Genomic DNA, 72,089 nt, shown 5'->3' on the forward strand with positions numbered 1-72,089 from the left:
TTATATATGATACACCTATATATGCACTGTCAAAGATACTTGTCTTTGAGTGAATATTTAAGGTGATAAGACATATAAATAACTGTAACTTGAATCTGTACTGAGGCTTAGTATTTGGCACAGAGTTCATGTTCACTGTTGTAATAGCTAATAATGATTAATATAATAACTATAATATTGGCCATATTATATTTACATTACCAAAGTGATATGACTTTAGTCTCATGAACAACATTAGCTAATTGTTATTTACTAACTAATCTTAAATGACTGTTCAGTACAGAAATGAAGCCCAAAAATCATGTTTTACTATCCTGTGGTCTCAGCCTCAGATACTTATCAAATCACACAAAGCTCTTGTAGAAACAAACAAACAAATGAACAAAATATTTTCTCCTTCATTTCTGTCAAATCAAGTTGTATGACACGTTTCCAGCGGTTAGTATCATGGTTGCTAGGCAACCTGGGAAGCGCGACGGAGACTAGACCGTCCCATACAGACAAACTTGCCGTTTATTTCGCAAATCGAGCTCAACACTGCCCCTAGCATCCTGGAGCACTTACGTTGTGTTTTGGGGTTTGCATGTGTTTTGGATTTTGCAAGTGTTTTGGAGTTTGCAAGTGTTTTGGAGTTTGCGAGTGTTTTGGAGTTTGTACGTGCTTTGTCTCTAGGGGCCACCGTAGGTGAGACTGTAAACAAACACAAATATCCCGTGTGAGCTGACATAAGCAAACATTCTTAGAATTAGAAAATGCTATGACCTGTTACTATGCAAAGCAAAGCAGAACGAAACAAGCTAACAAGCTAACATTAGCGGTTAGCTAGCGCTAATTAGCATCTAGGCTAATGACTAATAAAGCACATCATTGAGTGAATTTACTTTCTTAAATATCGCAAACAACACACGGCAGTTAGTGCTAAACATTCACTGGTAAAACACAATATTACTGCCAACTTACAGACTGTGCTGGCTTAAGAGGCAGCATAGGCAGGCACAGGAGTAGCAAACTGTCCTTCTCCCGTTAGACAGGAAGTAATGAGAAGTAGCACTTCCGGTAGAATGTCAAAATAAAAATGAACAGTGTGCCAGAAACGAATAAAGATTGCATGAACTTATATAACACTACATAACGTGAGGGGTGACTCTTAAGGAGCCAGAACAGTGTTGGTGTCAGTGACATCATCGATGCACTTGGTGATGTAGCTGATCACAATGATGTGTACTCCTCCAAGTTGGTGTGGTCGCCATTACAGTCTCCGCGAACATGTCCCAGTCAGTGTGCTCAAAACAGTCCTGAAGAGCAGACAGAGCTCCTGCAGGCCAAGTTCTCACCTGTCTCAGAACCGGTTTGCAGCGTCTGACGACCGGTCTGTATGCCGGAATTAGCATAACAGACAAGTGGTCTGAGTGTCCGAGTTGGGGGCAGGGCTTCGCTCTGTAAGCGCTGGGAATGTTTGTGTAAACAAGATCCAGTGCGATTCTCTGTGTTGATGGAATTTCAGAAGCACTGGCTTGAGATTTGCGTGGCTGAAATCTCCGGTGATAATAAACAGTCCGTCGAGGTGTGAGTTCTCGAGCTCGCTGATCTCCCCGTACAGCTCGCAGAGCGCCTCCTTAGTATTAGCGCTGGGTGGGATGTACACTGCTGTAATGAGCACAGCGGTGAATTCCCGAGGTACATAAAAAAGTCTGCATCTAACATTCATAAACTCTACAAGCGATGAGCAGTAATTAGAAACTAGCACTGAGTTCTTGCACCATTCCAAGCTGATGTAGACACACAAGGCCAAGCCACCACCTCAAGTCTTACCGCACAGAGCTGCATTTCTGTCGGCACAAAATGCGCTGAGCCCATGTAACTGAATGGCAGTGTCGTGGACTCTGTCGCTGAGCTATGTTTCTGTGAAAGCAAAGACGTGACAAATTATATACCAGTTTTTAAACTGTATTGATAGGCAACGTAAAACCAGAGTTATGATGAAAAATACACATGATGTTATTCTCTGAATAAAACAGTGGTGTTTATAGCGGGAAGAAACAGTAAAAACGGCGTTTTCTACTGACAGCAAAGAAAAGAAAAAACACCCCTTCCGTATTAGTGGAAAAATGTACTGTAACCCAGTTCCTAAAATCATCTCAAACAAAAAAAGAGAAGAAAAATTTAAACATTTAATGTTCATTGTCCTGTTCTTACTGTCCCTGTTAATGAAAGTGAAATGAGATCAAAATATTTATTTAAACATAGAAGGGACGCAGATTATATATGATATGCTCTGGTCAAACAAGGGTTAAGTTTTCTCAGAGGGTTGATGAGCTCTGATGAAAGCCTATTGTTTTACTCCACTCCTCGCATGTCAGCCAATCGGTGAAGCTCTAGGCAGCTCTTGTCCCTCCTTAGTACCAGCTCCCAAGTTTTCAGTCTCTTGCTTCTACAGCCGAACAGAGCAGACGGACTAAAACTTTTGTTATCGGTAAGCTGGAGAAATTAACCTCTAACGAGTTAAAAAAAATACCATCTAAACTGATATTTTTCACAAATTATGTATTTGCACTTGTTGTTGTCAAGGGCAGAGCGAAACCGGAAGGTTTACTGAGCTGTGGCTCCACATAAATGCTGAGCATCCACTCGACGGCGGTAAGCTAAATGTGGCTAATCAGACACGTGATGTGCGGAGTGTGGGTACAGTTGTTCGATGTCTCTGAAACGCACTGTTGTTATGCTAGTTAGATCATTAACTAAGTCATTAACATGTGAAAAGCTGTAAATGGTTAAAGCAGCTAAAAATAACTTTATGAGAGATAATTGTAAGCAGACTTTATCCTGCTTCCTGTTTAAATTTTGATGTCAATCAGTTGTCTTACAATACTCAGTATTGAACACTTGGAGTTAATGTTTAGTGTATTTCCACTTGTACTAGTAGGCCTATGGTACAAGCGGGATTAAGCACGTCTATTTTAATACTCCTATTTGTGGACTCAGTCCTTGTGTTTACGTGTTATTGAAATTGATTATTTGCACTTTGTTCAATTTCTGATAAGCATTTGCATATTATTCCATTTCTTAAAAGGGGTAATATACTTATTTATTTGTGATAAGATATATATGTACAGTGAGTTTATTTTGATGGATGTAATTAATGTTTACAATGAAAGTGAATTATATGGTGGCTATAATTCCTGAATGTTTGCAACCTTGTAGATAATCTTTAATGTTACTGCAGGTTACAAATAAGTATTGAACCTTGATACTGTGAAATTTTGGATATTGATACTTTGACCTTTGAAACTTGATATTTTAATGTTGTACAACGTGACTGAACTGATGATGATTGAATTGATGATAGCTGATCTGAATAGTAGTTACTGCACTGTGACACTACTTTAGTTTAATTTGTGAGAGTTATCCTTAAAGGGCAGGTGACATATATTTGGCCATTGTTTATAGGTCAGGTTTTTATATGGGACGAATCCAAAGACCAGGTCAGCGATTCCAGAACCCAGAGTGTTCCAGTGTTCACTGGATGGCGAGCCAACCCAAGATCCTAGGAGACGATATACATATACACGCACACTCATTTGCACATTGATGGACTACAATCCTCTACTGTACAAGTAGTACGGTAGGACAGACAATCACACACACACTCCTTGTCGGACGAATTCTATTGGAATACACCTGTTTGTCATGGGCCCCACCGGTACCATTTGGACTTAAAAAAGAGACTAATTCTTTTACTTGTGCACAATTTTTATTTAATTCTATTTTTTTGCTACTTTGGGGGAAATTTTTATACTTGACATTCTGTTAAAACCTGTTGTAATACTGTGTTGTTTACAAATTTCTTTTACAAGGCTTAACATCACTAAAGTACTTTTAAAGCCACATAACTGTGTTTGTCTGGTTTCTCTGCCATTCGTGTACCAGAGCTCTAAGAGTCGTTCTCAGTCTTCTGATACTAGCCCAAATTACTTATTACTTTGGTAATTATCCATTGGTACTTTATGAAACTCCACGTAAGTGCTACAGTACCATGTCGACCAATCAAAAAAATGATATGGCAACATTTGACATTTGGTTGTTTAGGAAGAGGGGGAAGTTTTAGGAGTGACACCGCTGAGAGAGAGAGCGATAGAAAGAAAGAGAGAGTGAGTCAAAGGAGCTTGCAAAGAAAAGCGTCTGGACTTCTTTAAGTTACTTGAAGACGTTTCACCTCTCATCCGAGAAGCTTCTTCAGTTCTAAGGTCAAATGGTGGAGAGTCCCAGATATAAACCTAGTGGGAGTAACCCCCCACAGAGGGACAAAAGGACCCCCTGATGATCCTCTAATCCCCTGAGCCAAGGTGTGAAACTGGGTGTGGGTCCCAATCAGCCAGAGTTTCGGGTGAGTTCATTGTGAAACCTGGCCCCACCTTATCATGCAAATTCCTGAGATCAGATGGCCCAGGCTGTGAGTGGGCATTAAGGCGTCTGGGAAGGGATCTCAAAACTGGATTACAGATGGCAGACAGTTGGTGTCGTAAACCACCGCCTCTGTTCAAAGATGGTCGCTCACAGTGGACATAGATGGCTTCTTTCACTCCTCTTTCAAGGGGAGATGCACCGTGGATAAGGGAAGGTGCACCGTGGTCCTAAACACTACAGATTACCACACAAAGATCACTACTCTCCTCAGTGACAACAATACCTACGAAGCCCTAAAGCGAGACCCCACAAGCAGCTACAAAAAGAAAGTTATAGCTTGCCTTCAAGACTTTGAAAAGGACAAAATTATTGACCGCCTTACATATCACCGCCTTTACCCAGGGGATGCCATACCCTGCATTTACGGACTTCCTAAAATCCACAAGGAAGCGGTCCAACGCAGACCTATAGTCAGTAGCATAAACTCAGCCACTTATAACATTGCTAAACACCTTGCTACCATCCTTGCTCCTCTCGTGGGGAACACCCCACACCACATCAAGAACTTCACCGACAAGGTCCAGAAACTTACCCTGGATCCAGATGAAACCATGGTGTCCTTTGATGTAGTCTCTCTCTTCACTTGCATACCCACCACGGAGGCCGTGGAGACTGTCAGAAAACGACTACAAGAAGACAGCTCCTTGGAGGACAGGACCAACTTCACACCCGATCGGATTTGCACACTGTTAGACCTCTGCCTCACCACTACATATTTCAAGTACAACGAAGGCTTTTACAGACAAAAACATGGCTGTGCCATGGGCTCCCCCGTGTCACTTATTGTAGCCAACCTTTACATGGAGGAAGTGGAAAGGAAGGCTCTTGGCTCTTTCAAAGGAAGAGTACCCAGCCACTGGTACAGATATGTAGACGACACCTGGGTCAAAATCAAGACAAAAGAAGTGGAATCCTTCACTGCGCACATTAACTCTGTGGATAAAAACATCAAGTTCACCAGGGAAGACACAAAGGACAACTGTTTGCCTTTCCTGGACTGCGCTGTGCACATTGAAGAGAATGGCAACCTCAACATCGAAGTTTACCGGAAGCCCACACACACGGACCAGTACCTCCTGTTCGACTCCCATCACCCTCTGGAACACAAACTTGGAGTAATTAGGACCCTACGCCACCGGGCAGAACATGTTCCCTCTAAGCCTGAAGGAAAAAAGAAGGAACACACACATGTAAAGGAAGCACTCAAAACGTGCGGCTATCCTAAATGGGCGTTCTTAAAGTCAGCAAAGAGGCACAGAAAAGAAGACCAGACACCAGTGAGGGAGGATAAGAAAGACAGACGCAACAACATTGTCATCCCCTATGTAGCCGGTGTATCAGAAAAACTCAGGAGAGTTGTCTCCAAGCACGACATCCCGGTGCATTTCAGACCCAGCAACACGCTCAGACAAAAACTGGTTCACCCGAAAGACAAAACGCCAAAACACAGACTTAACAATGTGGTGTATGCTGTACAGTGCAGCGAGGAATGCCCAGACCTCTACATTGGAGAGACCAAACAGCCACTTCACAAGCGCATGGCACAACACAGAAGAGCCACCTCCACAGGACAAGACTCAGCAGTCCATCTGCATCTTAAGGATAAAGGACACTCTTTCGAGGATGCCAATGTTCACATTTTGGACAGAGAGGACAGATGGTTTGAAAGAGGAGTGAAAGAAGCCATCTATGTCCACTGTGAGCGACCATCTTTGAACAGAGGCGGGGGTTTACGACACCAACTCTCTGCCATCTATAATCCAGTTTTGAGATCCCTTCCCAGACGCCTTAACGCCCACTCACAGCCTGGGCCATCTGATCTCAGGAATTCGAATGATAAGGTGGGGCCAGGTTTCACAATGAACTCACCCGAAACTCTGGCTGATTGGGACCCACACCCAGTTTCACACCTTGGCTCAGGGGATTAGAGGATCATCAGGGGGTCCTTTTGTCCCTCTGTGGGGGGTTACTCCCACTAGGTTTATATCTGGGACTCTCCACCATTTGACCTTAGAACTGAAGAAGCTTCTCGGATGAGAGGTGAAACGTCTTCAAGTAACTTAAAGAAGTCCAGACGCTTTTCTTTGCAAGCTCCTTTGACTACGATGACCTGAATGACTGAGAACCTTCACAGACAAAGAGAGAGTGAGTTTTGATACATGAGAGATTTGTGACGTTTGGCGTGTTTGGAGGCTATAGTTAGTCTGTAGTGTAGTCGTTTTGTTTTGTGTGTCAGTTCTACTAATGAATGTCACAGTTGCTCCAAAAAAATTCCACCAAAAACAGATTGCAGTGTAAATGCTGTCTCCACGTGGAAAACTGGACTGATACACCTCCTGCTGTCAGACCTGCAGGGTTTGGGCCTGTGGTGTTCTCCTCTGTCTTTTAGTAGACACAAACTATTTTTTGGAGTGGCACAAATAATTTGTGTGCCTTCTTTTTTGATACAGAACACCTGATTGTTCTCTAAATAGTTTTAAATGGTTATATAAAAAACGCCTGAGGCCTTGGCTGCATTTTTAGGTAAATAGTAACGTATAACTTTGTTGTTTGCAAAACTTGCGCATAACTTTTAGAAATGTACAATTTCTATTTGCATTTCAAGTACTGAAAATGTTTTGTTAAACATGTTTGTGGGTTTTACAGTAAAAAATATAACTTTTTTTTCCACTCAAGTTTTTTGTCTGAATTTAGATCAATTGTGCTAATACAGTATGTCAAAATGAAAAAATAACTCAAATTTCAGATATTTGAGGTTGTGCTGAAAAGAATTATACCAAACAAGGCAAGATAAACAGTTTTTAAAGGTGAAATATAGAGGTCAAATCAAAAGTAGTCAAAAACAGCCAATTATACTCTGGAAGCATTATTTCAGCTCAGAGAAAACATATTAAAGAAATATGTAAGACTGCTTTCTTCCATTTGCGTAGTATCTCTAAAATTAGAAATATTCTGTCTCAGAGTGACGCTGAAAAACTAGTTCATGCATTTATTCTTTCTAGGCTGGACTACTGTAATTCATTATCATTAGGATGTCCTAAAACTCCCTGAAAAGCCTTCAGTTAATCCAAAATGCTGCAGCAAGAGTCCTGACAGGGACTAGACGTCTTCCATCAGCTTCTTGGCCAAAGTGAGGCGGGGTGACTGTTTATTGAAGGCGCATCTTCCTCTATGAGCTGTGAGTAAAATAAGCTGCAGTGCTCTTAATGTTATGAACAGACATGACAGTGGAAGTATTGCACCTGTTGACTCGCTGTCAGTAAACTTTGTAATTAAGCTGATGTATTTGCTGTGACAGACAAATTAGTGTGTTGTGTGAGCTGACAGACTCGTGTTTTGTTTGTGTTGACAGAGTACTGTCTGCGCAGCGCTGTGGCTCCCAGCATGCTCTCTGCTTCACACCGAAGCTGATTGTGGGCTGTCAGCTCGGCTCGCGTCTCTTTCCCTCCGTCTCTTTCTGCACATCTTCCTCTCTCGCTGAGCTGTCAGAGTCACTAATGTCTCTTTCTCTGACAGCACCGCCCCTCCTCCTCGGCTTCACTCTCTCGCTACTTGTCCCCGAATCACATTCACATTCAATAAAGCTCCTCTTCATCAGCCCAACGATCAATAACATCACTCGGTCCTGACAAATTCATTTGTGGGTAAATGGTGTGCATTCTCGGGCCTCCAGCTCTCCGGTGGACAGATGATCGCCGAGCTTTTCCGCAGAGCGGAAGGCGTCAGCGTGGACTCCTTGGTGACCAGGTCTCTCTGGAGTTTTTGACATTCAAACTTCAGCAGTGCAAATAAATCAGATAAATATTCAATGCTCTAAGAGCTGCTCATTATGAAACGCTGCTTCTGTGTCAGGGCAGCATATGATGATGGAACAGCCTCTCACTGATATGACGTGGTGATCAATCACCAAACAGGAAGCATGTAGAAAATAAGCATTAATGACATGTTGCTCATAAAGAATGAGGTCTGACAGTCCTTACTGTGTCCTCCAAACTACCCGGGGCATTTGGCACTCGTCCGGTGGTTTCAGGCTGCTGGTCATTTTGTGCATGTTGGACTGCATCTACATAATAATGTTAGAAGGAAGCACAGATGGCAGAATTAGGGCCTCCACATGCAAAGGGGCCCTTATGATGGTTTGAATTATTAGCTTCACAGGTGTCCCCTGGCCTGGTGGTCTTCAGCAGGGAGAATGACTGGGATAAAAATTAGCACATCCTAATCTGAGGCTCAGTGGAAGAGGGTGGACTGTCCACTCTGGGTCAGGGAGACTTCAGGTTCCTGAAAGGGAGCTGAGCATAAGGGTGACACTGTCAGGTTACTCATGGATCTACATTCCTGCCCTCACCTTTGGCTGAGATGTAGAGAATGACTGAAATATTATAATCACTGACACACGCAGCAGTAATGAATGGCCTCTGAAGGGTGTCTGGACTCATGCTGAGAGCTCAGGTATTTAATAGGAGGTCTGCAGAGGAGGGTTGGCAGTAAAATCTCTAGGTGCAACAGATTGCTCATTAGTTTGTCATTTGAATGTCTTCCATTCTTCCATGTTGTGTTTGGTTTTGGTGAACATCACGGACAGGTTGTGGAGAAGTTTAAAAAATACTGACATGTCATGAGGGGCACAGATATAGATCCACTACAGCTATAAGGGATTTAAACCATCAGCTGATGGATCCTGTTCCCTTTTTCAGTCCGGACACTCGGTACCTTTGAAGTCGGGATTTCTTTGTTATCACACAGCCTGAGCCACAACAAGCAAGGATCATAATTCCAAAAGTGGCCCAGGTCTGAATGATAAACACAACCTGGCAAAACAAGAACGTCACGTTCTCCAGCAACACTCAAAGAAGACTCAACACCCAGCAACACAGAGAATAAAACACAAGTAATATTAGTAAATGAGTCGTTTACTGACATACTCAGACAGCATGACTCATCACTAATATGTTTTCATCTCTTCTGTGAGCAGAACACGTCCACAACAACCCTGCAGTCAAATGTGTCACCACATCTGTGACTTCAGCTGTTGGAATATGTTGCTCAGAAAGCAGACGTTAGCCATGAAGCATGTAGTGTGTGTCTGATGGTCGCGATGGTCAGCAGACCGCAGCAGCGTGCAGATTAAACGATGATGGAGGCTTGATGTCGAGTTAGTAGAAGAAACTGCCTGCCGTGGATGGAGCACCTCCATCACATGCATCATATTCAGACCACTGTGTGTGAAAACGCTGCAGCTAGCTGAGCAGTTCCTCTCAGAAGCATCTGCCATCAGAAAAACAGACTTACATGCACAACCAAGCATTATCAGTCATCTCCTGCTACGTGACGTCAGATTTCAGCAGGTCCTCTAACAGCATTTCAAACACATCTGCAGTTCAAACCATCCCAGTGTCTCAGGTTTCTGACAGCACATGTTATATTCATTTTAATTTTGTCATCGTTTATCACATCATGCATGACGGCCAACATGCAATCTTTCACAATCTGTGAACGGCCTTTTCTTTATTACGATCCAGGAGCCATGAGGTCCTACAGATCCGGCTATGAGATGGAATTAAACTGCCGGTCTCTCCCAAGCTCCATCGGGAAAGTTTGTGTAGAAAATCTGATGTTTCTGAGTTTGGTGCCTCTACAAGTTTAAATCTTTAATCATCACAACACACTCACTGCTAATTAAACACAGGTTTGGACTTTAACATAAAGAACGACTTGTCTGTATTTTAAACATTTTTTATTGCTAATTTTACACTTTTGTGTTGAGAAAGATACGATATTGTTGTTGTCATATCAGTGAGTACTGCCCCCACTTGTGGAGACACTTTCACAACAGTGGACAGCATTGTTGGTAGAATATTGCTAGACTACAAGTAGTGCTATATTCACCGTCCACAGTAATGTGAAGCGAGATCATTACAACAAACTAAACATAATTTGCTGACGTACAGAATTCAATTTGAGGTATTTGGCCCGATAGCCCATCACAGGAGAACGAAATCCCAGCGGTGATGGGGATTAGGGCAGGATCCCCCGGAGTCTAGACGCTGGTGGTGGAGATGAAGGTGGAGGCTTGGATGGAGCCTGAGTGATGAGAGGCGGTGATGGGGAAGAGGTGGGTTGCACGAAGGCAACTGTAAGGGAGAAAGACAGCTGCAAAATGAGATTTAAAGTACGATTTAAAGTTAAGGCTGATTGATCTGAAGAAGGCTGGCAGAAAGCTGATTGGACTAGACTCATGATGTTACAATCAGCTTGACAGCGTGGGAAAGAGGAAGTTTAGATTAGCCACTAACACTATGTGAGTGAAGTTGGCCCCCCCACCTTCTTCAAATCCAACAAAAGTGGTATCAAACGTTTGTGCTACGTTTGTGCTGGTTTGTGCTGCAAAAAGTTTCGTTTGTGCTGCTATCATTTTAAAGATATTAATAAAAATTTCTAGAGATCATCAGAGGTCAACCAGCCCCCCCACATTAATTAAATCAAACTAAATGGGTGTCAATCAACTGTGCTACGTTTGTGCTGGTTTGTGCTGCTAAAATTTTCGTTTGTGCTGCTTCTGTTTTAAAGATATTAATGAAAATGTAAAGGTCAAAAGGTCAACCAGCCCCCCCACATTACCCAAATCAAACAAAAGTGGTATCAAACGTTTGTGCTACGTTTGTGCTGGTTTGTGCTGCAAAAATTTTCGTTTGTGCCGCTATTATTTTAAAGATATTAATAAAAATTTCTAGAGGTCATCAGAGGTCAACCAGCCCCCCCACATTAATTAAATCAAACAAAATGGGTGTCAATCAACTGTGCTACGTTTGTGCTGGTTTGTGCTGCAAAAATTTTCGTTTGTGCTGCTATCATTTTAAAGATATTAATAGAAATTTCTAGAGGTCATCAGAGGTCAACCAGCCCCCCCACATTACCCAAATCAAACAAAATGGGTGTCAATCAACTGTGCTACGTTTGTGCTGGTTTGTGCTGCTAAAATTTTCGTTTGTGCTGCTATCATTTTAAAGATATTAATAGAAATTTCTAGAGGTCATCAGAGGTCAACCAGCCCCCCCACATTACCCAAATCAAACAAAATGGGTGTCAATCAACTGTGCTACGTTTGTGCTGGTTTGTGCTGCTAAAATTTTCGTTTGTGCTGCCTCTGTTTTAAAGATATGAATGAAAAGGTAAAGGTCAAAAGGTCAACCAGCCCCCCCACATTACCAAAATCCAACAAAACTGATGTTAAACGTTTGTGCTACGTTTGTGCTGGTTTGTGCTGCAGAAATTTTTGTTTGTGCCGCTATTATTTTAAAGATATTAGCAAAAATTTCTAGAGGTCAACCAGCCCCCCCATATTAATGGAATCAAACAAAATTGATGTCAAACGTTTGTTCTGGTTTGTGCTGGTTTGTGCTGCAAAAATGTTTGTTTGTGCTGCTAACATTTTAAATTTTTTAATAAAATAACGTCTTGATGCGTGCTTAATCATCCAGGTAAGTAAATCCCAAAAGGTTGATTCTGTTCATCTGGACATTTTCAGTTGGAGAAACGTTTCGTCACTCATCCAAGTGACTTCTTCAGTCTCAGCTGACTGCAGGTTTCCCCAACCTTATAAACAGTACATTTGCATAGTGAAGGAAACTAGCGCCACTGAATGAACAATGTGCTGGGGGGTTAGTTCCATGATTGTTATTATGCAAATTCTTATGACCATTGATCAATGACAACTAATCAAAGCCTACCGATCAATGGCCATGAGTACCATTCACAGAAAGTGGGGAATGGCTACAATCACAGCATTGTAAGATGGCAAAAGATGTACTCTTGGGCCCCCCTTCTCGATTCAGAGATGGTCAGCATCCTGACAGCCCAATGGACGAAGCTGTCTCTCAGTCTGCTGGTTCTGGCCCGGAGGCTCTTCAGCAAACTGAAGACGCTGTTGAAGGGATGAGTGGAGTCACCTGTAATGGAGAGGACCTTCCAGATGAGGCAGGTGCAGTAGATCTCCTGGGGAGGGAGGCAAGAGAGGTCCCCACAATGCTCTTGGCTGCTTTCACTACCCGTTAGGGCTGGGCGATATGACCCAAAATTCATATCTCGATATTTTTTAGCTGGATGGCGATATAAGATATATATCTCGATATGTTTTTTTAAAGCCAGAAGGTAAGAACAAAAAGAGAGTTCTTAGTCAAAGCTGTGTCCCAGATGTCACACGGGCACTTTTATTAACATACAGCATAGATGTACATGAAAAAAACTACTCAAAAATAAATTATGAGCATTTATTAAATAATAATGTTCCATAAATAAAAGAAAACAATGTTGTTTTTGTGCATAACAAAGAGCTCACAATTGTGCAGCCAAAATGTAAACTAAAAGACGCTGAGCATAATAACAAGGGCAGATTTCACAGCTGCTCTGTTCCCAAGTTCGTGACTGACAGCCTGGAGTTTGAAATCCGCTTCGTAACCATGTCTCTTAACAGGTGCCATTTATGGTCCTTATACACACACAATACGGTAATATTACGTTGAAGCACAGTACGTATCACTCCGCGAGGCTCCTCGGTAGCCGTAATGCTCCGACAATCCATCAAGCGCTGCAGCTCCGTAGCTTAGCAAAGTACTAAAATATTTTTTGACAGATTGCTGAGCGCCGTGTAGCACATAAAATCGGTTTGCGGTCATCAAGCACAACCAGATTCATACATAATGCGCGCTGTCGATTTTTGAGAAAATGAAAGGATTTCAGGCCGTGCATGGCGTTAGCGTGGTTAGCTCGTTAGCGTGGTTAGCTCATTAACACGTTGACGCCGTCCAGCCCCACGCACGGGGCGATGCGCAGTAACTCGTTAACGGAGATTTGCCGTGTCCATCTTGTCGCTGCCTGCAGGTGAAGCAATGGGGGAGGAGGGGGAGCTGTGTTCAGTGAAGGAGAGGCGAGGCCGAGTAATGTTGCGTAAAGACAAAAGCGGATGAAAGAGAGGCAAACTTGTGGCTCCACAACTATAATTATAATGTAACATAGACTATATCGATATAAAAGATATTGTCACATCTTATATCTCGTATAAAAATATATCGATATTTTTAAAAAACTCGATATATCGCCCAGCCCTACTACCCATTTTCATTTTTTCCTGCAGAACCCAATGCAGGAGTCATACCACACAGTGATGCAGCTGGTGAGGATACTCTCAACTGTGCCTCTTTAAAAGGTGCTCATAATGGGAGTTGAATCTCTTGTGCTTCTCAGTTTGCAGAGGAAGTAGAGTCGCTGTTGGTCTTCTCCACATTCAGGGACAGGTTGTTGTTGCTGTACCACTCTGGCAGATGGTTAACTTCACCCCTGTAGTAGATCTCGTCGTGGGTCAGCAGAGTGAAGAGAAGGGAGCTCAACACACATCCTTGGGGAGCCCCCGTATTCCGTGTTCTTGGGCTGGAGGTGTTGCTGTCGACCCGTACTGTCTGCTGTCTTCCTGTCAAGAAATCTAGCAGCCCGTTATACAGCAAGGTGCTGATCCCCAGCAGATCCAGTTTGTGAATGAGTTGCTGGGGAATGATGGTGTTGAATGCTGAACTGAAGTCTATGAACAGCACTCTGACATATGAGTCTCTAGTGTTCAGATGTGTGAGGGCTGAGTGAGGGGCAGTTGAAATTCCATCATCGGTTGAGCGTTTTGACCGGTATGCGAACTGAAATGGATCCAGGTTGGGGGAAAGCGATAATTTGATTTGATGCATGACTAACCGTTCAAAGCACTTAACTTAATAATGATGGAGGTGAGTTTGACAGTGCTTGTCCAAGGATGTTATCAGGACCTGGAGCTTTGCGTGTACTGATTTTGGAAAGGGATCTCCACACACTGTCTGGGGATTGTGTCACCACGGTCTGCAGAGTGGGCTTGTAGTCTGTGATGGTTTGTATTCCTTGCCACTGCCTCAAGTACTGTATCTCTGCTGTCGCTGAAGCTTTGCTATAGCTGATGCCACGTGACAGGTTTGCCCTTGCTGTTCTTAGACTCACCCAATTCCCGGCTCTGAAGGCTTGCATTTTTCAACCTTAGGAGCATTTAAACCTGACCTGTGAGCCATGGTTTCTAATTGGCCCGGACAGTGATAGTCCTGGTCTCTGGGGGCTGGTTGACCTCTAGAAATTTTTGTCAATATCTTTAAAATAATAGCGGCACAAACAAAAATTTCTGCAGCACAAACCAGCACAAACGTAGCACAAACGTTTGACATCAATTTTGTTTGATTTGGGTAATGTGGGGGGGCTGGTTGACCTTTTGACCTTTACCTTTTCATTAATATCTTTAAAACAGAAGCAGCACAAACGAAAATTTTTGCAGCACAAACCAGCACAAACGTAGCACAAACGTTTGATACCACTTTTGTTGGATTTGGGTAATGTGGGGGGGCTGGTTGACCTCTGATGACCTCTAGAAATTTTTATTAATATCTTTAAAATGATAGCAGCACAAACGAAAATTTTTGCAGCACAAACGTTTGACATCAATTTTGTTTGATATGGGTAATGTGGGGGGGCTGGTTGACCTTTTGACCTTTACATTTTCATTAATATCTTTAAAACAGAAGCAGCACAAACGACAATTTTTGCAGCACAAACCAGCACAAACGTAGCACAGTTGATTGACACCCATTTTTCTTGATTTAATTAATGTGGGGGGGCTGGTTGACCTCTGATGACCTCTAGAAATTTTTATTAATATCTTTAAAATGATAGTAGCACAAACGAAACTTTTTGCAGCACAAACCAGCACAAACGTAGCACAAACGTTTGATACCACTTTTGTTGGATTTGAAGAAGGTGGGGGGGCCAACTTCACTCACATACTAACACTTGGTAAGCAGGCATGTGAGTGACCTCACATGAGCTTCATTTTTTCAGTTTTGTGGAAGTACTGATCACACAGTGATGTCACTCCTGCTTGTTGGTTGGTCGTGCCCTTGAGCCTTGAGCCCGAAGATTTTCAACATAGATCTCTCTGATGTGTGGACAGACGACAGGATGGAAAGACTCTTACCTGATGATGACCTGATGGTGCCCCAATGTGTTCACAGCTACAGTTTGAACAATAAAAGGGGACACTGACTGCTCTGCAGAGCAGCAGGATCCATAGCTCACTGCTGGATTGTTCTGGGAGGTGGTTCAGGAGATCCTGGTTCCTTCCTGTGTTTATGGGACTGAAGGGGCTGCTCCTCAAACCATTTCACCACAGATGTCCTGCAGAAACAGGACAAAGCCACAGTTTCTCGGCTGAAGTCGTGGTCACTGGTTTTTATCTTTATTCTGTTTCATTCACCTATAGTGTAATCTCTCCCCTGTCTTCCAAGACATGTTGAAGATGAACAACAGAAATAACTAATGTACAATCCCAAATGAGAGAAAGTTAAGATCTCAGGAAAATATCATAAATAAATACATTTAATTTGAGTTTTGTATGAAGCCCATACCTATGATCACTTTTAATTTAGTTATTACAACATTTCCGGCCTGCAGTACTCTCAAAAAAACAAACAAACAGATTTTCAGATGTGATCAGAGTAAGCAGCATGGTTTCTGCATAACAAGCATGACTCTGTCACATATTAAGGAGCCCGAGCGACACAATGACTTTAGAAATACCACGGTGCTGTCAGGTCTTATCTATACAGCACCTTGTACAGAGGTTTTTTAGATAAAAAGAATACATGATAAAGCAAAAACTAAGAAATACAAGATTAAATCAGAATTTAAAGAACTGGAAAATGTCAATAAGAGCTGATTAAAAGCAACTAAAAAGCAAACAGAATACATGAACTAAGCTGTCTGCAGACAACTTTCACCATAAAGGTGCACAGAAGTGACCCTCAGACATGTGTGAGGATAACATTAACTGACGCGTTCACCAAACTTTATGGCTAAACATGTTGCTTTATACCTGGACTCTCTGAGCTGCCACATGTCTCGGGATTAGCTTCTAAATCCCACAGAGATTAGATTGGATTAGATGAGAGCCGGGCGAAATAATGAATGCAATCAGGAGGAGCTCAAACTGTCGACCATGTTCATCTGATTCACACTGAGTGTATGCAAACCAGAGATCAGAGTTAATCCCATCAGCCCCCGTGTTATAGCGAGGGCTCATTAAAAGGGAACACTGGGAACCTTTTTAGATACAGACAGCACAGGAGGATGAAACAAGATTCTCCCACAAGTTCTTCAAACCCACAGACATTACTTTTCCATTTTAATCCCAGCTACAAAGACAGATATTCACAGAGGACCGTTTGTTCCACCAGCAGAAGCTGTAAGACATACACAGCTACGGCGTGCACATGCTCTATGTCATGCACGACCTATGCATGCATGGGCGATATTACATCGATTAATGTTTATGAACAGACCATAAAGTCCGTGTCTGAGTGTCTTCATTAAGCCTGGTCCCATTAAAAAGTCACAAATTCAATCATTCTTTTGCTTTCATGAATTTCTCAGCGATGCATTTCAAAAGGCAGCATGAACCGAGAAAACACAGCTTTGAAAGACGTGACAGCAGGTATATTTGAACGCACATGTGACAATTTTCTGTCACAGATCTAAACCTGCGGTTTTTAATGCACAACCTTAACCAAGACATGTTTCTAAACGCTAGTAATGTATTACATGAAAACAAATCACGTCCACGAACATGAAACAGGAATGAGCTGATAATATCTCCCCCTCTCTCTCCAAGTCAGCCAACAGTCATAACAGTAACTGTCACAGCGAATAAGGCATGCTCGTTATTCATGCTACACTGTGCCTTTTAAACCCTGTTTCCATGATTAATTTAAAAGGATGAGATACTTCTCTGAATATAAACACGTAATGTGGTCAGTAGCAGAAATGGCCATCTACACGCCCTGATGCCCTCCCGTTAACAAGAAGCATCATATGCTCATTCTGGAAAACCAGAAGCACCGAACCACCTGACACCCAAAGCCATTCAGACGGCCTGTCAGCATTTATGAAGAAGTTAGCTGATGTAAAATAATCAGCATCAATGTTAGCTGCCGTCACATCTTTCATGTGGCTGTCAGAGCTAGTGAGTCAGCGGCAGGATTAATGTCAGCACTCTGCATTAAATTAAATCTTCCTCCAGATGTTCCCTAAAGAAACACTTCTGTGTTAAAGCTGTGAACATTTAGCGTCTTCTCTGAAGACGAAGAGGTTCCTGTGTTTGCCTGTCCGTCCCATTAAACGGCATTCAGCTGACTCCTGTCATCGCTGGTGTTACTAAAACAAAGTCAAAATAATCTGAAGGTCACAATAAAAAGTCACTCAGTGTGTCAAGTATGCTAATGACAGATGGACTGCAGATAAACACTGAGGTGGACAGTGTTGGGAAGGTTACTTTTAAAATGTATTCCATTACAGATTACAGAATACATGCCACAAAACAAATTTTGTAACGTATTCCGTTACGTTACTCAATGAGAGTAACGTATTCTGAATACTTTGGATTACTTAATATATTATCATGCTGTTTACAACTACATGAATGTGATTTATTACTATTACTGAAGGTCCGCTGCTCCGAACCGTAGTAAAGGGACCTCTGGCTAATACGTCGGGTTCCGTGTCGGGCTCGTAGCCGAAAAATAGCTTTACTTTGTTGTCTGGGTCAACTTTGCTAGTGAGAGACAGAGAGAGGCGTTGAAAGGCTGCTCCAACGGAACTATTGTTTCGGAGGAAAACACGAACACGGTGTACAGTCGAGTCTTAATTAGTGATGGGATTTCCGGCTCTTTTTAGAGAACCGGCTCTTTCAGGTCGGCTCACTAAAAAGAACCGGCTCTTTCAGCTCCGAACCGGCTCTTCAGGTTGTTTTGTTGCTTTAATTAATTAATTATCAACAACAATATAAAATCATGCACAAAAGGAATTAATAATGTAAAAAAAACGTGGTTTTCTTTATGTGTGTTTACATAAATAAATATTTATGGGGACCCCTAGAGACAAAACACTTAGAAACTCCAAAGCACAATTCTAGCATGAACTGAACTTCCAAAACAGAGCTACCTAGATCACTTAAATTACACAATCGAATTCATATTTCTATTGTTTTTGTATTAATACACAAACACTCATATATATATATATTCAAATAATAATTTAAAAAAAACTTCATTTACCTGTTACTACCACACACCCAATCCGATTGTTGGTACATCCTGGCTTGTGTAGCCACTAGGTAACAAAAGCTCAACACGGCCCCTAGCATCGTGGAGCACTTCTGTTGTGTTTTGGAGCTTGCTCGTGCTCCGGAGTTTGTACGTGTTTTGGAGTGTGTACGTGCTTTGTCTCTAGGGGCCACTGTAAATATACTTTTATTTATTCACTCCACATAAAAAAAAAAAAAAAATTATAAAGTACAAAAACCAACTATTTACATTTCATATATTTCAGCTTTTAACTACTTAAATTTTCAGCTTTTTCCTTTTAAACAAATTTAAAGTGAAACAACACAATAAAATATAACTTAAAATATGGGGGAAAAAAGAACGCCCAGATCTTTAATTAAGGGAAAGTTTGGAAATACCTTTCTCTTAATTAAATTTTTTTTTAGAAATATTAATATCACACTCAACTGACTGCGTTTTATCTTCCCATTGCACTGATGGGTGGACAGTTCTTAGGTGCCTGTGCATGTTGTTTGTGGAGCCGGCTCTATATGATATCCTTTTCTTGTAGACTCTACACTCTGCCTTTGTTTTGTCAATAACATTGAAATGGTTACAGACTTTGCTACTTTTCTTGGTGTCACTCATTTTCTTTACTGTACCTTTCCAATGTGACGATGTTGTCTCTTGTTGTTGCTCCTGGCTCTCTTTCTTTCTAGTGATGGGTCGGTCGCGAACGAAATGGCTCTTAGAGCCGGGTCTTTGACGTGAACGACGGGAGCCGGCTCCTTATCGCGAGCCGTGGGTTTTGTTTTTGTTTTTGTTTCTCTCACCCTCTCTCTTTCACTTTTTTTCGCTTCACTCAGCATGCGAGCCTTGTGCTTTACGCTGGGAAGAGGGGGGAGGGGCGGTAGTTACACTCAGTAGCACAGGAACAGAGCGGGCAGTGTTGCCAACTTAACGACTTTGTCGCTATATTTAGCGAGTTTTCAGACCCCTTAGCGACTTTTTTTCTAAAAAAAAGTCGCTAAAAAAAGACGTGAAAGTGCGTATGGCTTTTACTCTCAACAAGCAGCGGGTGCTGTACCGCAGTCAGTTCTTCTTTTACTCTTTTTATGCTGTTTTGTGGATCACAAGGTTTAAAACTACTTATAAACACACACACACAAAGTAACTCCACCAGAGTGCCTATTTCGGGTCACTTTTGCCGGAGGGTTGGAGCAGGGTTGGAATTGTGACATTAAAAAAAAAGATAATTGCTAAAAGAAATTTAATTTGTAGTTCTAAATAAACTCTAAATGCATTTAGGACGTTTTTTACTCACTTTATGTCTCTTCCACGATGTTATTTCTCTCTCCAACAACATAGGTTACAATTAGATAAGTATGACCAATTATGCAAATTAGGCGATGACATCATTTAGCGACTTCTAGCGACTTTTAGGACAACCAATAGCGATTTTCCTTACTGAGGAGTTGGCAACACTGAGAGCGGGAGGAAGAGAGAGAGAAAGAGAGCCAGGGACAACAACGTCACATTAGAAAGGTATAGTAATTATCCACAACTATATTCGGTTGCAGATGATAAAGGATTCAGAAATTTTATTCATGCAGGTCCATATGACAGAGAATATGCATGTTCTTTTTGTTTTCATATTATAATTTATATTTGATTGTGTTGTGGTTTGCATTGTTTTGTGTTGTTTCACTTTAAATTTGTAAAAGGAAAAAGCTGAAAATTTAAATAGTTAAAAGTTGAAATGTGAATAGTTGATTTGTGTATTATATGACTTATTTATTACATTTTATGTGGAGTGAATAAATAAAAGTATATTTACGGTGGCCCCTACAGACACATACAAACTTCAAATCACCTACGAACCCTGAAGCACGTACAAACCCTGAAGCACGTACAAACTCCAAAACACCTAAAAACACGTACAAACTCCAACACACGTAAAAAACACGTACAAACTCCGAAGCACGTACAAACTCCAAAACATGTACAAAAGACAACAGAAGTGCTCCAGGATGCTAGGGTGCAGTGTTGAACTTTTGTTACCTAGTGGCTACACAAGTCAGCAAGTACCAACGACCGGATTTGGTGTGTGGTAATAACAGGTAAATGAACATTTATTTATTTTTTTATTATTTGACTATATATGAATGCTTGTGTATAAATGCACAAACAATACACATATGCTTTCATGCTTTCAATTGTGTCATTTAAGTGATCTAGGTAGCTCTGTTTTGGAAGTTCAGTTCATGCTAGAAATGTGTTTTGGAGTTTGTACATACTTTTTGGAGTTTGTACGTGTTTTGTCTCTAGGGGCCACCGCATATATTTATATATTGTGGCGGACCACTAGAGGGCTCCACTCACACCCAGTGTATAGGAAGTGTGTTCCTGTGTTTTGTGGCGCGATATGCGCAGTTGATGTTGGAGACGAATAAAGAAGGAGTGAGAACTGAGAGCTCTGTGTCGTTGATGCTTACCTCCACATTGGTGACCCCTGACTCGAGCATGCAACGGGCCGCAGATAACACAGACTCCGCTATGGATACATCAGCGGCCGCCGGACCTCCGCCTCCTGTTACAGGTACGTTTGCTGTGGCGCTGAAACTGCCGGACTTTTGGCTCCATGACCCCCCGTCATGGTTTGTACACGTGGAGGCTCAGTTCGCCCTTCGCGGCATCTCTGCTGACGACACGAAGTATCACCATGTGGTGGCCTCGCTTGACCCGCTGGCCACCCGTCGCGCGATGGCGCTCCTCCGGGACCCACCCGCCCAAGGGAAATACGCCGCCCTCAAAGAGCTGCTTCTTCGGCGCTATGCCCTCTCCGACGCTGAACGAGCCGAAAAGCTCCTCAACCTGTCAGGCTTGGGTGGGGGTACTGCGCTCGAGCTCATGGAGAACATGCTATCGTTGCTCGGGCCAGATGACGGTGGTTTCCTCTTCGCCCACCTCTTCCTCCGCCAACTACCGGCCGCCGTGAGAGCTGTCCTCGCGAACTCTCCGCTTTTGCCTGCGAAGGATTATCGCTCCCTGGCTGAAGAAGCGGATCGCATTCTCCTGGCTAGCCACACTTTCGACGTTCACGCCCTGGCTACGGACATGCCGGCGGCACCTTCCACGCCTCCACCTGCCTCCCCCGGAGCATCCGCCCCCTTGCTGACGGCAGGGATTGCTACACGCCGGCACCGCGGAAAGGGCATCTGTTTCTACCATCAGCGTTTTGGCGACAGAGCGCGTCGCTGCCTGCCGCCTTGCGCTTTCACGGCCCAGGGAAACGGACCCGCCAGCGCGCCGTAGCAGCCGCGACCGCTGGCAATACAGAAAGGCTGCTCTTCATAGAGGACTCGCGCTCCGGGAGACGTTTTCTCGTGGACTCCGGCTCCCAGAAGAGCCTCCTTCCCCCTACCGCTGCCGACGGACTAGCAGCGAACTGTGGGCCGCAGCTCATTGCAGCTAATGGCTCTCCCATCAAAACGTTTGGGGAAAGGTTGGTGACTGTTTGTTTTCATGGCCGGGATTTCCAGTGGAACTTTGTTGTTGCCGCTAGCTCTGTACCTATTTTGGGTGCTGATTTCCTGTGTGCTCATGGACTGCTTGTCGATGTTGCTAACAGACGTTTAATCGATGCTGTTTCGTTTTCTTCGCTACCCTGTTTTACTCGGGCCGCCGAGCCCCTGATTCGGGCTAATGTAGTGACCTCCGGGGATGCTTTTCAGCGTTTGCTTTTACAGTTTCCATCGCTGTCTGTCCCTAATTTCTCTAGCACGGTAACGAAGCATGGGGTTGAGCATTATATTCCCACGGTCGGGCCCCCGGTGTTCGCGTGCGCGCCGCCTCGACCCCGTGAAACTGTCCGTCGCTCGGGAAGAGTTTGCAGCCATGGAGCGCCTTGGCATTGTACAGCGTTCGAACAGTGCATGGGCCTCTCCGCTTCACATGGTGCCCAAATCGGACGGTCGGTGGCGGCCATGCGGAGATTTCCGCCGTTTAAATAATGCCACGGAGAATGACCGTTACCCCATCCCCCACATTCAGGATTTTTCTGCCAATCTCGCCGGAACATCGATTTTTTCTAAAATTGACTTGGTGCGGGGGTATCACCAGGTTCCCGTGCGCGCCGAAGACGTTCCTAAAACCGCTGTCATTACCCCCTTCGGCTTGTTCGAGTTTTTGCGCATGCCGTTTGGCCTGAAAGGTGCCGCCCAGACCTTTCAGCGGCTGATGGACTCCGTTTTGCGTGGGCTGCCGTTCGTTTTTGTTTATCTGGACGATATATTGGTGGCCAGCTGCTCAGCGAACCAGCACGAGTCCCATCTGCGCCAGGTTTTCCAGCGTTTGGCTGCGCACGGCCTGATCATCAACCCTTCCAAGTGCCAGTTTGGGTTGCCTGTTCTGGATTTCCTCGGGCACCGCATTTCCGCTGAAGGTGTGGTTCCGTTGCCTGACAGAGTCCAGGCCGTTTCGGTTTTTCCGCGTCCCACGTCGGTTAAAGCGTTGCAGGAGTTCTTGGGGATGATAAATTTTTACAACCGCTTTCTCCCCAGAGCTGCCCACCTGCTACAGCCACTCTATGCTGCCTTAAAGGGTAAAACAGCCAAAGATCCGGTTGACTGGCTGCCAGAACGCGTCCGTGCATTTTCCGCAGCCAAGTCTGCGCTGGCTGACGCCGCCCTGCTGGCCCACCCGCTTCCGTCGGCGGAGATCGCGTTGACCACCGACGCCTCTGACGTGGCAGTGGGTGGGGTGTTGGAACAGCGGGTTTCAGGTCTCTGGCAACCGCTCGCCTTTTTCAGTCGTACGCTCCGGGATGCCGAACGCAAGTACAGTGTTTTTGACAGGGAGTTGCTGGCCCTGCACCTCGCGACACGACATTTTCGTTTTTTCCTCGAGGGTCGCAACTTTACTGCGTACGTTGACCACAAACCTTTGACGTTTGCGATGTCCAAGGTCTCTGACCCATGGAGCGCACGCCAGCAGCGCCAGTTGGCGGCCATTTCAGAGTTTACCACAGACATTCAGCATGTGGCTGGTAAGTCCAATCACGTCGCTGACTGTCTCTCACGTGTGTTGGTTTCTCCGGTGTATGTTGGCATCGACTACGCTGACATGGCCGCCGAGCAACGTGCTGACCCGGACGTCCTTGCCCTTCAGTCAACAAAAACGGGCCTCGTGCTTGAGGACACCCCGGTGTGGGACGGCGGTCCACACCTTCTTTGCGACATTTCCACCGGCCGCCCTCGCCCGGTGGTTCCCCGTTCGTGGCGTCGTCGTGTTTTTGACTCGGTGCATGCCCTCTCTCATCCCGGTGTCCGGGCCTCGGTCAAGCTGGTCAGCGCCAGGTTTGTTTGGCCGGGCCTTCGCAAGACGGTGAAAGAATGGGCGGCGGTTTGTATCCCATGCCAACGCTCGAAAATCCACCGGCACACACAGGCACCCCTCGAACCTTTCCGTGTCCCGGGTAGGTGTTTCGATCACGTTCATGTGGATTTGGGTGGTCCCTTGCCGCAGTCCCAGGGTTTCACGCACCTTTTGACTGTGGTGGACCGCACAACCAGGTGGCCGGAGGCGGTACCCCTGGCGTCCACGACAGCGGCGACGGTGGCCAGGGCATTTTTGTCAACGTGGGTTTCATGTTTCGGCCCCCCTGCCGACATTACCTCGGACAGGGGCCCCCAGTTTGTTTCCGAGCTTTGGTCTGCTATGGCTGACGGCCTGGGAGTCAAGGTCCACCGCACCACAGCATACCACCCGCAAGCTAATGGGATGTGCGAACGGTTTCACCGGTCACTTAAGGCCACGCTCCGGGCTTCCTTAACAAGTGGCGACTGGGTCGACCGTCTTCCGTGGGTTTTGCTGGGATTGCGTAGCGCGGTTAAAGAAGACCTCGGGGTTTCCCCGGCTGAACTGGTCCTCGGCCAGCCTCTCCGGGTCCCTGGGGAATTCTTACCTGAGAGCCCTCCCCCATGTTTCGATACCTCTTTGTTGCCTTTTCGCCCCCCAAGAGACTCATTTCCTGTTCCTGGTCCTGTGCACCACTGCCTGCCTGACACTTTTGTTCCGAGTTCGTTGGACTCTGCTCGTTTCGTTTTCGTCAGGCACGATACCCATAGGACTCCGCTGCATCCACCATATGACGGGCCATACAGGGTTCTTAAACCAGGCAACAACCATTTGATTTTGGACTTTGGCGGTCGGCAGGAAGTTGTCTCTGTTGACAGACTTAAGCCTGCACATGTTATGAAAGAGGATCAGGTGGTCCCGGCCCAGGCCCCTCGCCGCAGCCGCCCACCTGCCGCCGGGCTGATGGATTCTGTTTTTTCCCCAGGAGCGACCCAAAATCAACGGAGTCAGAGTCGTCTGCAGCTTTTTCTGGCCGCCAGTGCCAGCCTCGCTCCCGGGCTGGGTTGCCCTCTGTCGTTTCCCCACCCCCCCAGTTCAGCCGTTCCGGCCGTTTGCTTAAGCCCTGGGTCCTGGACTAGTTCTGCTGGGTGTTCGGGGGGGGCATGTGTGGCGGACCACTAGAGGGCTCCACTCACACCCAGTGTATAGGAAGTGTGTTCCTGTGTTTTGTGGCGCGATATGCGCAGTTGATGTTGGAGACGAATAAAGTGAGAACTGAGAGCTCTGTGTCGTTGATGCTTACCTCCACAATATAAACATATATAAATAAAACCACTTTTTACGTTAGTAATTCCTTTTGTGCATAATTTTTTATTATTGTTAATAATAAATTAATTAAAGCAACAAAACAACCTGAAGAGCTGGTTCGGAGCCGAAAGAGCCGGCTCTTTTTAGTGAGCCGAAACGAAAGAGCCGGTTCTCTAAAAAGAGCCGGAAATCCCATCACTATTTCTTTCCCTTTCCCTCCTGCTAGAAAAAAGGTTAATGAGAGGGCAAGAAAAAGAAAAAAAAAAACCCACGGCTCCCAAGGAGCCGGCTCGCATCATTCACTTCAAAGACCCGGCTCTAAGAGCCATTTCGTTCGCGACCAACCCATCACTAGTCTTAATAGCTTACTTACAACTGGGCTTGTCAGGCACTCTTCTTGGCTGCAGTGGTTATTATTATATTTACATGCTTCCAGCCAGGGCTGTTTAGAGAGGTTTAAAGGGGAGGGTGCTCAAAGTTAAAAAGGGGCACATTGAACCAGGCTGAATAACAATAACACGCATTCATCAAGAATCTAATATGGGCAACAAGGCAAAGCAAACGTAGCCGATGTTTCACCTGATGGGTACAATGTTGCTCTTGAGGGGTTGCTGTGGATAGTGCTGGAGGGCAGGGCTGTGTTGATCTGAGACTGTAAACATTAAAAAGTCCATAGGAGAGATGGTAGCTGATTAAACAAGTGTCATGAGATAATAACAAAATGCAAAGATTGGTGACAGCGCTTGGAACCATAAGGCAGCAAAAAACTGTGAGAAATAATTTAGGCTCTGCCTGTGATTCACTCTTTGCTTCTCTTCTTCCTTCCATCCCATCATTTCATATATCACTCTCCACTTGCTGTCTATCTGAGAACAAGGCACAACTTGCTATTGCAATAAACTATAATCTAATTATCCACACCTAACAACTCTTACACTTAATCTATAATAAAATGATGACAGAAAAATGTTATAGCACTGCCTGTAGTAGCCTCACACAGCTCCTGCTGTTTCCTCCTCATGTCCTTACCAGCCATGTCTGGACAATGTTATATCATGAGTAATATTTTTTTTTTAAATTCATCTAAATAAAACACACACATGCACGCACACACAGGGACATTTTAGACCTTCTTCAGAATACTGTATATACTATGGGCATCATGGTGCTGATCCAGAATCTTTTTTTATTATTATTTATTACTAGAGCTACAATAATAAAGCAATGAGGAGAGGGAAGTAATAAATATGAAATAATGTCATTATGATGATTCCATTTGTTTCACTATCCACTGTGTGCAGGGGCAAAGCTTATTACATTTTTAAACTGTAGATATACAATAATTTTACTGCTGTAAAATCCACATTTTGTCTTATTTAAAATATAAATCTAATATAATCTGCTTCTTAATGTATGTTCTTTAAAATACAGCGTGTTTTTAATATATTATAATTATAATAATGCATAATTATGTGGACATGCATATTAGATCGTTTTTTAGTGAAATATAATCCCTCCAGAAAGGCAGGAAAAGCCCTGTAACTTGCTTTAAAACTAAATATGTTTCTAAATACTTTAAAACTAAATATGTTCCCTAAAACGGTGACAGAGCTACAGACCCATGACAGCCTTACACAGGTAGCCAGCAGCTATGACCAGCACTACCTGTGCAGTTAATAAAAGGACAGGTAATGTTTGTCACGCTGTTGCACACACAGCACGCTCATTTGTTTCAGTTTGTCAGTTGCAACAAGACAGCTTACCAACGTGTACGTAATAAGCTAATACTCCTGGGTGCTATACACTACAGTTTACGCTGTACACCTACTTACTGGTTTTGTCGCATCAGTCTGTGTCTCTGAGTTAACTTGTGTTTCTCCTACAGCTCCGGACCGGAAAAAATGCGCGTGCTCTTTGTGAGCTCGTTCCCGGCTCGTAACCAGCGCGTTCTGCCGTCAAGGGCGATCATTGGTTAAATGTGATCATGTGACTGATGCAAGCCAGATCCTTTTATTTAGCAAAACTGTGATTAATAGTTAAATATTATTGTTGAGGGGCACAGACAGGACTCCGCACGCACACACACATTAAAAAAATAATAATAATTTTTTTTTTAAAAAAGTTGCCTCAACAAAAGGGCACCTTGGGCACCCATCAGGAAAGGGGCGGGTGCTCAAGCCCCTCTAGCCCCCCCCCTCTGCACGTGCCTGCTTCCAGCTCCCATTTCTGCTCGATGACAACTCATACTTTTCCACTCTCCTTTTTCTCCCTCCTCGCGCTCACAGACACATAACGGCAGACCATTCTCCCTGCAGCACAGACTACACTGCCCATGAGGCTACATTCTTTAGGGCTATGTCTGTAACATTCTGCCTATAAGCTTAGCACAACAACAACAAAAAGGCGCTCTCTCACCCAGGAAACACAGTCACAAAGAGAGCCGTGTCACCCTTTAACCATGGCAACCGTAACACTGCCGCCTGGAACAACAGAACATAGCTGTCAAACAAAACCCAAACAATCCTGACCAGCGACAATATGAAACAGGAAAATACTGCAGTTTAATCCATTTATTTCAACAAAGTAACTGTATTCTAAATACCACCTTTTTAAACGGTAACTGTAACGGAATACAGTTACTCATATTTTGTATTTTAAATACGTAACGGCGGTACATGTATTCCGTTACTCCCCAACACTGGAGGTGGACTTACTGACAATCAGCCTGTTTTACATGAGGTCACGGTGTACTAATAAAAGAATGAGTAAACCATCAGGAGGGCCTATGAGAATATGGCTTTTGATCCTTTGTACACCATCATAACATATGTGCATAAAATTTAAATAAGTCAGTCAGGAGTTCACAAAGGAATTGAACTGTAATGTGGTCAGTTACCTGAAGCTAACTGAGAGTGTCACTAAGCTAATATGCTCTCTCACAGAGCACTGAAAACACTATTTTAATTCAACATCCACCAAACTCATGTGACTTTGTCCTCGTTATGATAATCAAAGTTTCAGTCACAGGTTTGAAATTTTGACACAGTGGAGTAAGAGGTAAGAATGGACGGCAAGTGTTGGCAAGACAGTCAATGGAGTCATATTTAAATCTAGCTAAGCTCCTCACAGGTCATCCGTACAGGAGGAAACCAGCTGGGATGTACTGACAGAGATCCTGGAATGTCAACAAAGTTTAACAACCTATACTGTTAGCGACACAAACTGCGCTGGTCCTGGATTAAACTTTCCTCAACCCGAGGCAATCAATCGAAGTGACAGCCAATCAGAGTGAAGGACTTTTGTGGTCCTGCTGCCTTTAGCTTTACATTTCGCTACTTCTTATAGTATAAATAAAAAATCCATGACAAAGCACTGGTATCAGCCTGGAATACTGATGATAAACAGCTTTAACCCACTAACCATATATACTATAAAAATGATGATGTCACTCTTTCAGTACTAATCTCATTGGATGAAATAATGCAGGTCTTTTTGCTCTGAATGCAAACTTGAGGTCAAAATCTGTTTGTTCCAATCTGTATTTATTTGGAACGCTGGGAATTTATCCGTATGGATGGTGGTGGCAATGTTGCTGTTCCGACGCTGTGATGTGGTGCGGCGTTCTGTGTTCGGCTGCCGCAACAGTTGACATCAGCAGCTGGGCTCTAATCCAGCACCACACACACTTTTACTGCAGACACACAAAGACACACACTAACACCAACATACAGACTCACAAACTAACACACAGTGAGTGATGCAGTGTCAGTGTGGGGCTCACGCTGACTTGTGTATCCACAGATACAAACGTCACATCTCTCCTCGTTTCACCTTCCACGTCTGGAGCCGAGGATTCGTAAAGTAAAGAAGAAGAGACGGTGAGGCAGAGTGTACAGTTCTAACCTTCCACGCGCTGTGATGTTCACCAGCACAGCAAACACTGCACAGTACCAACGTAAGCTAGAAACGACTGCTGCCACTCAGCTCTATGAGCATGACAGCCTCAACAGTCCGGTGCACATTAAAGGTCCTCTGTATTTGCCTTTCTGTCCGCATTTGCGTACTGTGTACTCCATGTACAGTCTTCACATGTACACGGATATTTCAGTAAATGTTGTTTTTTATAAGCTTTGGCTTTTCATCCACACAGAACATGTGATTTAGATCAGTGACACCGAGTGTTTGAAAAACTCTGTCCAGGTTGATCAAAAACTCTGTCTCTGCCTTTACATAACAACAAGAAAACAGACATTTTTCCAAAAGTTTAAAGTCTAAAACCTTTATCTCCTTTTTTGACACCAGACTGTGTGCTGTTATTGTTTGCAAGCTTCTGATTGGACAACAGTTCTATATGGTTAAGGTTATACCTGTTGCTGTCAGTGGCGTGTCTAGAAAATTTTTGTTGGGGGGGGCAGGTAGGGGCACAGATTTGGAGAAGGGTGGCAGATGTAATTGGCAGATAATGTTTAAAAAAAATTCTACCAACCGTTAACCATAATTCAATAACCCTATAAACCTAATAACCGAATGCGCTTTTAACTCTTATTAGAATGAGATTTTAACCACTACGGTGCAAAGTTTTTAGATACTGCGTTGATAAAGTACAAGAGATACAATCAGTCAGTGTTTACTCAGCATTCAAGGACAGCAATATTTGCATGGTATTTTTACTGACATATAGTGCACATATGTTTTGGGAAAAAACATTTTTGAATATTAAAATATGAAGATTTGTAACAAACAATTGATAAATTAGCCAGTTCCAATGTAAAAACTTTATCTGCCTATTAAAAAAAGAAGATAATCTTCTCACAAACTGGTGTTTGATTTTGAAACAGGAAAAAAGTGGGGAAACAACTGAAAAGACTAACATTTGAATGAAACCTGAAAGCAAGTAAATACTTTCTATGCTGCCTTATGGTAAACTTTGGTAATATTGATAAAGAACAACACTGGCTGATGATGAAATACAGTCAGCTGGCATAGTGACACTGCCAGTATTAACCTGCAGGGCTGGACTGGGACGGAAAATCGGGCATTTTGACTACAGACCGGCCCACCAGGTATTAAAACCATAAAGACTTTGAATGAAAACAAATGCTGTTGTGACAGTCCCATATGGAAAAGAAATAGTAAAAACTGACTTAACTCATGAAAGTGGCCACTTTCTCATCACTTTCATATATTGTTTTAGTAAGTATCTGTTAAGATTCAGTATTGAGGAAGGGTACAAGAGGTGATCGAAGAATAACCACACCGATCCGGCCGGGTGAAGTCAAACGATGATTTTAATGAACACACGTGTGGGAAGACAACTCTGTACGCAGACAGGAAGTAGTCTTCGACTTAATCAAAGCATGAACAGATATTTTATAGCATCAGGGTTTGTTTACTGACGCCCCTTCATGCGTCACAGATACATTTTATACATAGATCAGATCAGCATCATCATGACTTTTCACCTAGAAAATCATCTTCTATTTTCATGGCTTGGTACTTTCCGTTCTTATCTTAAAATGAATTGTTCCTCTTTCTTGCCGAGACAACAAGAAACGGTTCCTCTTTTACCAAGACAATTTTGCAGTTACAGCCAAACATAACTAACCTCTTCCTCTAAATAAATCTAATTTAAAGTGTGTGTGTGTGTGTGTGTTGACCTCACATGCTCTTTGTGTCACCTCTTCACCTACTGTCTGTGTCTCGTCCTCAAATGCTCTTTCTCAATTCACCTGTTGCACTTCTGACCTTTTACCAGACCAGAAGCTCACTGAGACTATGTGTATGTCTTCTACTAAATAAATGTTTTAACCAAGAACCTCTACTAAAACCTTAATATAAAATGATCTGATATATAAGTGTTTTGTAAGCATGTATTGCGATTCCTTCTATGGCTCCAAGTCACTTGCACAATAGATTGTCCGAACATCGCGCCGAACAAAGCTTCCGACCCCCAATTAATTGACCGAACTCCAACTCTTTAATAAGCACAGATATGCATTGTGTATAAAATAGTCATAGCTGCTTAAGGCCTTCTTAAAGCTATCTGTTACATTGTTAAAGCCTCGTCTTAGCCTGCGGCTCAAAATAACTTCCTGCTTTCACTTCTGCATACAACTTCCTGTCAGCCTGCAACTCAGTCTTTCTGAAAGAGACACTGTTTAAACCTTGGAATGCAATATCCATGCTGCAGATTATATTATTAATGCAATGACAATTATTTAACAATAGCAGTAAAATAATTTCCCTCCTCGACACTCCCCCTTTTGACCTCTGGAACACCAGAGGTCACAATACATTGTGTCCTCACGCAGACCCTTCTCTGGTGGTCTCGAACCTCGAGATCTCCAGGATCCTCGCCCCTCCTGTGGTCGCCGAGATCTTCTGCAAAGGAAACAAAACACCTTTTCTTGCATCTCCCTAACTTATCCTATCTGGGACTCTTTAATCAAAAGCATGATCCTAATTATGCTCTTAACTTATTGACTTGTATTTATGTATGTTCCTCATCACTTTAAACTCTTTAAGCCCTGCTTTCACGTCCAGTTGCTCGCTCTATTTTCCCTTATCTGATCATCAACATCCTGTGCACAAGTTGTCGCTGCTGCAAGTTAATCTACTCCAAAAGAAAACAACCACTTTAATCAATTAAGTTTAAGCATATAAGCAATTACTCCTGTATACATTTCATCATAGCTAAATGCTGCCTTGAAACAACTCCTATGTGTTAACACTAACTTCATTTTAAAACCTCACATTTCCTATGTTATCACCTGTTTTGGTATAGCCTTTTTATTTCATTTTGCTCCTTTTAATGTAACCATACCTCCTAATTCTAGTTTATCAGACCTAACCAAAATATATGCTTTCCTTCCTCTTTGGTCCTTCTTTAAGTTCAGTTAAAAGCTAAATGAATTTAAGGCCTTTTGCCTGGAATCAATACTGTCATGTGTGTTTCTTAACTCTGTGTCTGTAAGCGTGTGCAATCCTTCATGAACTCATATTATCCTCACAGTAGATTGGCTAATCATAGCGCTAGCCAAAGGCTCGTGACCCTCCAGAGACAAATTTGAGCCACAACTCCTTTAAAAGCACAAAATGCAATATGTATAAAAATCATTTCTATTTATAAGCTCCCCCTTTATCCTAAAAATACCTCCTATGTAATATCTGTATGTGTAAGCCTACATTATAACCACTTCTTCTAAAGATCAAAAATCAAAGCTGTTCTACCCCTTCAACCCTCACTAATTTTCCCTCTAAGATTTATTCACAGCTTTGAAAAACCGGCATTGTATCTTCTAAACAGGATTCATGGTCCTGGGCCATGTTGGCCCAGCATTCTTGGTTCCTTGTATTTTCGCTCCTTATTTAGGCCAGGTTTTCTGAGGTGTCCTGTTGTGGTGTTCCCTAAGTGTTTTTTCCCTTTGTGACTCTTACCCCCTTGTGCCCCTCTGTGTATTTATGAGCTCTCGTCTCTCTTTGTGTTTATTCCATGTTTCCCCTCGGTCTCCCTGCGTCTCGTTTCTGGTTTGTGTTATTAGCTTACCCAGTTTAGGTTGTTTTTTCCACCAGTGCTGTTTTGTGCCCACCGTTGTAAATAAATATTCACCTGCGCCAGAGCTGCCGCCTTTTGGGTCCTTTTCTACAACTCCACACGGCTTGCCTCGCAAACCGTGACAAGTTCACTTTTAATCTTTTAACCTTAACTTAAAAATAACAGTTTCAGTTTTACCATATCCAAATGATCAAAAACCCAAAAGGTCCTAAAATGATCCTAAATTATTAAACAATTAAATTATTAAACCCTAAACCCCCCTTTATCTTGATACATTTCATGTGTCAAGATACTATACCAAACCTAAAAATGCTCAGTTTTCCCCACTCATGATCCAATCTATGTCATAAAAATAAACTTAAAACAGAACAGTTATCAGTCATGTGTTTCTTCAAACAATGATAACTGAGTTACATCAAAAAATATTTCCCCTTTAGCATTTGGCATTCTCCCAACAATATACTATAATCCCATAATCTAACCCCACCTAATAAAACAAAACAGAAATTTTCTCTGGTAAAAACAAATTGTTTGTCCACATTAATTCATCCTCACTCACATGCAGTCACACCATGTATTTGCTAATGGTGGAGCTTCCCGCGTCAGATTCTCCACCCTCAGCAAAATGAGCTCCGTCATTTTTATTTTCCATAGGAAAATATTTCTTCATGCTTTTGGACTGGATTGACTCGCATAAAATCCTTTTTACAGGGACTTACGACCTTGATCAGTCCCCACAGGTAGCTCTCCTCAGCCAATTATAATCTGGGAAGCCCACCTTATATTTGCTCTTCCCGAGAATTTTCAGCGCCGTTATTCACTGTTGCAGGCCTGCTTAAAACAGAAATGAAAAATAGAGCTGATTGTTAGCTCATAAAAACAAAACAAAATCACCTGACAGGTTTTCTTTAAGTGCACTGTTACAAAATAATGGGCCCAATTTTTTAGACATGTCCATGTTTCCTAAAACTCCCCCTATTAAAAACAAAAACAACAACAACAACCTACCTGACAGAATCAACCCATCACCACAACAACCTTAAACACACAAATCTTGCCACCACATAATTTCACCTCCTCAATACACCAAAAGTCTCATTAAAACCACACAATTTGCAAACAAAAATCACCCCCTTATACTCTTAAATTCAACATAAGACCCCTTACGACATCATATAATCACTAAACTATAAATTCCCTACCCCAATCTGCACTTCTCGTCTCTGCTATGCTTCCTCTTCCTGAAAGTCACAGTCACACACACACTCCAGCTAATTTGCATACTGAATCATCTCTCAAGAAGCTGTAACAACAGAAACATATGTTTAAACATTCCCAACTCATTAAATCATTTTATTTCTTCCAACAGTGATCACTAGTGTTGATCACTCAGTACGAGAGCACTCCTAAGTCACTCTTTTTTAAAACTACTTTAATCCCTTTTTCGTTTTCATAACTCCCTTTGTCATATGGCTTATTCTATTCCTCAATTACAAACTCAAATGTATTTTATTAAACATTCACACCATTGTATCATTCATACAAAATAGCAAGCTGTTCTTCATTGCCTATGTTTGTGTTCTTAGCCAGGTTTAATCAGTGTCTATGCATTAAACTCCATGAGCTTGTCTTGTCTTTATAAGTTTAATGCATTTCCTGTTTGTGTGTGTGAATTTGCATATGGTGCTTTTACAGTGTGTCAGACTCCTTCATAATTTTGCCTTTAAACAGTCAATTTTCTCCTCCCCAAATTTACTAACCCAAATTCTGATATCCTACCTTAAATAGCAGCATTCCTTGTCCTCAGCCAGAAGGTAGGGCTCCACTTGCCACTTTCCACCTCCACCCTAGCCCAGCGGTCTTACCCGTCAGGTCCGAGAGTAATCGTGACTGTGCCTGCCTTAGGTTGTCCCAGGGTTTCGAGGTGGGATCTTACCCGTCATGGGCTATCCAGCCTTCCATACTCGCCTGATACGGGGCCCAAGTGGGCAGGGGAGGGAACACACTGGCTCTGGGAATTAAAGGAATGTAAGCTGCTTCCTTCATTGCATCTTATGTTAAACTATCTCTATAATAAGCTATCTCAATTCTGACTCCTTCCTAGAATAATTTCACATATGGCACTTTGTGTATGTGTGTTTTCTATTCATTAATGTAATTGTCAGTTATTTTCTCTCCCGGTCAGGGAACCACATTATTTTCTCTCTTCATTTTACCTTCTTTTGTTTGTTTGTGACGTTCTACTTTAGCTCTACTAAACCTTGATGTAAAAACAATACTCCCTTATTTCACGCACACACTCTGCCTTTTGCCTACACACACACTTCTCTCTCAGACTTCCTCTGTTCACACATCACCTTATATGGGCATGCAAACTTCCTGTCACCCACACCATTTCCTGTTACACACACACCGCACGCAGCTGCTCAGAGCAGCTCAAACTGCTTTGCTGTTTCTCCAGGCTAATCAAACTTATTTTGTATTTACAATCTACAAACCCTCTGTAATTCTACTAACTTTTGACCTAAAATGTAGCATCATTCACACAATGATTTCATAATCCTCTCACACACACCTTTTAAATAAACTAAACTCTTATAACATCACTCATGCCTCTCTCAAATTAAAAACACTTTCAAAGTTTAAAACGTCCTACTTTACATCACCCAAGAAATACCTCTCACACCTTTATTCATCATGTCAAAGCTTCTAGTCACCACATTCACACTTAAACTGTGACTAGAGTTAAGGAATATAACTCAACACACTTTCCTAAGAGTATTTTAGACATGCTTGTCATAATCAAAAAAGCAAGTAAAAAACAAACAAACAAAAATTGAAACCTCTATTAATTCTCACCGCACACACAAGAGATTGAAAAAATAAAACACACCAGCAACTAATGCTGGAGAAAAGTTACTACTGAAAGTGATGTGTTAGTCTTAAGTATATACAGTGCACTCAATATATTTATATATCTACATCCAAACTCAGTCAATTACTATACATCCACTACGGCAACTCAAAACTTTATTTATAGTCCTCTAATAAACATAAATGGCATTTGAAACACACACTCAACAATGTTTGCAGCAGTATTTGTAAAACCAACTGTGGCTTAAACAGTTCACTGCTTACTCATTTGCATTTTCACTCACACACACCGTCTAAAAATAGCAGCAGCATTGCCTCAGACTCCTTTCACACAGAGATCTCTTATTTTACAAAGACGTCTTATATTTACAACTACTGTCAGATCTGTCAGCTTTAGCGCCTACACAATTTAGACAAATTTAACATAACCACCCAGCGGATAAATTCCCTGAGTTTTTTGCGACCAATTAACCAGTATCAAGACTTTAACTGTTTCTGGCCTCATTTCTAAAATCCCTAACTCAATTTAAAAGCGTCAACCAACCCAAACTTTGAAGTGTTAAGTTAAAGTTACACGCCCGAAGACCAACTTCTCCTGTCCAAAAAAGCGCAGATACCGTTGCAAACGGTAAGGAGACTCTAACTCCTAGCTTAATTCCGGGATGCCCTGTACCCCACAGCTAAACCACACTGAACTAACCCTCTTCGCCGAGAGGTCAATGTCGCGCGTCCACGACAAGGAGGGAGCGTAACCTCCGGGCTCTGCGCTTCCTAGCAGACTCGAACTGCCGTTCTAGAATAATTTATAATACTTTGAAACAACAATCAACACCCGAAACAAGTGTATAACTGAGGCAGATCGACCCTGATGGACAATGGGGACTCTAACCCACAAATTGACCCACAGAGGTCTGACCTAATGACCAACCGGGACTTTAACCCACAAAATGACCAAATACCCTACCAAACTACTTGAGACTCTAACTCAATTTCTTTGGGACTTCAACCCATTATTTAAACTTTTCCTGGCAGACTCTAACTGCTTTAGCAGACTTTACTGCTTTCATTTCTTCATTCTTCTTAGCAGAACTCTAACTGCTTCAACTCATGAGATTTTTCATCAAAATCAAAACAGACATGCACCAGTAACTTCAGTGAGTAGACTTAAATTTTATCATGTCCAATTTGGCACACTTTGGAAATAATTCAACAGGTAGTGCCTTACCTTTTGGATAAGCCGGCTTATGCCCACTCACTTAGACCACTGGAATTCATGTCTGCCCGTCAGACCACCTAAGACCCCGGATTTCTCCGTCTAAACCTCCAACTCACCCTCCTCAATAACCGGACGAAGCCCCCAAATGTTAAGATTCAGTATTGAGGAAGGGTACAAGAGGTGATCGAAGAATAACCACACCGATCCGGCCGGGTGAAGTCAAACGATGATTTTAATGAACACACGTGTGGGAAGACAACTCTGTACGCAGACAGGAAGTAGTCTTCGACTTAATCAAAGCATGAACAGATATTTTATAGCATCAGGGTTTGTTTACTGACGCCCCTTCATGCGTCACAGATACATTTTATACATAGATCAGATCAGCATCATCATGACTTTTCACCTAGAAAATCATCTTCTATTTTCATGGCTTGGTACTTTCCGTTCTTATCTTAAAATGAATTGTTCCTCTTTCTTGCCGAGACAACAAGAAACGGTTCCTCTTTTACCAAGACAATTTTGCAGTTACAGCCAAACATAACTAACCTCTTCCTCTAAATAAATCTAATTTAAAGTGTGTGTGTGTGTGTGTGTTGACCTCACATGCTCTTTGTGTCACCTCTTCACCTACTGTCTGTGTCTCGTCCTCAAATGCTCTTTCTCAATTCACCTGTTGCACTTCTGACCTTTTACCAGACCAGAAGCTCACTGAGACTATGTGTATGTCTTCTACTAAATAAATGTTTTAACCAAGAACCTCTACTAAAACCTTAATATAAAATGATCTGATATATAAGTGTTTTGTAAGCATGTATTGCGATTCCTTCTATGGCTCCAAGTCACTTGCACAATAGATTGTCCGAACATCGCGCCGAACAAAGCTTCCGACCCCCAATTAATTGACCGAACTCCAACTCTTTAATAAGCACAGATATGCATTGTGTATAAAATAGTCATAGCTGCTTAAGGCCTTCTTAAAGCTATCTGTTACATTGTTAAAGCCTCGTCTTAGCCTGCGGCTCAAAATAACTTCCTGCTTTCACTTCTGCATACAACTTCCTGTCAGCCTGCAACTCAGTCTTTCTGAAAGAGACACTGTTTAAACCTTGGAATGCAATATCCATGCTGCAGATTATATTATTAATGCAATGACAATTATTTAACAATAGCAGTAAAATAATTTCCCTCCTCGACATATCCAAAACATACAAGTTTCATTATATAATTTTTCAAGGGATCTTATATCTGTTTTTACTCTTGTATGCTTTTCATACAAGTTTCACACAAGACAGGTACAAACTTTATAAGATTTATATATATCTTTTCCATATGTACACTGTCTTGTTGGTATATGTATGATTTCTATACATTTTACGTCAGATAAACACTTTGGTTGTAAGATTTAGATAATTATTTAATAAAAGCGAGATATTTTAAATGAGAATAAGAAAGAAAAGTATTTCTTTGTGCCCACCTTTCCCTGTTAATATCCTACCTGGCCCCCTGGCATAACTTTGCTAGACCCGCCCCTGCACAGTTACCAGCTGTCAGCTACATAAAAAAGGATCCTGGTGTTATTTGTCTCTCAGAAACAGTTCATAACTTCCCTTCAACTCATTCATGTCACCTAAAAGGTAAACCTGTTTCTCCATCACCTGTTCAGCTCTGATGATTCAGTAAGGACATCTCCGGGTTTCATCTTCATGTGTCCCTCTCACCACATATCCAAACCGACATCATGACCAGCAGCTTTACAGCTGTGGCTCCAGCAAACATCAGCTGATACTAGAAATTAATATTAAATAAATTCTAACAACAGCTGATCAAGCTTAAACGTGCTGCTGTTGTTTACCGCGACATCCGCTGGTTTCCTCTTTCTGGCGCAAAGTGGGCGATAAATAAACAAGAGAGAAAAGCCGATGATTGAAGTAGCAAAAGGAGAGGCAGGGGTAGAGAATGAGAGAAGAGGCAGCAGTGCAGCGTAACGACAGAATAACTCCAGCTTTGTGTCTTTTTCCATTCTAACTAAAGTCCGGGACAAACTGCGTCTCTTCTCAGCTCAATACGAAACGTGTAATATTTTCTCTGAATGAGGGACCATTCCATTTTTTAAGGAGCCGTTGGCAACAGGGGCGGAGCGTGGGGGTGGCTTACTGGGCTTAAGCCCGGGTTGTTTTGTCAGAAGCCCGGGGTATTTTGGAGTGCAATTTTTTCATAGTTAGATGCCTGGCTGACAACTGTATAAAACAAAAAGTACACACAATATTCGAAGCACATAGTGCACACTGTGGGAATTTACGACTGTGCGTGAATCCCCCCCTGATATTGGTATGATCCAAGCTCAGGCACTAAGCGACTGAGCGAGGGGGCGGGGCAGCTGCTGCCCGTCAGTGCGCTGTTGGAGAGACGGAGCCAGCCATACTAAGGAGAGCTTAAGTTTGACCAGGTACCAAAGCAAATCATTCGTACCGTACAAATAATGTAAATATGACGGTGCATCACGAAAGATTGATATCAAACTGATCACTTGACCAATATTACGTTACTTGCTCTTCAAGTGAATCAACAAATGGCGAAATGAAAAGCCGAACAAATGCTATTTTTTTTTTAGAGATTCTTAGCTTACGTGTGTTTATTTCATATTTTCAGTTCTTACCCTCCCCGACTAAATCGGTTTCAGTTATGTACTGAAATATAAGAATGGACATTAGAGGGTTCTTTCAAAGAAAAACTCAGGTAAATGTTATTTTATATATTATGCTTTGTATGTTGTTCAGTATATTTGTATGCAAAACAAGAGGGATTTCAGGACACAGCAGGATATTTACATTTGTAACCAGATATTTACACTTTAGGGAGAAAACATAAAACATTTTTACTGCACAACATCAATTTAGAGTAAACTTTTGTTTTAGATAAATATTGAAATATCTTTTGAATTAGTTAAATGTCACAATAAAGAGAGACAGAGCTTTCTGTTTTTTATCACTTTCATCAAATTTAGGAGTACATGTACACTAAGTTTATTGTTAATTAATAAGAAAACTCCAGACGATTCCATTCTGAGCTGAAGAAGCTTCTGATAGGTTAGTAGAGTCCATGTGAGTAAACAGGTGGCACAGCTGTGGATGCATATAAGGCAAAACACAGAGCCTGTTTCTGTGACATGGGAAAATCAAGAGATGTCAACCAAAACACCAGGAAAAGAACTGTGGAGCTCCATAAGTGTGGCTCAATTTTGAATACAATTTGGTGCCATTTGCAATTAAGAAATACAGACGATTTCTCTCTTTACTCTTAAAGTTAACAAATATGTTTTTTATATTTATCAATCTAAAAAAATAAACATTTAGTCTGATTTGATGTTACAATTAAAAAAGTGTTTGTGTTTTTATCTGAAGAGTTTGTAAATATCTGTATATTTGATGATTGTCAGCACAAAGAGGGAGAGAGGAACAGAGAGGGAGATGGAGAATGAGGACAGAACAGAGATGAACAAGAGCAGGTGAGACACACATGTTAGTCAAATGGTTGTTTACCAAAAGTATCACCGTATCATAGGTACTCATGTATCTCATACCTAGTGTTTCTTTTTAGGTTTGTTATTTTTCAAATTCTATATTTATTAAGTTATGAAGGCTTGTTTGCACAACAAGGCTAAATAATTATATAAACCTTTCTCAATCTAAATATTGTACTTTGGTAAAATTAAAAAATAAATGTAGTGCAGGTCTATGATGATTTTTAGTGCTACTATCATCTAGTTCTGATTCTGGTTCTGTCTTGGTTAAGTCCCAAGTAGTGCTGATTTTGAACTGTTGTAGTCCTGTTTTAATTCTGGATCAGTTCTTGGTCTGGTTGAATTGGGGTTTAGTCCTCGTGTCTTGATACAGCCCTGATTTTGTTCTGCCTTGCTGCTTAATTAAAAAACTAGTTTAAGGTGTTCTGCACATGTGATATATATTTTTCCCTATATGAAGTCATTCTTTTTTGAACAAAACTCAAAACAGAGCCAATTAATCTTTCAGTCATTTCTACCCCCCCCCCCCCCCCCCCCCCCCCCAAGGGAAAAAAAATCCCACATGCATACTATCCTTTTGGGCTAAGCCCCGGGTGTTTCAAATGTCTGGCTCCGCCTCTGGTTGGCAACTCTACTAACTAACCTTATGAATAAAATAAAGTTCACTATCAGTAACTTCATAGCACCCACCTGTATAAAAACTCCGTCAAGCTGGCTAGAACGCAGTATGAGTTATTGCAACTGAGGGTAAAAAGTCAGCACAACGAAAATAAACTACACCTAAACTTGGTTTATATCTGACCCAGATGGACTGCAGGTCATAACTTCTTACCTGAAGTTCAGTTCACCTGACACTCGGACTGGTGGCTGCCTCGGGTCTCTCCTCCTGCCTCCCCTTCCCTCATCCACCTGCTGGCCTCTGTGGACAGCAGTCTAAGAAGACCTTCATGGAACAGGTTTTCATGGCGAGCGGCCACATCCAAGCCTTACATCGCCAAAGCATCCGATGGAGTATAGCACACCACCACAGGACTCTCTGATGTGACAAATCACGTCTCCATCCGGCACTCTGATAGATAAGTCTGGGTTTGGCGGTTGCCAGGACAACTATACTTGTCTGACTGCACTGAGCCAAGTGTAAAGTTTGGTGGAGGAGGGATTATGATGTGGGGTGTTTTTCAGGAGTTCGTTCCGGTGAAAGGAACCCTTCATGCTTCAGCATACCGAGACATTTTAGACATTTTCATGTTCCCAACTTCGTGGGAACAGTTTGGGGATGGTTCCATCCTGTTCCCACATGGCTGCACACCAATACACAAAGAAGCTCCATAAAGACCTGGATGACTCAGTTTGATGCAGAAGAACTTGACACAGAGTGTACTATCCATGGCTGAATGACGGTCTCTTAAACTGATGATTCACAGAAACTTTATTAGAGATGTGGTTCATTGAGACTATTGATGAAAACACCAGCAGAGCTAGGAACAAAAAAACAAATCGCAAAAATATTACTTCCTTAAAATTAAAATATTAAGGTGACAAACATTTCTCCTGCACACACATAAACTATAACATGCACATCAAATGTACGCTTTTTATCATGTATCTATGCAGAATATGTTTCATATCTCAACCCTACATAATAAATCAGGTGAGGCTGCAAAGTATTCACTGGAAAACTAAAACACCGTTATGACACTACTAAAGTTCACCCCATTCACTATATTACCTCACTAGCTTACAACGACACATAAACTCTGTTAAACAGCATTTTGATCGCACATAACTTGTTACAGTAAAGGAAACATTAACAAACCTGTGCCACTGTCATCCAGGTACCACAGGAAACTACATTTCTCTCTGCTTAAGGCATACCTTTTACCGTATAGTAAAACCCACATTACTAACTAGCCTTTTTCCTATTTTGCGCTAGTTTCCTTTTTCAAAACAAAAGCATGCTATAGCTGCAATGGGGAGCTGATAATATGTTAATGAAATAAGAATGGATGTTGCTCAAGTGTGTGTGAAGGCAGACCAGCGAACCCTTTTGAACATATAATGTATGAATGTTTGTAAAATCACACCTGCAGTCACAATTAAAACTGTTTAAAAACAGCAGTTCAACCACCAGGAGAGCACAGTGCTGCTACCAGCTGCTCCCCAGGTGAGTCTGTTTCCCACATACCTGTGTCACCTGCAGGCAGAGTGAGAGGAGGATGGGCTACAGGTGTGCTTTATAACCGAGCACACTGAGTGACGGAGACACAAAATAATGTGGACTCACCTTTAGTACATGCGTTGTTGTGTGAAGTAATTTGTGTTGTTTCACCTTTTTGTGTTTTTCCCAAATTGATGTTTCCCACACTTGATTGGATTGATACACACACACACACACACACACCACACACACACACAGGCCTCTCAAGCATCTTGGTATAGCTATAAGCTGAACTTCAGGAGGGGAGCCAAGTGTGGTTGTAGGCTGATGGGTAGAACACCTGTTAATAAGGATCTGTCTTACAATGAGAGAGGCTGAGGCTTCAATTCCTGCCTCTAACACAAACTCAGGTGTTCAGTGGGCTTCATGGCTTCCTCATAGGTGTTTTAGCTTTACTGTAGGATGATCTAAACATGATGACATATAACAGAGAGCAGCTCTGTGGCTCAGGTGGGGACACACCTGTCCAGGGTGTCTGAGACTCAAACCTCCATCCTGTGATGGAAAAACTACACATTCAGTTCTTTTTATTGCTGATCACCTCAGAAAGCAGGATCTGTCTGGTCCGGTCTATAAACTGAGCAGCAGGCACTCAGGGGGCTGTACAGATAGATTACCAGCTCAGTCTTCCAGTGTTAGAGGTTCAGAGTTGGAACCTCATAGTGGACACAACATAGTTGTTAATGTTTTGCCCAACTTGAAGGGCCTGTAACCTCAGTGAAATATTCACGCCTTCATCAAGTTTATTATTGTATTACCCTGAAAATATACTGATCCAAAGTATCCTTTACACATTTAAACAAATGAAGTAATATTATTCAGTGGCCAGTGTTGGGGAGTAACGGAATACATGTACCGGCGTTACGTATTTAAAATACAAAATATTAGTAACTGTATTCCATTACAGTTACCGTTTAAAAAGGTAATATTCAGAATACAGTTACTTTGTTGAAATAAATGGATTACACTCCGGGATTTTCCTGTTTCATATGTTAAGCTGTCCCCTTTCTATTTGTGGTAATTCCACTTGTCATGGTTCGGATTTTGAGGAAGAGACTACGACTGGGATATAGTTTGGGTCAGCACAGATCATTTTATTAAAACACACATTACAGTGTGGGAAGAGCCGGACTTCTTCTTCGTTTGCACAAAGACAGAAAGCTTTATAGTCATTATGACGTCACACAGTTAGACCTTACTGGCAATGATAACAGTTCCTCGCACTCAAAAAGTTCTCCTTATATGGACATCAACTGCTACTTTAGAGAAAAACAAGTGTGTAATACATTGTGCATTTTGTGATAGTGTAGCTCTCAGAGAGACTGTCCTAAGACGACCTTTCTGTTCTTATTAAGTGTGTATGTGAACGTGCGTGTTTTACATAACTCTGTATGTGCATGTTTGTGTAAGCCTGCAAGTGACTGCAGGAGGCCCAACTGGACCCTCTAGCTCGAGAGGTGCTTTCGCCACATGATAGAGTATTACATCTAGAATGGGTTTTATCCTACGTGCTCTGAAATAAACAATAAATGATACATGATAAACTGAAGATAAGTAATACAGACTAATGAAGTAATGATGAAATAATGACAGTGCCTGTAAATGATAACCAAGTAACAGTAAAATAACAGGTTTTCCTCGACACACTCCAGTGGAAACCCAAACAAAACACACATTAAGAGGCTCTAATGCCTGTTTCTCAATCTCACGCCCATGTCACCCCTACTTGCGGCTCGCATTATGACGTGAAGAAATATTGTTTAAAATTATTATTCAAAAAATTATTTAATATGAAGGCAATAGGCAGAGTGTTACAGGCATATAGCCCTATACCCGTTATGTGCACACACAAAAAAGGAGAGTTGAAAAGTACAAGTTGGAAATATAATGATAGCCACTGCAACCAAAAGGAGTGCCTGACGAGCCCAGTTGTAAGTAAGCTATTAAGACTCGACTGTACACCGTGTTCGTGTTTTCCTCCGAAACAATAAGTTCCATTGGAGCAGTCTTTCAACGCCTCTCTCTGTCTCTCGCTAGCAAAGTTGACACAGAAAACAAAGTAAAGCTAGTTTTCGGCTACGAGCTGGACACAGAACCCGACGTATTAGCCAGAGGTCCCTTTACTACGGTTCGGAGCCGCAGACCTGTTTTATATACGCGCCGAATAGTTTTCTATACGATATCGCTGCAAAAAGTGCAGCCTTACCTAATGTCCACCTACTATTACTCATTTATATTAAGATTTAAAAATCTAGTTGGTATTGGTATGGCGAGTAACCTTCTGTAATAGTAATAAATCACACAGCAATAGGACATTCATGTAGTTGTAAAAGCATGATAATATATTAAGTAATCCAAAGTATTCAGAATACGTTACTCTCATTGAGTAACGTAAATGAATACGTTACAAAATACATTTTGAGGCATGTAATCTGTAATCTGTAGTGGAATACATTTAAAAGTAACCTTCCCAACACTGTCAGTGGCAGACTCTCGGGTCTGAGGTTCTTCACGTTTTGAATGTTTTCTGGTTTTTCTAATGTGAGCCTGGGGCATCGTGACAGGCGGCTTGAGCCAGCTATAGTTGCTGTCTTTATCTAAATCAAAAGCATCCAAATATGTAACTTGCACATGGAAGTCTGTTATAATCAGTGACACCTAGGAAGGGACTAGGTGACAACCAAGAATAGTTTGGTTACTACTAGAGAGACAGCTGACAGTACGGAAAGACAGCACCCAGGGCAGGATGGGCTAGCACCCCAGCTACAGAACAGTCCTCAGAAAGATACCCCCAGGAGGTCCCGAGGGGGGACGGGGGATGAGATCGCCACTTGGACAGACCAAGCGGTATGTACCCAGGCTAACGACATGACTATGAGATGTTTCTGCTGCAAGTTATGTAAGAACGTACATGGCCTTAAAGTCCATCAGGCCAGAATGAAATGCAGTGAGAAAGAGAAGGTGGTGCAGCCTGGCCAGGAGTCACCCCACAGAGCTCGTTCCTCCACGCACTGCAATCCCCAGATCCAAGCAGAATAGTTCAGCAACGACAACGGATCAAGTGTGTTGTGTTTTTATGTAACACTGGAGATGATGGCTCATTTTTAGGCACACTTTAATGTTAGTTAAACTGTTTACATCGCACACTTCCACTTCTTCTCTCTCCTCCTCATTTACCTGTTACACAGCGGCACCTCTGGCCTGAAGAAGTAATAGCACCATAGAAGCACATAACATTCAGATTCAGTCTATATAAGCTTGTAAACACAACAAAGTTGGCCCCAGCCAGTAAGGGAGTCGAATGGTTACAGTTTGACAGAGACATGATAAACTTGATCCAAACTACAGCAAAAGGAGATTTTGACTGCCGAGAGATTTGGCCTTGTCATGAAAGGTAACACCAAGCCCAACTAGACTATGAACCAAAGAGCCGCTAAAATCCACCAGCTGAGACAAGAGCTCCGCACTCTCAAGAAAAAATACAAAGTTCTACTGAGGAGGACAGACAAGCCCTAGCTGAACTTCGTGACATTCTAAGGAATAGACTGGCAACTGGAGACAGGTCAAGAAAGTGTACTGCATTCATTGTTAACCCCTTTGGTTGTAGAAAACAACTGCTTGGCAATCAACGTAGTGGCGGCTCGACTGCTCAGCAGAGTAAGTTCACGCTTTCCTGCATGACTTATTAAGCAATCCATCGAGAGAACAGGAGCTCAAATCCAACAGAGCGCTCATTAACCCAGCTTCCCCAACATCAGTGTTTGATCTGCCAAACATTCTGAAGGAGGCTTAGAAGGTGGTTAAGGCAGCTCACTCAGCCTCTGCTCCAGGCCCCGGTGGTGTGCCATACATTATATACAAACGCTGTCCTCAGCTCCGGCGTCACCTCTGGAAAATCTTGAAGGTGATATGGCGAAGGGGGAGGATTGTTGATCAGTGGAGGTATGCAGATGGAGTGTGGATCCCTAAAGAGGAAAACTCAAGGCACATTAGTCAGTTTCGGTCCATCTCACCACTGAGTGGAATGAAAGGTGTTTTTTAGCATCGTTTCCTGGAGGCTCACTGAGTTTCTCTTCACATGTTTTGGATGTTTTCTGGTTTTTCTAATGTGACCTTGGGATGATCTGACAATGAATATGGTGGCCAATTCAGCTGAGGTGGAATGCAGTGGTCCTCTAACCAGGTCTGACGTGTTGCAGCCCCCCAGAAGAGCCCTTATGGATGTTACAACAACATCAGTCCCAGGAGGAAGGTGGATATTGCAAGGTCTCTAAAAACTTGTCACCTGGGCAAGGATGGGTTTCAAACCTTCCAAATCGAGATCTGTGGTGTTAAAAAGAGGGACAGTGGAGGACAATTCAGTTTTTCCTTGGCTGGAACGATCTAGAGATGGCACGATACCACTTTTTTATGTCCGATACCGATTCCGATATCATAAATTTGGATATCTGCCGATACCGATATGAATCCGATATAGTGTTTTTTAATCAACAAAACTGTTTTTTTAAATATCTTGCTGCATTTTGTATAAGTTCATACTCAAGTTTAAAACAACAACTACACTAAAGCTATTCTGTTATACCTGTATGCAAAAAAAAATATTTCATAGTTCAGCAATACTGATCAATCTAATAAACTTAAACCTGCACCATCCTCCCTATTCTGGTATTTTAAAGAGTACTTAGCGTAAATATTAAGCAACCTAACTAATAGGGTTCCAACTCCCAGCAACAACAAAAATAAATAAATAAAAAATAGGGAACCACCCCTCACGCTCCACCTCATGATGCTTAATCGACGTAATCAACCTTAATTTGATGCAGTGTGAAAAAAAAATGCACAGAAATCAATTATTTTTCAAGAAATATTAAATAGATTCAACATCTTTCTTCAACAAAATTGCAGACTGCACAGATGGTACCTTCCCAAAGGAAAAAGCACTATAGCTTACTAGGGTATATATATTAGACTTAATAGTCACTATATACAGTAATTGACTTCTATTCATTTTACATCAAATTAAAACTTTGGGTGTAAGATTCGGATAATTATTTATTAAAAGCTAGACATTTTAAATGAGAATAAGAAAGAAAAGTATGTCTTTGTGCCCCCTTTTCCCTGTTAATGCCCTATCGGCCCCCCTGGCTAAACTTTGCTAGATCCGCCCCTGCACAGTTACCAGCCGTCAGCTACGTAGAAAAAGATCCTCGAGTAGAAAGTAATATTAAATAAATTCTAACAACAGCTTATCAAGCTTAAACGTGCTGCTGTTGTTCAGCCACTGGTTTCCTCTTTCTGGTGCAAAGTGAGCCAAAAACAAACCAGAGAGACGGACTCGCGACAGAAAAGCCGATCAAATCAAATCACTTTTATTGTCACATCACATGTGCAGGTACATTGGTACAGCACATGTGAGTGAAATTCTTGTGTGCGAGCTTCACAAGCAACAGAGTTGTGCAAAATACAATAACGTAAACAATACCATACCAGGTGGTGATGCATCCAGTGAGGATGCTCTCAATGGCACAGTGATAGAAGGTCCTGAGGATGCGGGGGCTCATGCCGAATCTTTTCAGTCTCCTGAGAAAGAAGAGGCGCTGCTGCGCCTTCTTCACTGTTTTGTTTGTGTGTACTGACCACGTAAGATCCTCAGCCAGATGTACACCAAGGAACCGGAAGCTGCTCACTCTCTCCACAGCAGCGCCGTTGATGGTGATGGGGGTGTGTACTTCTCTGCACCTCCGGAAGTCCACTATCAACTCCTTTGTCTTTGCGACGTTGAGGGTGAGATGGTTGTCTTGACACCAGTGGGTCAGGGCGCTGACCTCCTCCCTGTAAGCCGTCTCATCACCATTGGTGATAAGACCCACCACTGTAGTGTCGTCCGCAAACTTCACAATGATGTTGGAGTTGTTAGTGGCTGTGCAGTCGTAGGTGTAGAGTGAGTACAGGAGAGGGCTCAGTACACACCCCTGTGGAGCACCAGTGTTCAGTGTGACGGGGGATGAGGTGATGCTGCCCAGTCTGACCACTTGGCGTCTGTCAGACAGGAAGCTAAGGATCCAGCTGCAGAGGGAGCTGCTCAGTCCTAGATCCTGCAGTTTCCTATCTAGCTTCGAGGGAACGATGGTATTGAATGCTGAGCTGTAATCTACAAACAGCATTCTCACATACGTGTCTCTCTTCTCCAGGTGTGACAGGGCAGTGTGTAGTGTCAGGGCTATGGCATCATCAGTGGACCTGTTGTGGCGGTATGCGAACTGTAGAGGGTCCAGTGAGTCGGGTAGTGCAGAGCAGATGATCAGCAGATCAGCTGATCATTAAGCAGTTTCATGATTGAAGTAGCAGCAAGAAGAGGCAAGGCAAGGCAAGGCAAATTTATTTGTATAGCACAATTCAACAACAAGGTGATTCAAAGTGCTTTACAGAGACATTAGAAACAAAAACAAATAAAAAGCATGATTTAAAATTGATTAAAACAAGCAAACAAACAAACTAACTAAACACACACATTTCACACCTGTTCGCGCGATCTGAACCCTTATCGTAAGGGGAGCTACCAGTCCTTCTGTGGACGAGCTACTTTCTATTTTAAATTCCCTGAATTTAAAATACTCTCTAGACCAAGTCTAGACCCAGCTGGGGAGCTACCCAGAGCTCTAAACCCACTTAACAAACAAACAAACAAACAAACAAACAAAACAGTATATAAAATCAAAACAGATAAAATCAGAACAATAGATAAAATCAGTAGTTAATGTAAGTTTTGAAATTTAAGCTTAACAAACAAACAAAACAGTATATAAAATCAAAACAGATAAAATCAGAAATAGATAAGATCAGTAGTTAGTGTAAGTTTTGAAATTTAAGCTTAAAAGTGTGGATTTGGTGCTTTATTCAAATGCAGCTGAGAATAGGTGAGTCTTCAACCTGGATTTAAATAAACTGAGTGTTTCAGCTGATCTGAGGCTTTCTGGGAGTTTGTTCCAGATATAAGGAGCATAAAAGCTGAATGCAGCTTCTCCGTGTCTGGTTCTGACTCTGGGAACTGATAAAAGACCGGATCCAGATGACCTGAGGGATCTGGAAGGTTCATACTGGGTCAGGAGGTCACTGATGTATTTTGGTCCTAAACCATTCAGAGCTTTATAGACCAGCATCAGAACTTTAAAGTCTATCCTCTGACGGACAGGCAGCCAGTGTAAAGACCTCAGAGCTGGACTGATGTGGCCCACTTTTTTGGTCTTAGTGAGGACTCGAGCAGCAGAGTTCTGAATGAGCTGTAGTTGTCTGACTGATTTTTTAGGTAGAACTGTAAAGATGCTGTTACAGTAATCAAGCCTACTAAAAATTAATGCATGGACTAGTTTTTCCAGGTCCTGTTGAGACATCAGATCTTTTATCCTTGAAATATTCTTGAGGTGATAGTAAGCTGATTTTGTTATTGTCTTAATGTGTTTTTCTAAGTTTAGGTCTGCATCCATCACTACACCCAAATTTCTCGCCTGGTTTGTGGTTTTTAGATGTATTGATTGAAGTTCTTTGGTGACCTGTAATCGTTTTTCTTTGGCGCCAAAGACTATTACTTCAGTTTTGTTTTTGTTTAGTTGGAGAAAATTGTGGCACAACCAGTCATTAATTTCCTCTATGCATTTACCAAGAGCCTGTACAGGGCCTCGGTCTCCTGGCAGTCGCTTGTTAAGCTTAAGGCAGGAATGCTTTACAAACATTCAGAGATGAACTTACACACTTGCTTTACTTCTCTCGGGGATAACTTTGTCGGAGATGAAATGCCGGGTTGCTAGCGAAGCTCCACATGCTATCCAGACCACCGACAGGTCCCGCATGCCACAACCGCTCTATCACGTGATGCACACTGCTCCGACGTGCTAACGTTCTGAGGTGAGTTACGGCGTGTTGCAAGTTTTGTGAGGTGCTTTCGTGATATTTAATGGATCAGATTACATTTTTTATTTTTCTCCGATATCCGATCCAGTAATTTAGGTCAGTATCAGACCGATACCGATACGTAATATCGGATCGGTCCATCTCTAGAACGATCATCCCTTCCATCAGTGAGCAACCAGTGAAGAGTTTGGGGAAGCTTTTTTAAGCATCTCTGAAAGACTCCACCGCCTTCCACAAGTCCACCAAAGAGCTGGATAACTGGCCCCCTAAGGTTGACAAGTCAGGCCTGCCAGGTAGATTCAAGACCTGGATTTACCTGCACTCCATCCTACCGCATGTCCCGTGGCCTCTACATGTTTTCTCAGTTCCAGTCTCAGCTATGAAGTCCCTCGAGAGGAGAATTACTAGCTTTCTGCGCAAATGGTTGGCCTTCCCCCGCTGCCTCAGCAGTGCAGCCCTTTATGGAACCAGTAACACCTTACAGCTCCCATTTAGTAGTCTCTCAGAAGAATTTAAGATGGCACACACTAGAGAAGTCCTTCAGTATAGTGAGTCAAGGGACCAGAAAGTGGTATTGAGGTGAGAACAGAGAGGAAGTGGAGAGCGGAGAGAGAAGTGGAGGTGGTAGAGTCACACCTCAGGCAGGAGCAGCTGGTGGGGACGTTGGCCACTGGGAGAGCTGGCTTGGGTCTTTGGGAGAAGTCTTTGGGAAAAGACCCAAGCCTTTTCCCAAAAACCCAAGTGGGGAAGGCCCAAGGGAAGGAGAGACACCAGCTAATTCAGGAAGAGGTCCGAGCAGGCATGAAGGAAGAGCAAACGAGTAAGACTGTGGGGCTCAGGCAAAAGGAGGTATGGACAAAGTGGGAGAATATCTTACAGCGGAAAGTTACGTGGACAAAAATCATCAAGGCAGATTTCCATCGTTTCCATTTCCTTGTTCAGGTTGTATATGATGCCTTGGTAAGGTGTGGGGCAAGAGCTGGAAAGGAGGTCCTGTCAGCAGTGAAGATTACGGTCAGGTCTCCTCTATACACCTCGGACTAGCAGCTGTAAGCTGACCTAGGGAAGCAGTTGAAATTCCCTCAGCACATCGCTGAAACATCACTTCAGCCAGACATAATTATTGTCTTGGAGGCAGCAAAACAGCTTATTGTCCTCTAACTCACCGTGTCCTGGGAAGAGCATATGAAAGAAGCAAATGAAAGGAAACATGCCAAGTACAAGGAGTTAGTAGAGAAGTGCTGAGGAGGGGGCTGGAAGACGTACAGGGCTCTAGAGTGCAACCAATTTGGTCGCAAATGCGACCAAATTTTTCAGTGGTGCGACTTAAAAATTTTTTTTGGTTGCACCTGTGCGACCAACTGTTTGGGTAGCAAAAAAAAAAAAAAATCTGCAACCTTCCCTGTGGTCAACAACAGACACACATTATGCCCCTATCGTGGACTAGACCAATCAGAGATCATAAGGGGCGGGACCTCTCTGATTGGCCGTGGTCCAGTTGAAAGTGCAGGTGGAAGTGGGAGGTGAGTAGCTTGAATAAAGCGATATCAATTCATTAAATCCTGAATCGACTTTTAAATATAACCGTGTTTTGCCAGAAACGTCAGATTAAAGCTCACAAAACCATTTCAACAACAACCAAACAGCAGATGAGAGCAGGTACACGGATTGCACACAAAGACGTAAACACAGAACGGACCGACGCATCAGAATCAACTTTGTCTTTCTTGGCTTTCTCACCTGACGGCCCGTAGACGGACACGCTGTCGGAGCTTAGCGATCCTGATGCGTCCGGTCCGTGCTGTGTTTACGTCTTTTTGCGCTGATTCTGAGCTGCAGGTTTTGTCTCTCCAACCAAAATTCACAGAGCAAGCAGCAAAAGAAGCAGCAAACTGCGCTTCACATTTGATCAATGTCGTCATGAATTTTGCTGTTTTGCTTCCACGACTATTAAAATCACACTTCATGCACAGCTAGCTCTCTCTCTATCTCTCTCTGTACTTCAAGAACAGTTTCCTGTCTCCAGTCTCTGTTTTCTGTATTATTCATTCCCTTATTACCCACCAGTCTACCGTTGTTTACAGCGCTGTGGCTGCTGTCTTTTTCTTTTCTTTTTTTCACTTAAACGACCTCGGACAAGAAAGCCTATTTTTTCTGTTATTCAATACTGAAGAAATTTAAACTTTATATGCAGAACATTGTAGAATATTTTTAAGGTTATCTGCTATAAAAAGCCAGACCAGGAAGGTCTCCTTCATGTTTTTCTGTGTTTTATTCTCAGTTACTTTCACGCAAAGGCATCTGCTGTGATGTTCACAATTCTGATGAAGTCAGTACTGATAAATGATCAGAATTATAATATTTCTGACTGTCTGAGGCTAAGTTGAATCGAATCGGGACTTTGAAAACCGGAATCGAATGGATTATAGAAATCAGTGATGATACCCAGCCCTAGTGAGCAGCCTAGGCACGACAGAAGTGGATGTAGCTGCAATAGAAAAAGAACTATTGCTAACTTTTCTGTTATGTTAAGGCCTGATCCTTCTGAAATTCATAGCCAGTGCTCTGACACGGTGTCATTAATCTTTGAATGCTGAAGAAGCACAGTGTATCCAGAAAAACACATTATATTATATAAATTATTATAAAATTTGTGTGCGCCTAACTTTTGTGCCGGTACGCCTAACTTTTTAAAGTTAGGCGTACCGGTACGCCCATGGCAAAAAGTTAGTCTAGAGCCCTGACGTACTATGAGCCAATAGAGGTGGGCTGCAGAGGCTTTGCAGGACGCAAACCAAACCAACTGAGCCTAACAGGAGTGGCTAGGAAGAGGGCCATCTGGTCTGTATGTGAAGCCACAGAGAAGGCCACAAGGTGGCTGTGGATAAAGAGGGCTGATCCATGGGCAGCTGGTGCTTGGGTCTGATCAACCTTAGCTGGGTCGCCTGGACGATGTTGAAAGATCAGAAACACCCATTGACCCCAGGTTAGATCATTGATGATGCGTCCCAGCGCATCCAAAGATGTATCTTGCACACACACAAACAAAATGGAAGAACATGTGCACAGCGTTCACTTTATTCAGGTCTTTCAGTCAGAGAAGTCTGTCTGTGTAGTGCTGACATTATTATAATACATAATATTTACCCTCAGCGACAAAGAAGCACGTGCACACTGTGAAAATGTTTCTACATACTGCTTGTGCTTCATCCTGCTGCTGTTTTCAGGTGATTTTATTAATGTTGCACATTTAAAAACATCAGGATTTGACCCAAAACGCTTCCCAGTCATAAAGTATACAAATACTGAAAAAAACACATGCATACAAGGTCCCTCAACGGGATTAATGCGTTATTGAGCTGTGTCAGACTTTTCTCTTTGTACCTGCTGAATCACCATGGTAACCGATGCTAAACAAGGAGAGGAGTGTCCAATCAGAAGGCTTCTTCATAGATTCACTGAGGATGGAGAGGTTCAGCCAGCATTTTAATGTGTCAGTTCAATCTGTCACAGTCTGACTGTGGCAGACTGTATGGAGTGACGAGGAACATGCAAATCAACAGGTGACCTGACGTCGAGTGACTGTAAACACACAGACTAAATGCATACAGGAGGTGTTCAGGGTAAGTGGAAACACATGGGGAAACAGCTGACACAAATGAACATAACAATGTCACAGGGGAAGAGTAAAACTAAACACATTGACCATAGAACACAAGACCTCTTCAAAATAAAACAGGAAACATAATGAGACGCAGACATGACAATATGAACTTGACAACATAAGACACACAGACATGAAACGCATGAAGGGCGAGGGAGACTTAAACATAGAGGAGAAGACACGGGAAATCTAAGAAACAATGAACTATAGCAACAACCTAGGCATGGCAGGAAAGAACTTAGATAACCTGAAGAACTTAAATATAAGCCATAAACATCAAAATATATTAACATTCAAAACGCTGGGCCAAATGGCCCAGGATCGTCACACGATCAGTTCAGAGTGTCCTCAGGTTTGTGCCCAGGAGCAGCACTTGAAAGGGCACGAGGTCACCTGACCTTTACGTCCAGAATTATCACTGCTGATGAGCGGTGGATGTGTGGCTGTGACCAGCAGTGACCGGACGAGCCCGTCAGCTCAGGAGTACAGCCATCGCTTCCAAATGAAACTACTCAGTGCGGTGAACAGGGGTAAAATCCTTCCACATGAAAGAAAATGGCCCTTAAATGCTCATTGTGTTCACAAAAGAGGCAGAGCGCTCCTGAGCAGCATCTGTATGAGACAAGCTGAGCACTCTCCATCAACAGTAACATGAAAACAAAAATACCAAAAACATTTCATAAATCTGGTATCAAAGCAGTGACGCAAACACAGCTTCCTTTTTATCCTCTGAGTCATTACATGAACCAACATTGAGTTCAAATAAGAAAAACACAGACTATGCTTCACCGAATGCAGACCTGCCAAACACGAGCGCTAACGTCAGGTTTCTGATTTCATGGGGTTTCTCTCGTGTTTACCACCTCCTCAATCAATCAATCTTTATTTATAAAGCACTTTTCATACAAAAAATGTAGCACAAAGTGCTTTACATAGTTAAAAGCAGCCCACCCCACCCTCCAACTCACTCCCCACACTCTCATTAACATAAATGATGTGAATGCACACATATCCCCCCCCCACACACACACACACACACACACACACGCGCACTTAAAGAGTAAAAATTGGGCTGGGTTCACATGAGCTAAGTGAGGAAACACTATAACAGGGAGCCGTCTGCACCGGGAGCTGGTCACAGACCGCAGCCTCCAGGCTGGGCACACAGCAGGAGGGAGGCAAAGAAGCCCCCCAGCCAGGCTGAGAGGACCCCCAGAGACCCAGCAGCCACGGTCGATCACAGCCCCGGTGCAGAGAGCGCCCTCCGAGGAAACACTGGAGATATGACACAATAGGCTATATACAGGGTAAAATGATAAAATAAATAAGAACGGGATACAATATAAATATAAATATAAATAGAGTAAGAAGATTAAAAAAATGGATAAGACTAAAATCAATAAATATTAGGTAAAGCCTAAATTAATAATAAAATAACAGGATAGAATAAATAAGCATAAAATAAATAAACGTTAGGTGAAAGCTAAATTAAAAAGGTGGGTCTTGAGCCTGTTCTTAAAAACATGTACGTTCTCTGCGGCCCTGAGCTCCTCCGGCAGGCTGTTCCACAGACGAGGACCATACCACTGAAAAGCTGCCTCTCCGTGAGTATGTGTCCTGACTTTAGGGACAATCAAAAGGCCAGTACCAGAGGACCTCAGGGTCCGCGAGGGTTTGTATGGTAAAAGCAGATCTGAGAGATAAGAAGGCCCAAGACCATTAAGACATTTAAAAACCAATAAAAGAACTTTAAAATCGATCCTGAAACACACGGGGAGCCAATGCAGCGATTCTAAAACCGGTGTAATGTGGGCCCGCCCTCTGGTCTTCGTCAGCACACGAGCTGCCGAGTTTTGCAAAAGTTGTAAAGTTGAAATATTCTTCTTAGGAAGACCAGAGAGCAGGGCATTACAGTAATCAATGCGACTGGTAATAAAAGCATGCATCAGCATCTCCGTGTTGGCCCGAGAGAGAATTGGGCGGACTCTGGCTATATTTTTTAGATGATAAAATCCAATTTTGGTTACATGTTTAACATGTGGGATAAAACCAAGCTCAGAGTCAAAAGTAACACCCAGGTTTTTCACTTGTAGCGAAGGACATAGTGAAAATGCCTCTAATTTAGACAAGAGTTTCTCTCTCTGAGCCTCAGGACCGACGATTAAAACTTCAGTTTTGTCCTGGTTAAGCTGTAAAAAGTTTTCTGCCATCCAAGATCTTATATCTAAAATACAGTTAAAAAGGGCATCCATTGGTCTGGTGTCATCAGGAGACACGGAGATGTACAGCTGCGTGTCATCAGCGTAACTGTGAAAGTTCACTCCATGCCTCCTGATGACACTGCCGAGAGGCAACATATACAAATTAAAAAGTACAGGGCCTAGAACCGACCCTTGAGGCACACCACATGTCATTTTATGGATTTTAGAGGAGCATGTATCCATACTCACCATAAAAGTTCTGTCAGAGAGATAGGAAGTGAACCAGTTGTGTACAGCACCAGAGAGGCCCACCATGTGTTTCAGTCTGTTTAAAAGAATAGCGTGGTCTACTGTATCAAAGGCTGCGCTTAGATCCAGTAGCACCAGGACTGAGAGCTTTTGGGCGTCCCAGTTACATCTAAGATCATTTAAAACCTTTAGGAGAGCCGCCTCTGTGCTGTGGTTCACCCTAAATCCAGACTGGAATATCTCCAGGATCTGTCTATCATTGAGAAAATCAGTAATCTGAGTAAAAACAAGTTTTTCTAAGATTTTACTTAAAAATGGAAAGTTGGATACAGGTCTGTAGTTATTAAAATCATTACAATCCAAATTGCTCTTCTTCAGAAGGGGCCTCACCACCGCCGTTTTAAAGGCAGCAGGGAAGACATCCAACTGAAGAGAGCAATTCATCATGTATAAAAGCTCAGCCTCAAAAAATCCATAAAGTGTTTTAAAGCATGAAGAAGGGATTGGATCTAAAAGACATGTGGTGGGTCTCACTGTGGAGAAAACTTTCTGAAGGTTCTCAGCATTAACCAGGACAAAGCTGTCCAGTGTCTCCTCAGGTACAATCGAGCCCTCAGATGTGTTTACAAACATATCGCAATTAGATCAAATGTGTGATGTGTGACTCTGTGTCACCATTCATTCAACTCTTCCTCCAACATCACGCTCAGTTCCCTGTTTGTGATGTTTTGATCCAGAGACGGCCGTCTTTAATTAAGAGATGTGACGAAAAATTCCTGCCGATCAGCAGCTGGAGCTCTGATTGGCCAGCTGCTGCAGCAGAAAGAATAAGGATATAAATCAGCTGAGTAGCAGTAGCAAATTTCATTTCTCATCTTTCATCTTTTAAAGAAAATGAATTCTGAAATTCAAAAATTTAAACCCACATTTAACTAATGATGTTATGAAGCTGTGTTTTGACACACAGGAACATAAAGATCACAGTGTGTTATCAGTTCTGACTGGTTTGGTGTCTGATAACACACTTTCACAACTACAAGTAAAAGTCCGGAATGCGGCAGGTAAATAATCAAACTAACAGTGCATATTATGTTAGTCCGATCTGCCTTATTACAAAACCTGCCATTATTGTGCATTTAGGTGACCATGATGAGAGAGACAGACAGAGTCTGGCTCAGATGCTATCAGTTCTCACTGCAGTCTACCGGTAGCATCTCCTTTTAGTCCAGGATAGACGAATGTCACCGAGCAGTGACTCAGTTTGTGGTAAAAGGCTTGCACCCATTTGCCACAGCAGATGCCCCGATTTTTGGTAAGTGAATGTGTTTAATTGTAGGCAGGGACATTACTGGATATTCTTGTGTAATTGCTACAGAATAATTTATGTTATACTCTGTTATTGCTACAGAAGAATATTTATTTTATTATTTTACATTTACAATTTTTTTTTCCTGGGGACCCTGTGACACCCCATTGAAGAGCCATAGGCTGTGGATCTCTTAAGATCTCACTGTTGGGTTTGTAAGGCCATGTTACTCCTAAATTTCTATCTTGTTCAAAGAGAAACTATAACACAAAGTTCTAAGCTAATCGACCTTAGTGTTCTCCTTTTTTAAAAAGAATCGATAAGAGAATCGATAAAGAATCGAATCGTTAAACAGAATCGAAAATGGAATCGGAATCGTGAAAATCTTATCAATACCCATCCCTAGTGGTGACCTGACAAAATGTCTCTCCTGCTTTGTACGCAGCGCTCTTCAACACACATGACACTGTCGCTGTGTCAGTGCCGCCCCTTCCTTGGATGGCTCTGATAGTTCCCTCCCCCTGCAGACTGAGAACGCCCACAGACCTACAGAACTGGAGATTTTCTGATCCAGTCGTGTGTTACATTCAGTTCAATTTTATTTATACAGCACCAAATTACAACAGCAGTCGTCTGAAGTTGCTTTATACTGTAAGGTAAAGACCCTACAATAATACAGAGAAAACAAAAACAACCATATGACCAGTTATGATCAAACGTTAGACCCAGTAATTTGAGTTTATTATGTTTTGGTTTACTTTTGCATCATGGATTATTCTTTATCTTTCTCTGGTACTTTGTGTTTCAGTTATCTTGGTGTTTTGGATTGTTTTCTCATTCTCTTGTTGTGATGATGATGATGTTTATTATTAGAGTTTCATGTTTCTGTTTATCCATGTTTTAGGAATTGTGGTTTCATGTATTGTTTGAGTTTCATGTATTATTTTCTGTCCGCCCCTCTGTGTCGAGTCCGTGTCTTTGAGTAGTGATTCATGTTTCCTGTTTTATTGTGAAAGTCTTTGTCTTATGTTAGTGTGTGCAGCTTTGTTCCCCCTGTCTCGTTAGCCCTGATCTCTCCCAGCTGTGTCTCCCTCCTGTTGCCCACTCCCTCATTACTACCCTGTGTCTATAAGCCCTGTGTTTTCCCGTGCTCGGTGTCGCGTCGTACCATCAGATCATGCCCGTGTGTTTTTGTGTCAGTTTATGTTCAGTACCATTGCTCAGTTTCATCTTTTGTTTTATGCCAGCAATAAAGCTGAGGTTTGAGTTACAGTTCAGTGTCTGAGTCCTGCATTTGGATTCTCCTCTCCGCCTGCCCGCACACAGAGCCCTGACAGCTTTGGCGACAGTGGGAAGGAAAAACTCTCTTTTAACAGGAAGAAACCTCCAGCAGAACCAGGAACAGAACTACAAGTTTTCAAAGTCACTGAAATCCTCATGCTCGCTCATTTTCCTGATTCTCACATCACCTCTGTGGACATGTTCACCTGCTCCCTGATAGATCCCGCCCCAAGTAACAGGTGCCATGATGTAGAGGTAATCAGTACTATTCACATCACCTGTCAGTGCTAGCCCCCCGTGTCCATCTAGTGCGTGATTGGTTCTTGCTCCCAAACAGACAATTCAAGCAGCTGGTAGGTGTGGTTCATGCATGGCCGGTCCCCTCTCTGTGACATCATACAGAGCAGGGAAATAAAACTGTGATAAAGGGTTACTGTACACACACTGAGCTCATTATTAGAAACTACAGACATGTTTAACATGAATGTCCCTGTGGCTCTGACTGTTTGACTGATGGGCTAAAGAAGCAGAAGGAGCAGAGCAGGCTGCAGACCGAGTGTCAGATATCAGCCGTCATGTTCCTGGTTTCTCCTGATAAGTGGCCCTTGTTATATTTTTATACACACATTTGCAAAAACCCAGAAACCCTTTTTTTCTGAAAGTGAAAATACTGCTGTGATGGCATCATTAGCGTTTCAAATATATTAGTTCCCCATCTCACAGCCCACGTACTGTCATCCACAGTGTTTCCCGTAGGCTGGAGTGACACTGAGCACACATACAATAAATGTCAGTACTCAGACTGCCACATCAAAGCCTGAGAGTTACTTTCTGTCTCTTTTCATCCTTGTTTTATTAGATCTCACACAGTTTCTGCGTTTGTGCAGGGGTGGACAAAATGAGGATGTACCCAGCACACAAGGTTTAAGATAAAACTTTTAGGAAGCTCTGAGTCATTTCAAGCACAACAGAACAAAGTCAAACATGAGGAAGGAGCTGCTCTGGGCCTGGAATGAAGAAACGTCATGCTTATTTCCTCAGATTATACCAATCCACGTTCAACAACTATGCTAAAATCTAAGATCTGCTTCTCCTGTGGAGCTTAAACTGTGGAGCAGAGGAGTACAAAGGTGTGATGGTGGTACGACTGCAAAGAAGAACTGCTTTATTGCATTTGGGTTCAAGGAGAGTGACAGTTTAAATATCGTCTTGATAAAATGGAGCCTTAGATTGACCGACAGGGCGGTGCAACTTTACCAAATAATTTGGGTAAACAGGAAGGCAAAGGTTTTGATTCACGGGTCAGTAAATATGCCAAACTTCACTTACGGAGACAAGCTCCTCCGACTGAAAGAATGAGACTCCAGATACAAGAGGCTGAAATGAGTTCCTCCAAAAAGGGAGGCTAGACTGGCGCTTAGAATACAATGAGCAACTCAAATACTGAAGCATGTTATTACCTGTGTGCCCATGGCTCTGATGGAAAACAGATCTCTGGTCTTGGACTCAGGGTTTCAAGTTTTTGTATGAAAATGTTTTGAAAAGTAATTTAAGCTCATGTTTCCTGTTACTAGTGTTATTTTATATTTTATTGTTGTCCTTTGGCACCTGGCACTGGTTCTTTAGTTACCCGGACTTTTAGCTCTTAGTGTAGCTGTAGAGGACTTGTTTCTACAAAAATCAAATCAGGCATTACCGACTAACAGTACCACTCATTCGACCACTGATAGTCTGCTTTCTCTGTTCAACTCAGCTTGTCTGGAAATACTGGATTCCATTGCTCCTTGCACCACTAGGTATCTAAAACCTAAAACCCAACCGTGGTTAAATAATGACACCAGGGAACGCAGACGGACATGTAGAAAAGCGGAAAGACAGTGGAAAAAGGACCGTCTCCAAGTGTCATTTGAGGCACTTAGAGAATCCCTGTCAAGTTACCAGAAAGCTGTAAGAGCAGCAAAACAAAATACTTTTCCAAGATCGTGTCCAACAACTGTCATAAACATTGGATTTTATTTGGTATTATAAACTCAGTTTTTAATCCTCCCACTGCTGATCCTCATATAGCAGTGAACATGTGAGAATCTAATGAAATTCTTCATTAATAAAATTGTAGATACTAGATCCCACATTATTCCTCCCATTTCTGACCCAGGTTTTTATGCTCCAACCTTGGCTGTTTTTGATCTCTTCGAGCCAGTATCCCTTTCATTACTTAATGAAGTAGCCCTTCAAAATGTACCCTGGATATCATTCCACCTAGGTTACTGAAAGATGTTTTTGACACTGTTGGTACATGTCTGCTTTCTATTGTCAAAAGCAGTCTTCAGTCTGGGTCTGTTCCCTCTGATTTTAAACATGCTGTGGTGGAACCCATCCTTAAAAAGCAGAGTCTGGACTCAACAGTTCTATCAAATTACCGCCCAATCTCTAAATTGTCTTTTTTGTCAAAAGTTCTGGAGAAAATTGTCCTTCTGCAGCTCCAGACCTTTTTAGACCAACACGACATTGGTGAACTATTCCAATCTGGTTTTAAAACGCACCACAGCACTGAAACCGCTCTTTCAAAAGTTTCTAATTACCTTTTAACTTTTACCGACTCGGGAGACTCTGTTATTTTAATATTATTAGACCTCAGTGCTGCTTTTGGCACAGTAGATCACAGGATTCTTATCTCTCGACTAGAACAATGTGCCAGAGTTAAAGGGCTTGCTTTGGAATGGTTTAAATCCTACTTATCTAATCATACTTTCTCTGTTAGATTCAGGGATAAATTGTCTCCAAAGACGACCCTTTTTTGCGGAGTCCCCCGGGGCTCTATCCTTGGTCCAGTCTTTTTTTCAATGTATATGCTCCCATTGTGATCTATTTTTGAAAAATATGGAATTTTGTTTCACTTTTACGCAGATGATTCTCAGATTAACCTTCAACTAAAACGAAAATCTGTGAATCCTCTGAAGGGACTGTTTGATTGTCTAAAAGATGTCAAGGCATGGATGGCTCTAAATTTTCAAAATCTAAATGAACAGAAAACTGAGGTCATTCTCTTTGGTCCTTCTGACCATTATGACCTTGGCCCCTTAGGAAATTATAAAAAACCATTTGCAAGAAATTTAGGGGTGATTTTTGACAGCAATTTAACATTTGACAAATAGATAAATGTAGTCAAAACCAGTTTCTTTCATATTCGCCTAATTTCAAAAGTTAAGCCCTTTCTCTGTTTCAGAGATTTTGAGAAAGCGATCCATGCCTTCATCTCATCTCACCTCGACTTCTGTAATAGTCTCTACTCTGGTGTCACCTCTTCATCAATTGGCTGACTGCAGCTAGTTCAAAACGCTGCAGCACGGCTCCTAACTGCTCCTTGCTCCTCATAGTTAGAGGATGAGTTGCTCCCCTGACCAAATGCGGTTGGGAAACTTGGGGTCTTCTTCATGAAGGCTGGGACGGAGTGGGGAATGGAGAGGAGGGCAGTTGTGGGATTGATTGTGTTGTTGTTGTAACTGATTATCTCTTGTTGTTTATCATTGATGCATCACGTATGTTAATGAGCTCTGAGTCTGGATCTAAAGAGCAGGACTGTAGGCACATGTGGATGAACTGAGCCTTCGAGAGAAGGGCTGAGGAGCTGCAGCGTCCTGGTGGAACTCCGAGATAGACTTGAGGGATTATATTTCTTATCTACACCCCTTCTTGTCAGGATTCCCAAGGAAGAAGATTGGGATGACAAGGCCTGGCAGAAGGATGTCTGTGATACTCTTGTTAGCCTGTTAACTGAAACCTGACTTTCTGAAAGAAAAAATATAGTCAGTGAATGATGAAGTCAGTGTAGTTACAATGATCTTTATATTTGTTGCATGTAGAGAAAAGGTCACTTGTAACTGAGTGTTTTTTGTTTGTTTGTTTGTTTGTTTGTTTGTTTGTTTGTTTGTTTTTTTCAGATTTGACTGCTGATTCTGTTCGTGCAGTTTTCATGTCATGCTGAGCAATGCTTGGCTTTTTCTCCATTCATTCACACAGGAGCTTCAAAATAAAAGCCCAGAAGCTGCAGAGCAGTGAGACTTTCCTCTAGAAGGATTTATAGTTTGTAGACATGGAGTAGCAGTGTTTAAGGTTCAGCTCAGCATACAGGACACAACCAGACAATTGACTAAACAAACTGGACAAACCAATGATGTCCATTTCTGCCCCATGTACCTTTGTGGTTTAGAGTCTAAACAAGCAAGTAGAAAACTTAAGAAAACAATCACGCAAGACTCAGTGACACAAATCCCGCTCTTTGATGAGCCATCAAAGCAGAAATCCTCCGGTTGGTCTGAAAGGTTTGACTAAATTCATAGTGGCAACAAGACTGCACAGCATGGCAACGTTTTTAAATGAGTCTCTAAAGAAAGACCAACAAACAAATTCACCAAAAAAACAAAGTTCAAACCAACATTTAAACCAACGTCCAAACTGTGAGAGGCACTTGTGTCTCAGAGGTCAGTTTGATCGGCTGTCTGAGTAGAAAGCACTTCTTTGGGTTCTTTGGGTTAAGAGGGGTTTGAACACAACCCTTAGCCCCTGATGAAGATGCTGCACTGTACCTCCCACATTCTGCCTGCCGATCAAACCTCGACCTGCCCGTCTTTTTCCTAACCTTGAGGCCAGCTCTGCCCTCTTGCTCTCAGGTTGTCACTGTTCGTTACACCGATATAGCTTGAAGTGCTCTTTTGTCTCGAGCAGCTTTCACATGTGTGAATGTGTCTGAAAACCAGGTCCTTCCTGAAAAAGAGAGCATTGCTCTCAGTAGCTGAGGCACTGGGGTGAGAAAGTTACTGCTGACCGTCATAGTCATCCCTTACCCAAACAGAACAAATGACGCTTCACAGACCCCCTTAGATCCATCATGAACATCCACCTCACTGAGGAAGAGACGGCCAGGCACACTGATAATTACCCAGAGGTCTCTCCCTCTGTGCTGAATGAAGAATTAGATTCCCTCTTTGTGCACGTTTGAAGGTGACTCAGCCATGCTGCCATGCAGGAAGCATGCTTTCAATTTGAAACCACCCGGGCTTATTTCATTGTTCCCTAAAAGTCAAAACACGAGTCGGCTTTGACAACGTGACAAAAGAAAATCCAAAGCAGAAGTGATCTTACAACACCAACGCAGAGTCCCCAGCAGACCTCAAATTTACCCTATTTTAAGGTTTCATCATCATTCATCAGTGAGCGTCACATCTATCAACATCTGTTCCCATCCATCAGCTGCATGACTGCAGAGCTGCACATGTAACCAAGCAACTGCAGGAGGGCTCTGTGCGTGACTGATCGTAAATGACAGAAGCCCAAACAAACATCAAAAAGCTGCCAGTCCACACAGAAGCTTGTCAGGCATCTTGAATGGAGCTGAGTTGAGCAGGGAGTGAAAACGCCACAGAGTGCAGTGTGGACCGGAATTGAGTTCTGGACCTGCTGCAGATGATCCGAAGGTCAAACTACAAATGTGAAAAGGACATCTGTCACTATGGGGACTTACCTGTACCCGTATGATCTCTACCTGCTGGAGGACAGTCTTAAAGCTCTGTGCTGTACTCTGTTCTGCACCTAAATGTAAAACTTACCTTTGAAATATCGATGTGCGATTGGGTCTAAGGGTGACGAATGATATTTGTACAGGTGAACAATGAGTCACCACTCCGGCTCTCCAAGCAGGTGCTCACAGGTAGCTGGATGACCTCAGGAGGTGTGTTTATCCCTGGAAGGATGTGCTGATATTTCTACGGCTGGGCGTAGACTCTGTAGTTCTGTTTCAGAGAAGAAGATGTCTTGCAAAGTTGCTCTCCTGTATTAATGGATCTGAGAGTTTTCACTGCCACCTCATGTCTGAGTTGCAGGGGAGAGTTGAATGCAGAGGTGCGTATGTACCCAAGCATCTGAAGGAGGGTTCGTCACACAGCAGATCTTAAACTACAAATACCTGCCGGTCCGCACAGAAACTGTCAGTAACTCAGAAGCAGAGATGCGATTAGACAGGAAGTCCAGAGACAGCAGTGCATTCTGGGAGCATCAGCAGTCATCAGATCAGACAATCTCAGGAATCTGAATCGGTCCAGAACCTGAAATTTCTTCTTCAGCTAGTCTGCTGATGATTTCCTCATGTGCTTGTGACATCAGCCACCCTCTCTGAGCTTCAGCTGCCAGACTTTCCTCCCAAAAACATTTTCATCCACGTCTGGATTCCTTTTCCCAGCAGTAACTGCTCAGAGCACAACCCCTCATTCTTTCTGTACTGTGGAGGAGGTGCGAAAACTTTTTGGTGTCATTGAACTAAACACACACACCCGCCCTCTCACATCATCTATAATTGACTGAGACAGGACTCTCTTCCAGACACTAAACCAAGGCACAATGTACATTTCAATTCCTTTAATTTTAAATATGTTTATATTGTCTATCCTGTAAAATAGTCAGATGTCTATTCATATTAATGTACAGAATTCACCTGCTTGCTGCTACTACTGCACATTCACCCAGTGTATATACTATATGTCTGTATATATATATATATATAATGTTCTTCCTCTACACACCCCCCCAATTTTTGCACATGTCGAGGAGCGTGTCAGGCTACATTTCACTGTGTGTTATACTTGTATAACTATGCATGTGACAAATAAAGAACCTTGAACCTAATATGTGAGTTTTTCTCCTTTCTTCACACATAATGTTGTTCAAGTGCACGATATCCAGCTGCTCTTTTTCAGTCTGTTTCATTGTTTCTTTTATAACAGTGTGTGTGTGTCTGTGTGTGTGTTTTACTAACTTGTTTGGAATAACTTTTTCCAGCTTTTGCATCCTTATAAACCTCCTGCTATAATCTTGTAAATTTATTATGAACCATGGCTCAAACCATCCAGAGTGACTGTTAAACTTGCGTGTATGCCATCATTATAAAAGTCAGGCCTTTTTGAAACACTGCAGTGATAAAAAATGTATGAGCTTCCTTTGAAAGATAAATTCTCATTTCTTTGGCTACAACAAACCCCAAATGTGATCCAAGACAGGTTTCTGCTGACCTGGTTTAAGTCAGGTGAGTGTGAGTCACATTAAGTGTACAGAAATATGAGTAACTCTAAAGGCTACTCTCACTGTATCAGCGAGCAGCAGTCAGTTCGATGTCTCAGGTGGGCGTCCGTCTGCACTGCCAGGGTTAACGGGCTCTGTGTGCTTTAGTCACGATCTGACACACTTCTCTGCAGCTTCTCTCCTCCTGCTACCCCCCCAAAAACCCATCTCCATAGAGACTGTGTCAGCTTCCAAAAAGACAAAAAACAAACTAAAAACCAGCAACAAACAACTTAAACATAAACAATCACAAAGAAAGAACAATACAGTATCCACATCTGAACCAAAGAGTAAAACAGTGAAATGTGGATTATTAAATATTAGGTCTCTCTCCTCCAAGTCTCTGTTAGTACATGACTTAATAATTGATCAACAAATTGATTTACTCTGCCTTACAGAAACCTGGTTGCAGCAGGATGATTATGTTAGTTTAAATGAATCAACACCCCCGAGCCATTCTAACTACCAGAAATCTCGAAGCACAGGCCGAGGGGGCGGTGTGGCAGCAATTTTTCACACCAGCCTATTAATTAATGAAAGACCAAGACAGACTTTTAATTCATTTGAAAGCCTGATGCTTAACATTGTCCACCCCAGCTGTGAAACTCAGAAACCAGTCTTACTTGTTATCATCTATCGTCCACCTGGGCCTTACACAGAGTTTCTGTCTGATTTCTCAGACTTTATATCTAATTTAGTTCTGAGCTCAGATAAAATAATTATTGTGGGTGATTTTAACATCCATGTAGATGCTAAAAATGACAGCCTCAACATGGCATTTAATCTGTTATTAGACTCAATTGGTTTCTCTCAAAATGTAAAAGAACCCACCCACCACTTTAATCACACTCTAGATCTTGTTTTAACATATGGCATAGAAACTGAACATTTAACAGTGTTTCCTGAAAACCCTCTCCTGTCTGATCATTTCCTGATAACATTTACATTTACAATAATTGATTACACAGCAGTGGAGAGTAGACTTTATCAAAGTAGATGTCTTTCTGAAAGCACTGTAACTAAGTTTAAGAATATAATCCACCCACTGTTATCATCTCCAATGCCCTGTACCAACACAGAGCAAAGCAGCTATCTGAACGCTACCCCAACAGAGGTCGATTATCTTGTTAATAATTTCACCTCCTCACTACGTACGACTCTGGATACTGTAGCTCCTGTGAAAACTAAGGCCTCAAATCAGAAGTACCTGACTCCGTGGTATAATTCTGAAACACGTACCCTAAAGCAGATGACTCGTAATCTGGAGAGGAAATGGCGTGTCACAAATCTAGAGGATCATCATTTAGCCTGGAGAAATAGTTTGCTGCTTTATAAGAAAGCCCTCCGCAAAGCCAGAACATCTTACTATTCATCACTGATTGAAGAAAATAAGAACAACCCTAGGTTTCTCTTCAGCACTGTAGCCAGGCTGACAAAAAGTCAGAGCTCTTTTGAGCCAACCATCCCTTTAACGTTAACTAGTAATGACTTCATGAACTTCTTCACAAATAAAATTCTTATCATTAGAGAAAAAATTACCAATAATCATCCCACAGATGTAATATTATCTACAGCTACTCTTAGTACCATTGATATTAAGTTAGACTCTTTTTCTCCAATTGATCTTTCTGAGTTAACTTCAATAATTACTTCCTCCAAACCATCAACGTGTCTTTTAGACCCCATTCCTACAAAACTGCTCAAAGAAGTCCTGCCATTAATTAATTCTTCAATCTTAAATATGATCAACCTATCTCTAATAATCGGCTATGTACCACAGGCCTTCAAGCTGGCTGTAGTTAAACCTTTACTCAAAAAGCCATCTCTAGACCCAGCAGTCTTAGCTAATTATAGGCCAATCTCCAACCTTCCTTTCATATCAAAAATCCTTGAAAGAGTAGTTGTCAAACAGCTAACAGATCATCTGCAGAGGAATGGTTTATTTGAAGAGTTTCAGTCAGGTTTCAGAGCTCAGCACAGCACAGAAACAGCTTTAGTGAAGGTTACAAATGATCTTCTTATGGCCTCTGACAGTGGACTCATCTCTGTGCTTGTCCTGCTAGACCTCAGTGCAGCGTTCGATACTGTTGATCATAATATCCTATTAGAGCGATTAGAACATGCTGTAGGTATTACAAGTACTGCGCTGCAGTGGTTTGTATCATATCTATCTAATAGACTCCAATTCGTGCATGTAAATGGAGAGTCCTCTTCACACACTGAGGTTAATTATGGAGTTCCACAGGGTTCAGTGCTAGGACCAATTCTGTTTACATTATACATGCTTCCCTTAGGCAGTATCATTAGAAGACATAGCATACATTTTCACTGCTATGCAGATGACACCCAGCTCTATCTGTCCATGAAGCCAGATAACACACACCAATTAGTTAAACTGCAGGAATGTCTTAAAGACATAAAGACCTGGATGGCCGCTAACTTTCTGCTTCTTAATTCAGATAAAACTGAGGTTATTGTACTCGGCCCTGAAAATCTTAGAAATATGGTATCTAATCAGATTCTTACTCTGGATGGCATTACCTTGGCCTCCAGTAACACTGTGAGGAACCTTGGAGTCATTTTTGACCAGGACATGTCCTTCAACGCACATATTAAACAAATATGTAAGACTGCGTTCTTCCATTTGCGCAACATCTCTAAAATTAGAAATATCCTGTCTCAGAGTGACGCTGAAAAACTAGTTCATGCATTTATTACTTCCAGGCTGGACTACTGTAATTCATTATTATCAGGATGTCCAAAAAACTCACTGAAAAGCCTTCAGCTAATCCAAAATGCTGCAGCAAGAGTCCTGACAGGGACTAGAAAGAGAGAGCATATTTCTCCTGTTTTGGCTTCCCTTCATTGGCTTCCTGTTAAATCCAGAATTGAATTCAAAATCCTGCTCCTCACATACAAGGTCTTAAATAATCAGGCCCCATCTTATCTTAATGACCTTGTAGTACCATATCACCCTATTAGAGCGCTCCGCTCTCGCTCTGCAGGCCTACTTGTTGTTCCTAGAGTATTTAAAAGTAGAATGGGAGGGAGAGCCTTCAGTTTTCAGGCCCCTCTTCTGTGGAACCAGCTTCCAGTTTGGATTCGGGAGACAGACGCTATCTCTACTTTTAAGATTAGGCTTAAAACTTTCCTTTTTTCTAAAGCATATAGTTAGGGCTGGACCAGGTGACCCTGAATCCTCCCTTTGTTATGCTGCAATAGATGTAGGCTGCCGGGGGATTCCCATGATGCATTGAGTTTTTCCTTTCCAGTCACCTTTCTCACTCACTATGTATTAATAGACCTCTCTGCATTGAATCATATCTGTTATTAACCTCTGTCTCTCTTCCACAGCATGTCTTTATCCTGTCTTCCTTCTCTCACCCCAACCGGTCGCAGCAGATGGCCGCCCCTCCCTGAGCCTGGTTCTGCCGGAGGTTTCTTCCTGTTAAAAGGGAGTTTTTCCTTCCCACTGTCGCCAAAGTGCTTGCTCATAGGGGGTCATATGATTGTTGGGTTTTTCTCTGTATCTATGAAGCGCCTTGAGGCGACTTTTGTTGTGATTTGGCGCTATATAAATAAAATTGAATTGAATTGAATTGAAACCCCTTCCATCATCCAAACTTCCCTCTGGATGCCAATGAGTGCAAAACCACAAATTCCATCATTTGTTTATTACTCCTGATCTTTCTAACATGGTCATCTGTCACACAAGGAGCTCTCCTTGTGTGACAGACTGCTGCATCCTCGATGCATAAAAGAGCGTTTCCACAGGTCCTTCCTGCCTGCAGCTGTCAGACTGTACAATCAAAACTGCTCCCAACAAACATAGATGTTTACATCAGCGCTGTAACTTGCACTATTTTATCAACCAATTCACACTATAGCTAGGGTTTGCATCTTATCTGTATTTAATTTTATTTAACTTATTAACGGTACAGTACTCTGTTTTTGGCAACCATTGTCCTTGATGTCAATATGTAAAAATTGTGCATGTTTCTCTTCTGTCTTGTGTACTGTTTGTATATGTGTCTTTCTTGCTGCTGTTACACACGAATTTCCCCTTGTGGGACAATTAAAGGCTTCTTCTTCTTCTACTTCTTCTGAAACAATTTACAGGTCAGAGGGTTTTCCAGTTATCCCAAAGTAAAAAACAGTACCACTTTTTTTTATCACTCCTTTGTGTTATCAGCATGTACTCCCACTCTCTGAGTGGTTATTCAAGGGAAAGACTAGCATCTGCATTTACAAGAAGAAATAGCAAAATCAGCAGGCTGAGAGCCGAGGCAGCAAACAGGCACACGAGAAACCCACAAACAGACACACTAGGGTAACTGGCCTTATCCTGCTCATCAGTGTGAAGTAGAAGATGAGGTCAAAGGAGCGACAGACACACCGAACGGAGAGAGGACAGTGAAAGGATGTTTGAAAAAAATTAAAGGTGAGGGAGGAAAGAAGAGGTTGATGGAGGGGGAGGAGAGGAAGGTGGAAATGGGAGTAGGTCCATATTAGTCATTCTGTCCATGTTAATTGGACTGCAATTATATGGCTTTTGGCCTTCTTAGTGCTTCTAAAGATAGAGCGGGGGGCCATCCATCACACTGTCTGTCTGGGCCTGCAGACGGCTGCTGTGATTGGCTGTGCAAAGAGAGTCTGAATAAACAGGCAAACATCAGCTCACTGGCACGTCCACAACTTCACAGAGACACAGAAACCTCCAACAACACCAACACCAAGGACTCAAAGGTTGAACCTGGACCTCGTGTAATTCTGACTGCATGACGGTTAAACAGAGGATGCTCCAGGGTCTGTTTGAGACCCCGGAGGGGGGGCCAGCGTGGCTGGGGAGGGTTAAACAGACCATAACAGAACACTGTTAACTTTATTTTATTCAGGCTTAAAATAACAGAAAAATACTGTTATTATTTTGATTTATTATGAGAGTTTATGTCACGGCCGAGGCCGCCTCAAAAGAGAAAGGACTCAAATGCTGGAAGCCGAACAGCACGTAAGTAGTTTTAGAGACAACGTTTATTTTGTCAATAAGTGTTCATAAACAGGAAACTGGAATGTGCGTTTAACAAGTGCAAAATGCCACAACTAAACCAAAGGGGTTTTAAGCAGCCTGGGCTAAGTAAGCAATCTGGTGTTGGTCAGTGGAAACAGGAGTTCCGGGGGTTGGGCTGGAGGGAGAGTCAAACTGGGTCCGGGGTTAGGGTCAGAGTCACTGTAAATAGAGTACAGACGTTCAGGTATGGTTCAGGAGGAATATGGGCAAACTGTTCGTTCTGAATTTTCCTTAGCACTGCGTACTTGCCGCGGGTGGTCTGTAGTGGCGTGGAGGGGTGGGTGGTCTGGGTGAGTGGTCCGAAATTCCTGCCGTTGAAGCAGGGAGGCAGGCAGGTGAGTCGGGTGAACAGCCAGTGGGACTGTCAGGTGGTCCAGCGTCCGGATTGGAGCTCTTTGGCGGAGATTTGTGTCTGGCAACTTGGTGCGTGGCTGTGAGAGAAACACACAATGAGACAAGGCAGTTTACAAAGCGTGTGTGTGACCTCATAGTGGTGGCCTGCACTAACCAGGGTTAGCTGAGAATCTGGCGAAGAGAGGTTGAGTGCGCTGGCCTTATGAGTCCCCGGCTTAATTACCCACAGGTGTGAGCAATCAGCAGAACACTGAGGCCCCTCCCAGGGGTGGAGAT

At 42.5% G+C, this 72,089-nt stretch overlaps 4 long non-coding RNA genes across 4 annotated transcripts in view; 1 reads left to right on the forward strand and 3 right to left on the reverse strand.

Moving 5' to 3' along the window:
• Nucleotides 1–10,204: 10,204 nt before the first annotated feature.
• LOC309711914 lies at nt 10,205–19,494 on the reverse strand. The gene is made up of 3 exons (XR_014278132.1): nt 19,283–19,494; nt 15,500–15,699; nt 10,205–10,598 (listed from the first exon to the last, which is right to left on the reverse strand). It is a non-coding gene; the product is annotated as an uncharacterized lncRNA (long non-coding RNA).
• Nucleotides 19,495–30,556: 11,062 nt separating this feature from the next.
• On the reverse strand, nt 30,557–38,126 carry LOC309711052. Its single transcript, XR_014277876.1, has 2 exons — nt 31,016–38,126; nt 30,557–30,964 (listed from the first exon to the last, which is right to left on the reverse strand). It is a non-coding gene; the product is annotated as an uncharacterized lncRNA (long non-coding RNA).
• Nucleotides 38,127–39,067: 941 nt separating this feature from the next.
• On the forward strand, nt 39,068–40,990 carry LOC309711912. The gene is made up of 3 exons (XR_014278130.1): nt 39,068–39,380; nt 39,584–39,670; nt 40,371–40,990. It is a non-coding gene; the product is annotated as an uncharacterized lncRNA (long non-coding RNA).
• Nucleotides 40,991–71,395: 30,405 nt separating this feature from the next.
• The window catches only part of LOC309712004, an 890-nt gene continuing 196 nt past the window's right edge, over nt 71,396–72,089 (reverse strand). Inside the window, exons 1-3 of the long non-coding RNA XR_014278154.1 lie at nt 71,968–72,089; nt 71,705–71,890; nt 71,396–71,618 (exon numbers count right to left, since the gene is read on the reverse strand). The exon at nt 71,968–72,089 is cut by the window's right edge and continues 196 nt beyond it. This is a non-coding gene — a long non-coding RNA (uncharacterized lncRNA). The remainder of the gene's footprint in view (nt 71,619–71,704; nt 71,891–71,967) is intronic.

The sequence above is a fragment of the Aulonocara stuartgranti genome (genome assembly GCF_965226115.1).
Source record: "Aulonocara stuartgranti genome assembly, chromosome: 7".
NCBI classification, from domain to species: Eukaryota; Metazoa; Chordata; class Actinopteri; order Cichliformes; family Cichlidae; genus Aulonocara; species Aulonocara stuartgranti.